General features: G+C 45.1%; 1 protein-coding gene and 1 pseudogene across 1 annotated transcript; both read left to right on the top strand.

The window, feature by feature from the left end:
• The first annotated feature begins 35,462 nt into the window (after window positions 1-35,462).
• Window positions 35,463-35,600, top strand: LOC123126385 (uncharacterized; annotated as a pseudogene).
• A 5,408-nt stretch (window positions 35,601-41,008) lies between these two features.
• On the top strand, window positions 41,009-44,016 carry LOC123119718 (uncharacterized). The gene is made up of 2 exons (XM_044539619.1): window positions 41,009-41,209; window positions 43,594-44,016. The coding sequence occupies exons 1-2, from the start codon at window positions 41,131-41,133 to the stop codon at window positions 43,899-43,901; spliced, it is 387 nt and encodes a 128-aa protein (XP_044395554.1). The 5' UTR covers window positions 41,009-41,130; the 3' UTR covers window positions 43,902-44,016.
• Window positions 44,017-72,089: the final 28,073 nt, after the last annotated feature.

The raw sequence follows: 72,089 nt of genomic DNA, 5'->3' as shown, positions 1-72,089 counted from the left end.
GAAGCGGCCCGGACCGGCATTACGCGTACGCTTACGGGAGACTGGTTCTACCGACGTGCTTTGCACACAGGTGGCTGGCGGGTGTCAGTTTCTCCAACTTTAGTTGAACCGAGTGTGGCTACGCCCGGTCCTTGAGAAGGTTAAAACAACACTAACTTGACGAACTATCGTTGTGGTTTTGATGTGTAGGTAAGAACGGCTCTTGCTCAGCCCGTAGCAGCCACGTAAAACTTGCAACAACAAAGTAGAGGACGTCTAAGTTGTTTTTGCAGGGCATGTTGTGATGTGATATGGTCAAGACATGATGCTATATTTTATTGTATGAGATGATCATGTTTTGTAACCGAGTTATCGGCAACTGGCAGGAGCCATATGGTTGTCGCTTTATTGTATGCAATGCAATCACCCTGTAATTGCTTTAATTTATCACTAAGTGGTAGCAATAGTCGTAGAAGCAATAGTTGGCGAGACGACAACGATGCTACGATGGAGCTCAAGGTGTCGCACCGGTGACGATGGTGATCATGACGGTGCTTCGGAGATGGAGATCACAAAGCAGAAGATGATGATGGCCATATCATATCACTTATATTGATTGCATGTGATGTTTATCATTTATGCATCTTATTTTGCTTTGTTTGACGGTAGCATTATAAGATGATCTCTCACTAAATTTCAAGGTAAAAGTGTTCTCCCTGAGTATGCACCGTTGCCAAAGTTCGTCGTGCCGAGACACCACGTGATGATCGGGTGTGATAAGCTCAACGTTCATCTACAACGGGTGCAAGCCAGTTTTGCACACGCGGAATACTCGGGTTAAACTTGACGAGCCTAGCATATGCAGATATGGCCTCGGAATACTGAGACCGAAAGGTCAAGCGTGAATCATATAGTAGATATGATCAACATAGTGATGTTCACCATTGAAAACTACTCCATTTCACGTGATGATCGGTTATTGTTTAGTTGATTTGGATCACGTGATCACTTAGATGATTAGAAGGACGTCTATCTAAGTGGGATTTCTTAAGTAATATGATTAATTGAACTTAAACTTATCATGAACTTAGTACCTGATAGTATTTTGCTGGTCTATGTTGTTGTAGATAGATGGCCCGTGCTGTTGTTCCGTTGAATTTTAATGCGTTCCTTGAGAAAGAAAAGTTGAAAGATGATGGTAGCAATTACACGGACTGGGTCCGTAACTTGAGCATTATCCTCATTGCTGCACAGAAGAATTACGTCCTGGAAGCACCGCTAGGTGCCAGACCTGCTGCAGGAGCAACACCAGATGTTACGAATGTCTGGCAGAGCAAAGCTGATGACTACTCGATAGTTCAGTGTGCCATGCTTTACGGCTTAGAACCGGGACTTCAACAACGTTTTGAACGTCATGGAGCATATGAGATGTTCCAGGAGTTGAAGTTAATATTTCAAGCAAATGCCCGGATTGAGAGATATGAAGTCTCCAATAAGTTCTACAGCTGCAAGATGGAGGAGAATAGTTCTGTCAGTGAACATATACTCAGAATGTCTGGGTATAACAATCACTTGATTCAACTGGGAGTTAATCTTCCGGATGATAGTGTCATTGACAGAATTCTTCAATCACTGCCACCAAGCTACAAGAGCTTCGTGATGAACTATAATATGCAAGGGATGGATAAGATGATTCCCAAGCTCTTCGCAATACTAAAGGCTGCAGAGGTAGAAATCAAGAAGGAGCATGAAGTGTTGATGGTCAACAAGACCACCAGTTTCAAGAAAAAGGGCAAAGGGAAGAAGAAGGGGAACTTCAAGAAGAACACCAAACAAGTTGCTGCTCAAGAGAAGAAACCCAAGTCTGGACCTAAGCCTGAGACTGAGTGCTTCTACTGCAAACAGACTGGTCACTGGAAATGGAACTGCCCCAAGTATTTGGCGGATAAGAAGGATGTCAAGGTGAACAAAGGTATATGTGATATACATGTTATTGATGTGTACCTTACTAGAGCTTGCAGTAGCACCTGGGTATTTGATACTGGTTCTGTTGCTAATATTTGCAACTCGAAATAGGGACTACGGATTAAGCGAAGACTGGCTAAGGATGAGCTGACGATGCGCGTGGGAAATGGTTCCAAAGTCGATGTGATTGCCGTCGGCACGCTACCTCTACATCTACCTTCGGGATTAGTTTTAGACCTGAATAATTGTTATTTGGTGCCAGCGTTGAGCATGAACATTATATCTGGATCTTGTTTGATGCGAGACGGTTATTCATTTAAATCTGAGAATAATGGTTGTTCTATTTATATGAGTAATATCTTTTATGGTCATGCACCCTTGAAGAGTGGTCTATTTGTGTTGAATCTCGATAGTAGTGACACACATATTCATAATGTTGAAGCCAAAAGATGCAGAGTTGATAATGATAGTGCAACTTATTTGTGGCACTGCCGTTTAGGTCATATTGGTGTAAAGCGCATGAAGAAACTCCATACTGATGGACTTTTGGAATCACTTGATTATGAATCACTTGGTACTTGCGAACCATGCCTCATGGGCAAGATGACTAAAATGCCGTTCTCCGGAACAATGGAGCGATCAACAGATTTATTGGAAATCATACATATTGATGTATGTGGTCCGATGAATATTGAGGCTCGTGGCGGGTATCGTTATTTTCTCACCTTCACAGATGATTTGAGCAGATATGGGTATATCTACTTAATGAAACATAAGTCTTAAACATTTGAAAAGTTCAAAGAATTTCAGAGTGAAGTGGAAAATCATCGTAACAAGAAAATAAAGTTTCTACGATCTGATCGTGGAGGAGAATATTTGAGTTACGAGTTTGGTCTACATTTGAAACAATGCGGAATCGTTTCGCAACTCACGCCACCCGGAACACCACAGCGTAATGGTGTGTCCGAACGTCGTAATCGTACTTTACTAGATATGGTACGATCTATGATGTCTCTTACTGATTTACCACTATCGTTTTGGGGTTATGCTTTAGAGACGGCTGCATTCACGTTAAATAGGGCACCATCGAAATCCGTTGAGACGACGCCTTATGAACTGTGGTTTGGCAAGAAACCAAAGTTGTCGTTTCTTAAAGTTTGGGGCTGTGATGCTTATGTGAAAAAGCTTCAACCTGATGAGCTCGAACCCAAACGGAGAAATGTGTCTTCATAGGATACCCCAAGGAAACTGTTGGGTACACCTTCTATCACAGATCCGAAGGCAAGACATTCGTTGCTAAGAATGGATCCTTTCTAGAGAAGGAGTTACTCTCGAAAGAAGTGAGTGGGAGGAAAGTAGAACTTGATGAGGTAACTGTACCTGCTCCCTTATTGGAAAGTAGTTCATCACAGAAACCGGTTCCTGTGACATGTACACCAATTAGTGAGGAAGCTAATGATGATGATCATGAAACTTCAGATCAAGTTAGTACCGAACCTCGTAGGTCAACCAGAGTAAGATCCACACCAGAGTGGTACGATAATCCTGTTCTGGAAGTCATGTTACTAGACCATGACGAACCTACGAACTATGAGGAAGCGATGATGAGCCCAGATTCCGCAAAATGTCTTGAGGCCATGAAATCTGAGATGGGATCCATGTATGAGAACAAAGTGTGGATTTTGGTTGACTTGCCTGTTGATCGGCAAGCAATCGAGAATAAATGGATCTTCAAGAAGAAGACAGACGCTGACGGCAATGTTACTATCTATAAAGCTCGACTTGTTGCGAAAGGTTTTTGACAAGTTCAAGGAGTTGACTACGATGAGACCTTCTCACCCGTAGCGATGCTTAAGTCCGTCCGAATCATGTTAGCTATTACCGCATTTTATGATTATGAAATTTGGCAAATGGATGTAAAGACTGCATTCTTGAATGGATTTATGGAAGAAGAGTTGTATATGATGCAACCTGAAGGTTTTATCGATCCAAAGGGTGCTAACAAAGTGTGCAAGCTCCAGCGATCCATTTATGGACTGGTGCAAGCCTCTCGGAGTTGGAATAAACGTTTTGATAGTGTGATCAAAGCATATGGTTTTATACAAACTTTTGGAGAAGCATGTATTTACAAGAAAGTGAGTGGGAGCTCTGTAGCATTTCTAATATTATATGTGGATGACATATTGTTGATTGGAAATGATATAGAATTTCTGGATAGCATAAAAGGATACTTGAATAAGAGTTTTTCAATGAAGGACCTCGGTGAAGCTGCTTACATATTGGGCATCAAGATCTATAGAGATAGATCAAGACGCTTAATTGGACTTCCACAAAGCACATACCTTGACAAAGTTTTGAAGAAGTTCAAAATGGATCAGGCAAAGAAAGGGTTCTTGCCTGTGTTACAAGGTGTGAAGTTGAGTAAGACTCAATGCCCGACCACTGCAGAAGATAGAGAGAAAATGAAAGATGTTCCCTATGCTTTAGACATAGGCTCTATCATGTATGCAATGCTGTGTACCAGACCTGATGTGTGCCTTGCTATTAATTTAGCAGGGAGGTACCAAAGTAATCCAGGAGTGGATCACTGGGCAACGCTCAAGAACATCCTGAAATACCTGAAAAGGACTAAGGATATGTTTCTATGGAGGTGACAAAGAGCTCGTCGTAAATGGTTACGTTGATGCAAGCTTTGACACTGATCCGGACGATTCTAAATCGCAAACCGGATACGTGTTTATATTGAACGGTGGAGCTGTCAGTTGGAGCAGTTCTAAACAAAGCGTCGTGGCGGGATCTACATGTGAAGCAGAGTACATAGTTGCTTCGGAAGCAGCAAATGAAGGAGTCTGGATGAAGGAGTTCATATCCGATCTAGGTGTCATACCTAGTGCATCGGGACCAATGAAAATCTTTTGTGACAATACTGGTGCAATTGCCTTGGCAAAGGAATCCAGATTTCACAAGAGAACCAAGCACATCAAGAGAAGCTTCAATTCCATCCGGGATCAAGTCCAAGTGGGAGACATAGAGATTTGCAAGATACATACGGATATGAATATTGCAGACCCGTTGACTAAGCCTCTTCCACGAGCAAAACATGATCAGCACCAAGGCTCCATGGGTGTTAGAATCATTACTGTGTAATATAGATTATTGACTCTAGAGCAAGTGGGAGACTGAAGGAAATATGCCCTAGAGGCAATAATAAAGTTATTATTTATTTCCTTATTTCATGATAAATGTTTATTATTCATGCTAGAATTGTACTAACCGGAAACATAATACATGTGTGAATACATAGACAAACAGAGTGTCACTAGCATGCCTCTACTTGACTAGCTCGTTAATTAAAGATGGTTATGTTTCCTAACCATAGACATGAGTTGTCATTTGATTAACGGGATCACATCATTAGGAGAATGATGTGATTGACTTGACCCATTCCGTTAGCTTAGCACTTGATCGTTTAGTATGTTGCTATTGCTTTCTTCATGACTTATACATGTTCCTATGACTATGAGATTATGCAACTCCCGTTAACGGGAGGAACACTTTGTGTGCGACCAAACGTCACAACGTAAATGGGTGATTATAAAGGTGCTCTACAGGTGTCTCCGAAGGTACTTGTTGAGTTGGCGTATATCGAGATTAGGATTTGTCACTCCGATTGTCGGAGAGGTATCTCTGGGCCCACTCAGTAATGCACATCACTATAAGCCTTGCAAGCATTGTAACTAATGAGTTAGTTGCAGGATGATGTATTACAGAACGAGTAAAGAGACTTGCCTGTAACGAGATTGAACTAGGTATTGAGATACCGACGATCGAATCTCGGGCAAGTAACATACCGATGACAAAGGGAACAACGTATGTTGTTATGCGGTTTGACCGATAAAGATCTTCGTAGAATATGTAGGAGCCAATATGAACATCCAGGTTCCGCTATTGGTTATTAACCGGAGATGGGTCTCGGTCATGTCTACATAGTTCTCGAACCCGTAGGGTCCGCATGCTTAACGTTCGATGACAATTTGTATTATGAGTTATGTGATTTGATGTACCGAAGGTAGTTTGTAGTCCCGGATATGATCACGGACATGACGAGGAGTATCGAAATGGTCGAGATGTAAAGATCAATATATTGGACGACTATATTCGGACACCGGAAGTGTTCCGGGTGGTTTCGGAGAAAATCGGAGTGCCGGAGGGGTTACCGGGACCCCCCGGGGAAGTATTGGGCCTTAGTGGGCCTGAGGGGAGAGAGAGGGCAGCAGCCCAGGAGGTGGCGCGCCCCCTCCCATGAGGAGTCTGAATTGGACTAGGGGAGGGGGGCGCGGCCCCTCTTTCCCTCTCCCTCTCCCTCTCTTTCCTTCCCCCTTCCCTCTTCCTAGTTGGACTAGGAAAGGGGAGTCCTACTCCTACTAGGAGGAGGACTCCCCCCTCCTTGGCGCGCCCCAAGGGCCGGCCGGCCTCCCCCTTGCTCCTTTATATACGGGGGCAGGGGGCACCTCGAGACACAAAAGTTGATCTGTTGATCTCTCCCAGCCGTGTGCGGTGCCCCCCTCCACCATAATCCACCTCGATCATATCGTAGCGGTGCTTAGGCGAAGCCCTACGTCGGTAGCAACATCATCACCGTCACCATGCGGTCGTGCTAACGAAACTCTCCGGCGAAGCTCTGCTGGATCGGAGCTCGCGGGACGTCATCGAGTTGAACGTGTGCTGAACTCGGAGGTGCCGTGTGTTCGGTACTTGGATCGGTCGGATCGTGAAGACGTACGACTACATCAACCGCGTTGTGCTAACGCTTCCTATTTCAGTCTACGAGGGTACGTGGACACACTCTCCCCTCTCGTTGCTATGCATCACCATGATCTTGCGTGTGCGTAGGAATTTTTTTGAAATTACTACGTTCCCCAACACCGGCCACCCCCGGGCTTGTTGTCTTCTCCAGTAGTACCTCAATGCGCCTATGCTTCGTAGGCACCATAGGGGCGATGCCAACAAGCCCCATCGACGTCGTCCGCACCATCTTCTCCATCGTCGGTCATCGGAGCTCGCCGCCGAGATTCGCCATCACCGTGACTCCCCGGCTCCACTGACCACCGCGTAAAGCTCACTGTGAGCCCCGCCTCCTTCTCACTTTTTCCCGAGCTCGGATTCGAGCTCGATGTGTGTTCCCCACCATGCCCGTAGCCATGCTCCCGCCCCGCTCACCGCATCGTGGCCGCGCCCCTCCTCGTACGCAGCTCGCGCCCGCTGCCCCTGTGCCCACGCGCCCCCTTCCCGCGCCCGTTCGCCGTGCTCACGCGCCGCCGCCCTGCTTGCTGTTGACGCCCACTCCGACCGCCCCCTCACGCATTGGTGCCTTCACTCGATGCAGCTCTCTGGCCGCGCTCGAACGCGCCTTGCCACGCCGGAAAAGGTGGCCTGATGGTAGCTGGAACTACGTCGGTATTTCCCCGGAGAAGGAGGGATGATGTAGCACAGCGACGGTAGATATTTCCCTCAGTTATGAAACCAAGGTATCGAACCAGTATGAGAACAAAGCAACACAACGTAAACATCACCTACACACAAATAATAACACCTCGCAATCCGATGTGTTAAAGGGGTTGTCAATCCCTTCCGGGGTACGGCGCCTCAAGATAGGCAAACAGACGTGAGGTAAACAGTAGTAGATTGATAGATTGAACACCAAATAAAATAAATAAAGATAAAATGCAGCAAGGTGTTTTTGTATTTATTGGTTTAATAGATCTGAATAAAAATGCAAAGGAAAAGTAGATCGTAAGGCAAATATATGAGAAAGAAGACCCGGGGGCCGTAGGTTTCACTAGTGGCTTCTCTCGACAAAAATAGCAAGCGGTTGCTACCTCTTGAGCACTGCGTTGGTTTTTCCCTTGAAGAGGAAAGGGTGATGCAGCAAAGTGGCGTAAGTATTTCCCTCAGTTTTTGAGAACCAAGGTATCAATCCAGTAGGAGAGTACACGCAAGTCGCCTCGTACCTACACAAACAAATAAGAACCTTGCAACCAACACGATAAAGGGGTTGTCAATCCCTTCACGGCCACTTGCAAAAGTGAGATCTGATAGAGATAATAAGATAAATATTTTCGGTATTTTTATGATAAAGATTGAAAGTAAAGATTGCAAAGTAAAATAGATTGGAAACTTATATGATGGAGAATAGACCGGGGGGCATAGGTTTCACTAGTGGCTTCTCTCAAGATAGCATAAGTGTTACGGTGGGTGAACAAATTACTATCGAGCAATTGATAGAAAAGTGCATAGTTATGAGAATATCTAGGCATGATCATGTATATAGGCATCACGTCCGCGACAAGTAGACCGAAATGATTCTGCATCTACTACTATTACTCCACACATCGACCGCTATCCAACATGCATCTAGAGTATTAAGTTCATAAGAACAGAGGAACACATTAGGCAAGATGACATGATGTAGAGGGATAAACTCAAGCAATATGATATAAACCCCATCTTTTTATCCTCGATGGCAACAATACAATACGTGTCGTTTCCCCTGCTGTCACTGGGATCGAGCAACGCAAGATTGAACCCAAAGCTAAACACTTCTCCCATTGCAAGAAACATCAATCTAGTAGGCCAAACCAAACCGATAATTCGAAGAGACTTTCAAAGATAACAAATCATACATAAAAGAATTCAGAGGAGATTCAAATATTGTTCATAGATAATCTTGATCATAAACCCACAATTCATCGGATCTCGACAAACACACCGCAAAAATAATTACATCGAATAGATCTCCAAGAAGATCGAGGAGAACTTTGTATTGAGATCCAAAGAGAGAGAAGAAGCCATCTAGCTAATAACTATGGACCCGAAGGTCTGTGGTAAACTACTCACACATCATCGGAGAGGCTATGGTGTTGATGTAGAAGCCCTCCGTGATCGATTCCCCCTCCGGCGGAGCGCCGGAAAAGGCCCCAAGATGGGATCTCACGGGTACAGAAGGTTGCGACGGTGGAAATAGGGTTTCGTGGTTCTCTCTGATGTTTTTGGGGTATATGGATATATATAGGAGGAAGAATTAGGTCGGTGGAGCTGCGAGGGGCCCACGAGGGTGGGGGCGTGCCCAGGGGGGCAGGCGCGCCTCCCTGCCTCGTGGCCTCTTCGCTTCATTCTTGACGTCCACTCCAAGTCCCCTGAATTACGTTTGTTCCAAAAATAACTCTCCCGAAGGTTTCATTCCGTTTGGATTCCGTTTGATATTCTTTTCTGCGAAACACTGAAATAGGCAAAAAAACAGCAATTTGCACTGGGCCTTCGGTTAATAGGTTAGTCCCAAAAATAATATAAAATTGCATAGTAAAGCCCATTAAACATCCAAAATAGATAATATAATAGCATGGAACAATCAAAAATTATAGATAGGTTGGAGACGTATCAAGCATCCCCAAGCTTAATTCATGCTCGTCCTCGAGTAGGTAAATGATAAAAACAGAATTTTTGATGTGGAATGCTACCTAGCATAATTCTCAATGTAATTTCCTTTATTATGGCATGAATTTTTAGATCCAAAAGATTCAAGACAAAAGTTTAATATTGTCATAAAAATAATAATACTTCAAGCATACTAGCAAAGCAATCATGTCTTCTCAAAATAACATGGCCAAAGAAAGTTATCCCTACAAAATCATATAGTCTGGCTATGCTCTATCTTCATCACACAAAATATTTAATCATGCACAACCCCGATGACAAGCCAAGCAATTGTTTCATACTTTTGATGTTCTCAAACTTTTTCAATCTTCACGCAATACATGAGCGTTAGCCATGGACATAGCACTATATGTGGAATAGAATGGTGGTTGTGGAGAAGACAAAAAGGAGAAGATAGTCTCACATCAACTAGGTGTATCAATGGGCTATGGAGATACCCATCAATAGATATCAATGTGAGTGAGTAGGGATTGCCATGCAACGGATGCACTAGAGCTATAAGTGTATGAAAGCTCAACAAAAAAAACTAAGTGGGTGTGCATCCAACTTACTTGCTCACGAAGACCTAGGGCATTTTGAGGAAGCCCATCTTTGGAATATACAAGCCAAGTTCTATAATGTAAAATTCCCACTAGTATATGAAAGTGACAACATAGGAGACTCTCTATCATGAAGATCATGGTGCTACTTTGAAGCACAAGTGTGGTAAAAGGACAGTAACATTGTCCCTTCTCTCTTTTTCTCTCATTTTTTTATTTGGGCCTTTTTCTTTTCTCTTTTTTTATGGCCTCTTTTTTTTCTTTTTCTTTTTTTCGTCCGGAGTCTCATCTCGACTTGTGGGGGAATCATAGTATCCATCATCCTTTCCTCACTTGGGACAATGCTCTAATAATGATGATCATCACACTTTTATTTACTTACAACTCAAAAATTACAAGTCAATACTTGGAACAAAATATGACTCTATGTGAATGCCTCCGGCGGTGTACCGGGATATGCAATGAATCAAGAGTGACATGTATGAAAGAAGTATAAAGGTGGCTTTGCCACAAATACGATGTCAACTACATGATCATGCAAAGCAATATGACAATGATGGAACGTGTCATAATAAACGGAACGATGGTAAGTTGCATGGCAATATATCTCGGAATGGCTATGGAAATGCCATAATAGGTAGGTTTGGTGTCTGTTTTGAGGAAGGTATATGGTGGGTGTATGATACCGGCGAAAGGTGCGTGGTATTAGAGAGGCTAGCAATGGTGGAAGGGTGAGAGTGCGTATAATCCATGGACTCAACATTAGTCATAAAGAACTCACATACTTATTGCAAAATTCTATTAGTTATCAAAACGAAGTACTACGCGCATGCTCCTAGGGGGATAGATTGGTAGGAAAAGACCATCGCTCGTCCCCGGCCGCCACTCATAAGGAAGACAATCAATCAATAAATCATGCTCCGACTTCATCACATAACGATTCACCATACGTGCATGCTACGGGAATCACAAACTTTAGAACAAGTATTTCTCAAATCCACAACTACTCAACTAGCATGACTCTAATATCACCATCTTCATATCTCAAAACAATCATCAAGTATCAAACTTCTCATAGTATTCCATGCACTTTATATGATAGTTTTTATTATACCTTTTTTTAGAAAAAGGAGGATGACCCCCGGCCTCTGCATCTGGGCAATGCATACGGCCATTTTATTAATTATTCTCACAAGACCTTACAAAGCCAAACAACAGCAAGACTAAAGCCACCGTCTAAGCAACAACTGTTGCTACACCTATCCAATTGATGAAGGGGCGCAGATAGTCTAGGCCTAATACCAAACAGACATCGCAGCCAAACCTAAACATCTAAGACCTGAGGTCCCAACAAGGACGCCTGCCTGGTATGGGGCACCTACCAGTCCGGCGCACTCCTCAACCAGGACGCCTGCCGAGTATGAGGCCGCCGCAGCCACCTGCCACCAATCCATCTTCAGAGTTGTATTGTTGCATGTACCATGCCAGGTCTCTCTGCCATCAGCGCCACCACGACGCCCGACAGTGTCGTCTTCCTGCGTGAGTCCATCCTCCCACAGCAAACTCTGAATCTGCACTGCGCCACGCCATCAAGATCCGTTGCCATCAGTGTGTAGGATGAATCACCGCTCCACCAAAGAATCCGTCCTCTGGTCCCTCGATCACGTGTGTACCTCCAAGAATGGCGCCCCCAAGGGAGGAACGACACCAGAGCGCCGCCATCATCCGATCATCTGATCTAGGGTTTCCCCTGGAGGTAGCAGAGAGTGGCCTTGAACTTCTCCACGGCGATGCCTTCAAGAAGGGAACGACGCAGATAGCGCCGCCACCGCCGGCCTTAGCACACACCAAAGGCAAGTTTTCACCTAGATCAGTTCAAAGGGATCCAACTCTCGTGCACGGGCTGCTGTCACTGATACGTCTCCAACGTATCTATAATTTTTGATTGTTCCATGCTATTATATTATCCATCGTGGATGTTTTATGGGCTTTACTATGCACTTTTATATTACTTTTGGGACTAACCTATTGACCCAGAGCCCAGTGCCAGTTTCTGTTTTTTCCCTTGTTTCAGTGTTTCGCAGAAAAGGAATATCAAACAGAGTCCAAACGGAATGAAACCTGCGGGAACGTGATTTTTGGAACGGATGCAATCCAGGGGACTTGGAGTGCATGTCAGGAAAGAAACGAGGAAGGCACGAGGCAGGGGGCGCGCCCACCCCCTGGGCGCGCCCTCCACCCTCATGGGGCCCTCGTGGCTCCCCTGACGTATTTCTTCCGCCTATATATATCCATATACCCTAAAACCTTCAGGGAACAGAATCGATCGGGAGTTCCGCCGCCGCAAGCCTCTGTAGCCACCAAAAACCAATCGGGACCCTGTTCCGGCACCCTGCCGGAGGAGGGATCCCTCACCGGTGGCCATCTTCATCATCCCGACGCTCTCCATGACGAGGAGGGAGTAGTTCACCCTTGGGGCTGAGGGTATGTACCAGTAGCTATGTGTTTGATCTCTCTCTCTCTCTCGTGTTCTTGATTTGGCAGGATCTTGATGTATCACGAGCTTTGCTATTATAGTTGGATCTTATATTTCTTCTCCCACTCTACTCTCTTGTAATGGATTGAGTTTTCCCTTTGAAGTTATCTTATCGGATTGAGTCTTTAATGATTTGAGAACACTTGATGTATGTTTTGGTGATCAACTTGCGGGTTCCGCCCATGAACCTATGCATAGGGTTTGGCACACGTTTTCGTCTTGACTCTCTGGTATAAACTTTGGGGCACTCTTTGAAGTACTTTGTGTTGGTTGAATAGATGAATCTGAGATTGTGTGATGCATATCGTATAATCATACCCACGGATACTTGAGGTGACATTGGAGTATCTAGGTGACATTAGGGTTTTGGTTAATTTGTGTCTTAAGGTGTTATTCTAGTACGAACTCTAGGGCTGTTTGTGACACTTATAGGAATAGCCCAACGGATTGATTGGAAAGAATAACTTTGAGGTGGTTTCGTACCCTACCATAATCTCTTCGTTTGTTCTCCGCTATTAGTGACTTTGGAGTGACTCTTTGTTGCATGTTGAGGGATAGTTATATGATCCAATTATGTTATTATTGTTGAGAGAACTTGCACTAGTGAAAGTATGAACCCTAGGCCTTGTTTCCTAGCATTGCAATATCGTTTGTGCTCACTTTTATCGTTTTCTACCTTGCTGTTTTTATATTTTCAGATTACAAAAACCTATATCTACCATCCATATTGCACTTGTGTCACCATCTCTTCGCCGAACTAGTGCACCTATACAATTTACCATTGTAGTGGGTGTGTTGGGGAGACAAGAGACTCTTTGTTATTTGGTTGCAGGGTTGTTTGAGAGAGACCATCTTCATCCTACGCCTCCCACAGATTGATAAACCTTAGGTCATCCACTTGAGGGAAATTTGCTACTGTCCTACAAACCTCTGCACTTGGAGGCCCAACAACGTCTACAAGAAGAAGGTTGTGTAGTAGACATCAGTCACCACCAGCACCACCAGGCAGAACCCTGGAGCACCGGCAGATCAGCGAGCCGCCGGCACCACCGCATCCAGATCGCCGGCCACGTCGGGCCGCCGCCATCCCCTGCGCCGTCTGGGTCAGAGACGGAGCCGCCGACTGCGCACAGGGACCACCATCGCCTGCACACGCCGGAGCGCCGCTGAGAGCCTAGCGCCCGCCACCGCTTGCCGAGGGCCGCCGCCGCGTTCCCCGAGCGGACTCCCATGCACACCAGGGGAAACCATGAGCGTGAGCCCTGCCGTCGCCCCCAAGCCCGCGCCGGTGCACCCCGCCTCCAGCGCGCCGCCAACAACCGCCGCGATCCGCCCACGCTAGATCCAGCGAGTCGTGGGAGAGGAGATCCTGCCGCCGCCGCTGCCGACAGGGCTTTGCCCGGCGGCGCGCCCCGGCGGCAGCGAGGAGGAGAGGTCGGGGGAGGGACAAGGACTCGGCGGCGCTAGTTTTTATTATACCTATCTTGGATGTTCATCACATTAGGACTAATTTTTAACCAAAGCAAATTACCATGCTGTTCTAAAGGACTCTCAAAATAATATAAGTGAAGCATGAGAGATCAATAATTTTTATAAAATAAAATCACCACCGTGCTCTAAAAAGATATAAGTGAAGCACTAGAGCAAAATTATCTAACTCAAAAGATATAAGTGAAGCACATAGAGTATTCTAATAAATTCCGATTCATGTGTGTCTCTCCCAAAAGGTGTGTACAGCAAGGATGATTGTGGTAAACTAAAAAGCAAAGACTCAAATCATACAAGACGCTCCAAGCAAAACACATATCATGTGGTGAATAAAAATATAGCCTCAAGTAAAGTTACCGATAGATGAAGACGAAAGAGGGGATTCCTTCCGGGGCATCCCCAAGCTTAGGCTTTTGGTTGTCCTTGAATTTTACCTTGGGGTGCCTTGGCCATCCCCAATCTTAGGCTCTTGCCACTCCTCATTCCATAATTCATCAAATCTTTACCCAAAACTTGAAAGATTCACAACACAAAACTCAAGAGAAAATCTCATGAGCTCCGTTAGCGAAAGAAAACAAACCACCACTTCAAGGTACTGTAATGAACTCATTCTTTATTTATATTGGTGTAAAACCTACTTTATTCCAAATTCTCTATGGGTTATACCCTCCGATACTAGTCATAGATTCATCAAAATAAGCAAACAACACACGAAAAACAGAACAGTCTGTAGTAATCTGTATCTAACGCAAACATCTGTAACTCAGAAAAATCTACCAAAATAGGAAAGCCTAGATAATTTGTTTATTGATCTACTGCAATTGGAATCAGTATTTTATCACGTTCTGGTGATTTTTAACAATTATTTTCGTGAGCAGAAAGTTTCTGACTTTTTCAGCAAGATCAAATAACTATCATCCAAGAAGATCCTATAGGTTAAACTTGTCACAAACACTAATTAAAACATAAAATAACATCTAACCAGAGGCTAGATCAATTATTTATTACTAAACAGGAACAAAAAGCAAGGAACAAAAATAAAATTGGGTTGCCTCCCAACAAGCGCTATCGTTTAACGCCCCTAGCTAGGCATAAAGGCAAGAATAGATCTAGGTATCATTATCATTAGTTGGCAATTCTTCAAGAGAACACTTATAACCCTTAGGAGTTTCCTTCTTTTTATTAATGATCAAACTCCTAGGCAAGAAATCAAGAAATTCATTTGTAGCAAAAGGTTCCTTAATGATAGCGAAAAAGTTGGGGTGAACACTTATTGATTTGAGATCCGCATTTTCCTTACTAGAAGATTCACCCTTATTTTTAGGAACATACATTAATTTGGCAACTTTGTTAATAGGGGGATTTTGAGTATTTTTCACGGATGAAAAGGCAGAACCTAAGTTGGTAATAATATCCTCAAGTCTACCAATTCTTGTGGAATCTTGATCTATTCTTTCGTTAACTATAGGTTCCTTTTCTTTAAAAAAAATCATAGTAACTCCTACCTTAGATCCATATTGGGTAATTTGGTTGTGGATCTTTTTATCCAAATTTTCAATCAACTCTACAGTGGCAACTTTATTTTCAATAATTTCAAGCCTTTGCATCACATGTTCCAAAGTTAAAATAGTTCCATTAACCAAAAGAGGAGGTGGGCCAAACAAATCTATCATAGCATTATAAGAATCAAAAGTATGGCTACCCAAGAAATTCCCTCCGGTAATGGTGTGAAGAATATATCCGTTCCAAGGAGTGATGCCTACATAAAAATTGCGAAGAAGAACGGAAGTAGATTGCTTCCTAGTAGATCTATTCTGAACATTGCAAATTCTATGCCAAGCATCTTTTAGATTTTCTCCCTCCCTTTGTTTAAAATTAAGAACTTCATGATCGGGAGTACTAACAATGATAGAAGGACTAGCCATGGCGACACAAGGCGACACAAGAAGCAAGTGAAAAAGAGGCAAACAGAAAAAGAGGGCGAATAAAACGGCAAGGGTGAAGTGGGGGAGAGGAAAACGAGAGGCAAATGGGGAACAATGTAATGCGAGGGATAAGAGTTTGTGATGGGTACTTGGTATGTCTTGACTCGACTTGACTTGGCGTAGATCTCCCCGACAACGGCACCAGAAATCCTTCTTGCTACCTCTTGAGCACTGCGTTGGTTTTTCCCTTGAAGAGGAAAGGGTGATGCAGCAAAGTAGCGTAAGTATTTCCCTCAGTTTTTGAGAACCAAGGCATCAATCCAGTAGGAGACTACACGCAAGTCGCCTCGTACCTACACAAACAAATAAGAACCTTGCAACCAACGCGATAAAGGGGTTGTCAATCCCTTCACGGCTACTTGCAAAAGTGAGATCTGATAGAGATAATAAGATAAATATTTTTGGCATTTTTATGATAAAGATTGAAAGTATTGATTGCAAAGTAAAATAGATTGGAAACTTATATGATGGAGAATAGACCCGGGGGCCATAGGTTTCACTAGTGGCTTCTCTCAAGATATCATAAGTATTACGGTGGATGAACAAATTACTGTCGAGCAATTGATAGAAAAGTGCATAGTTATGAGAATATCTAGGCATGATCATGTATATAGGCATCACGTCCGCGACAAGTAGACCGAAATGATTCTGCATCTACTACTATTACTCCACACATCGACCGCTATCCAACATGCATCTAGAGTATTAAGTTCATAAGAACAGAGGAACACATTAGGCAAGATGACATGATGTAGAGGGATAAACTCAAGCAATATGATATAAACCCCATCTTTTTATCCTCGATGGCAACAATACAATACGTGTCGTTTCCCCTGCTGTCACTGGGATCGAGCAACGCAAGATTGAACCCAAAGCTAAACACTTCTCCCATTGCAAGAAAAATCAATCTAGTAGGCCAAACCAAACCGATAATTCGAAGAGACTTTCAAAGATAACAAATCATACATAAAAGAATTCAGAGGAGATTCAAATATTGTTCATAGATAATCTTGATCATAAACCCACAATTCATCGGATATCGACAAACACACCACAAAAGAATTACATCGAATAGATCTCCAAGAAGATCGAGGAGAACTTTGTATTGAGATCCAAAGAGAGAGAAGAAGCCATCTAGCTAATAACTATGGACCCGAAGGTCTGTGGTAAACTACTCACACATCATCGGAGAGGCTATGATGTTGATATAGAAGCCCTCCGTGATCGATTCCCCCTTCGGCGGAGCGCCGGAAAAGGCCCCAAGATGGGATCTCACGGGTACAGAAGGTTGCGGCTGTGGAAATAGGGTTTCGTGGTTCTCTCTGATGTTTTTGGGGTATATGGATATATATAGGAGGAAGAAGTAGGTCGGTGGAGCTGCGAGGGGCCCACGAGGGTGGGGGGCGCGCCCAGGGGGGCAGCGCGCCTCCCTGCCTCATGGCCTCCTCGCTTCTTTCTTGACGTCCACTCCATGTCCCGTGGATCACATTTGTTCCAAAAATAACTCTCCCGAAGGTTTCATTCCATTTGGATTCCGTTTGATATTCTTTTTCTGCGAAACACTAAAATAGGCAAAAAAACAGCAATTTGCACTGGGCCTTCGGTTAATAGGTTAGTCCCAAAAATAATATAAAAGTGCATAGTCAAGCCCATTAAACATCCAAAACAGATAATATAATAGCATGGAACAATAAAAAATTATAGATACGTTGGAGACGTATCAACGGTGGGTAAATAAATTACTGTTGGGCAATTGATAGAACTTCAAATAATTATGCCGATATCCAGGCAATGATCATTACATAGGCATCACATCCAAGATTAGTAGACCGACTCCTGCCTGCATCTACTACTATTACTCCACATATCGACCGCTATCTAGCATGCATCTAGTGTATTAAGTTCATGGAAAAACGGAGTAATGCAATAAGAACAAGGACATGATGTAGACAAGATCCGTTTATCTATATGGCGGTAGATATAGATCTCGTCTTTTTATCCTTAGTAGCAACGGTACATACGTGTCGGTTCCCTTTCTGTCACTGGGATCAAGCACCGTAAGATGGAACCCACACCGGGCACCTCTTCCCATTGCAAGATAAATAGATCAAGTTGGCCAAACAAAACCCAAATATCGGGGAAGAAATACGAGGCTATAAGAGATCAAAGAAATAACTTTCATGGATATAAAAAGATATAACTGATCATAAACTCGAAGTTTATGAGATCCCAACAAACACACCGCAAAAAGAGTTACATCATATGGATCTCTAAGAGACCATTGTATTGAGAATTCAGCGAGAGAGAGAAAGCCATCTAGCTACTAACTACAGACCCGAAGGTCTACAAAGAACTACTCACGCATCATCGGAGAGGCACCAATGGAAGTGGTGAACCCCTCTGTGATGGTGTCTAGATTCTGCGGCGGCTGGATGAATATTTCGTCGACGCTTTAGGGTTTCTGGAATATTGGGGTATTTATGGAGCAAAGAGGCGGTTCGGGGGGCACCCGAGGTGGGCACAACCCACTAGGGCGCGCTAGGGCCTCCTGGCGCGCCCTGGTGGGTTGTCCCCTCCTTGGGACTCCCCCCAGGTGTAACCAGGGCCCATCTGCTTCCTTTTGGCCCATAAAAATTCATCATGGAGTTTCGTGGCATTTGGACTTCGTTTGATATTGATTTTCTCCGATGTAAAAAACATCGAAAAAACAGCAAATGACACTTGGCACTATGTCAATAGGTTAGTACCAAAAAATGATATAAAATGACTATAAAATGATTATAAAACATCCAAGATTGATAATAAAACAACATGGAACAATCAAAAATTATAGATACGTTGGAGACGTATCAACATCCCCAAGCTTAACTGCTACTCGTCCTCGAGTAGGTAAGTGATAAAAATAGAATTTTTGATGTGGAGTGCTGTTCATCAAGTCATATCATATTCTTTTCTTTATAGCATGGACATTTGGACTTTTATGTGATTCAAAGCAATAGTCTAGTTTTGACATAATAATTTAGATACTCAAGCATATCAACAAGCAACCATGTCTTTAAAAATATCAACGCTAAAATAAGTTATCCCTAGCCCATCATGCTCAAACATTGATTCATTCATGAAACACACTCGAATATTAACTACACCCAATACTTGAGCACGATCATATTGCCTCCTAGTTGGTGCTTTTGTGAGAGAGGATGGAGACTCAAATTCAAAATAAAAATTGCATAAAGTAAAAGAATGGCCCTTCGCAGAGGGAAGTTGGGATTTGTAGAGGTGCCAGAGCTCAAAGCAAAAAATTAGAGATAAAAACATTTTGGGAGGTGTATCCATCCCACGAACGAAAACGACGTAGAGCTACGAACACTTTCCATGCTAGATATGCCATAGGCGGTTCCCAAACAGAAAATAAAGTTTATTCCTTTTTCCACCATTATTTCACTTTCCATGGCTAGCCGTATCCACGGGTGCCCTCCATACCGACACTTTCCAAGGAATTTATTATTTGACAACATAAAGTAAATTCATTTTTGCATTTCGGGACTGGGCATCCCTAAAACCTTTGCCTTACTCTCGTGTAATGACAAGTGAATAAACACTCATCGTGAGAATAACACATCTAGCATGAAAAATATTAGCCACCTGTTACCGTTCCGCGAGCGAAACAAACACACAAAAGAGAAGTTTATTTTGAAAATTAGAGATGGCACATGCAAATTTGCTTAGAACGGCAAAAGAATACCGCATATAGGTAGATATAGTGGACTCATGTGGCAAAACTGGTTTAAAAGATTTTGGATGCACAAGTAGAGGTCATACTTAGTGCAAAATGAAGGCTAGCGAAAAGATTGAGAAACGACCAACCAAGAAACGAATAATCTCAGAAGCAAGCATTAATAATAATTAACACCGAATAATGCACCATATGTAGGATATAATTTTCATTGCATGATTATAGACTTTCGTGCATGCATAGGGAATCACAAACCTTAACACTAATATTCTTACTAGAGCACAATTACTCATCAACATAACTCACATATCACATCATCATATCATCATATCTCAAAACTATTACTAAGAATCAAGTTTATTTTATCCAATGATCTTCATGACATTTTTCTTTTTCTTTATCCTTCTTGGATATCTATCACTTTGGGACTAACTTTCATGTGTTGCTTTTCATAGCTCAAACAAATATAAGTGAAGATCATGAGCATAACAAAATTTCTTTCTCTCAAAATAATGTAAGTGAAGCAAGAGAGAATTTCTTCAAAATTTTACTAACTCTAAAATAAATCTAAGTGAAGCAAGAGAGCATTTCTTCAAAAATAACAAAGCACACCATGCTCAGAAAGATATAAGTGAAGCACTAGAGCAAGTCCTAGCTCATAAAAGATTTAAGTGGAGCATAGAGAGCAATTCTAACAAGTCATGGTATAATTTTGGCTCTCAAATAGGTGTGTCCAGCAAGGGTTGATGACTTAAAACACAAAATAAAACAAGCAAAGACTTATATCATACAAGACGCTCCAAGCAAAACACATATCATGTGACGAATAAAAATATAGCCTCGAGTAAAATACTGATAGTTGTTGGAAGAAAGCGGGGATGCCACTCGGGGGCATCCCCAAGCTTAGTTGGTTGCTCATTCTTGGATGATAGCTTCGGATGCCGGGGCATCCCCAAGCTTAGGCTCTTGCATCCTTCCTTCATCCATCGTAAGATAACCCAAAACTTGAAAACTTCAATCACACCATACTCAACAAAACCTTTGTGAGAGTAAGAAAGCAAACCATTACTATAAGTGCTGTATCAAACCAATTCATATTTTTTTGTATTATATCTAATGTATTCCAACTTTTCTATGGCAAAAACTCATCAAAGAAAACCATAGAGCCATCGGAATAAGCACACAACACAAAGAAAACAGAATGTGTCAAAACAGAACAGTCTGTAGTAATCTGACTTTGGCGAATACTTCTGGAACTCCAAAAATTCAACCAAATTAGGACGACCAGGGTAATTTGTATATTAATCTTCTGCAAAAAGAATCATAACAAAAGCTCTTTTCTGTGATTTATGAAAATTATTTTTGTGAGCACACAGTTTCTGTCTTTTTCAGCAAGATCAAACAACTATCACCAAAAGGATCCTAAAGGCTTTACTTGGCACAAACACTAATTAAAACACAAAAATCACAATCATACCAATAGCATAATTGTGTAAACACTCAAGAACAGAAAGCAAAAAGAAAAAATAAATTTTATTCATTGGGTTGCCTCCCAACAAGCGCTATAGTTTTGCGCCTTAGCTAGCCATAAGATTTCAACGATGCTCACACGAAAGATAAGGATTGAAAGACAAAGAGAGCATCATGAAACATGTGACAAACACATTTAAGTCTAACATACTTCCTATGCATAGAAATTTTATAGGCAAACAAATTATGAAGACAAGAAAAATATAGCATATGCAAAGGAGATGAATAAAACATTGACAATCTCAACATAACGAGAGGTAATTGTCGGTGTCAAAACCGGCGGATCTCGGGTAGGGGGTCCCGAACTATGTGTCTAGGATCAATGGTAACAGGAGACGGGGGACACGATGTTTACCCAGGTTCAGGCCCACTCTATGGAGGTAATACCCTACTTCCTGCTTGATTGATCTTGATGAATATGAGTGTTACAAGAGTTGATCTACCATGAAATCGTAATGGCTAAACCATAGAAGTCTAGCCTATGTGAATATGGTAATGTGTATCTGTTTATCCGGACTACGCTCTCCGGTTTATATAGACACCGGAGAGATCTAGGGTTACATGGAGTCGGTTACATAAGAAGGAATCTTTGTAGTTGGTCGCCTAACTTGCCCTCCACGCCAAGTAGAGTCCAATCCGGACACGGGTCCAGTCTTCGGTCTTCATGTCTTCACAGCCCATCAGTCCGGCCCAAAGGATAACAGGTCGGACGCCCAAGGACCCCTAGTCCAGGACTCCCTCAGTAGCCCCTGAACCTGGCTTCAATGACGAGGAGTCCAGCGCGCAGATTTGTCTTCGGCATTGCAAGGCGGGTTCCCTCCTTCCGAACTCCAGAATAGTCTTCGGATGTAGTAAGTATGTCCGGACCTGTGCATATAATTGTAGAGAATATAGTATTCCGTGAGTCCAATTTGCTGATAACTGTTTATGACATCATATCATGCCTGCCCGGTTACTATTTCCAACCGTTGGCTAGTACGTCGTCCCACGTCTCGGGACGCGGTTTTACTGGCACGTCTTGTCAAGGCAGAGGTCGTGTCCCCTTATTTACGGGATTTTCATTAATGCAAGCGTGGTTAACCCAACCGTCCCCTGGGTACAACTCTATTGGGATAGGTAAGTTTCGAGACCCAGGCGGAGACGCTCAGTATTTGGCGTCTTTATATAGGGACCCAGACTCGTCTTTTTCTTTCGCGCTCGCTCCTTCCTCAACCCCAGCCACCTTGAGTTCTAGCCCTCAGGTTCCAATCACCACCAGCCCCAATCATGTCCGGATCCAGCCGTCTAGGCCGGTGGGTAGCTTCTTCTGTTACGGAGGAGGATATTGCAAAGCTTCGTGCAGCGAGGTATCTGACCCCTGAAATTCTTCATCTACTTCCCGCAAAGGGTCAGGTTATCCCTACCCCCAAATCCGGCGAGAGGGTGGTATTTGTGTCCCACTTCCTCCATGGGTTAGGGTTCGCACTTAACCCCTTCGTCCGGGGGCTCATGTTCTACTATGGGATACATTTTCATGATCTGGCCCCGGACTCTATTCTTCTCATCTCGACATTTATCGTCACGTGTGAAGCCTTCCTCCGGACTCCTCCGCACTTTGGTTTGTGGCTCAAGACTTTTGACGTGAGGCCGCAGGTGACAGAGGAGGAGCAGGCAGAATGTGGCAGCGTCACAATAGGCAAGCTTGCCAGCGCGGTTTGGTTTGGAGGATCTTTCGCCAAGTCTTCCGACCTATGGCAGTAGGGGTGGTTTTATATCAACGAGCCGCGTGGCTCCAGGTGGGCGGCTATGCCTGCGTTCCGACCCGGCCCTCCAATTCAGCTTGCTTCATGGATCAATAAGGTATTGGACTGGGGATCCGTCGATGAAGTGCAGACTCTGCAAAGTCGCATCCGAAGCCTTACCGAGAAGGGCATCGATCTTGTGAACGTCGTTCAAGTAATGCTAGTCCGCTGGACCCTGCCATGTCAGCGGCGACCTCTCTGTATGTGGGAGTTTAATCCAGAAGGGTGGCGGATTCTTCAGCACTTCTTCGGCACCATGCACGAAGGAATGTGGAAATTATATTTCGGGGAGCGAGAGCAATGGCCGGACACCACCGAAGACGTTGGCCTTGAATGCAATCATCCGGACACTTCGGTAAGTATTCAATCTCCGAACACCTTCCATTCAAGCATCTCTTGACAAGATACTGAACAATCCGTCCCTATACAGGACTGGATAAAGAAAGCGGTGTTAATCTGGTGTCTGGCGCCCCTTCCCGAAGACTCTGCGACTGCCCTGCTGACGAGGATGCTGATTCCGACACCGTACTAGGTGTCTGCAGAGGGGGGCGAGAGCGGGGAGCCCAGAGGTGATGCCCGCCCTGAGGATGAATTAGACGCTGTGTTCGGGGAAACTGAAACCCTTTTGCCCAGGGGCAAAGATGCAGAGGAGGCCCTCCATGGCAAGAAGAGGGCCGCTTCCGAAGATCAGGAGGGGAAACCTTCCAAGAGAGGAAAAATTCCATCGTCGGGCGGCTTGGGCCGGGCAGGCGATGTTGCCGTAGAGCTTTATGATGAGGACGAACCTCTGGCCAAACCGTAAGTGAAGCTGGGGTACTTTAAACATACCTCATTCTTTTCCTATTAGGGAAGTAATCATCCGGCATACGTACATCCTCGTAGGTTAACGCCTGGTGTTTCTCAATCGTCCTCCTCCTTGGGAGAACTTCTTCCAGAGATGATGGAGTGTGACACGCCTTCTCCAGCCTCCTCGCCCAATAGGACGGATGATTCTAAGGTATCGTCCCGGAGGGCTCCTCCCGATCAACAAGTAGTGCCGGAAACGAAGAAGGCGTTTCCCGAAGGTGGTGCCTCTCTCACTCAGGGTTCGGGGGTCAAGAAAGACGGCCCCGAACTGCCCGGTTTACAACCAGAGACGATTCTGGAGGCGAGTAAGCGGTTTCCTTCGAAGGAACACCTTACTCCGGCGACGGTTTCCGAAGACCCAGGAGCGCCGGAAGTGCTGATGGACATGCTGCAGCAAGCGTCCATTTCGGAGGAGCACCGTGCCTTGATGGTTACGGTGGTCGAAAAGGTTCTATCCGCAAAGAGCAGATTGAACGAGGCCTTCACGAGCCTTCTAAGAGGTTTTGAGGTTTGTGATGTAATTTTGCCAATTGAACTTTATTGACAGAATGCACCTGTTGTATATGCAGTAGCCCCTGAGGCTCGGATTGCCTTCCAAAGGAAGCGATCGGAGGATCAAAAAGATATGCTCAGGTACTAACCTTGATTTAACTTGGAATACAGGCTGCCTCCCCTCCCGCGGCTACCCGAAATACGGAAGTCCAAACTACAGCGAAAGCTGGATATTGCTGAGGATGACATTGCATTGATCAACAGGCGTCTTGACGACTCGCAAGGTATATATTTCGAGCATTCCTTATACCAATGTGCTTGTAATTTAAGCCTGGCGCTGAAAAGAGTTTTGTACGAAATGTGCATGAATGCAGATGGTGCTGCCGCCGTCGAAGCTCTTCGGGCGGAACTAGCTCGGGCCAAGGAACAGGCCCGGTGTAGTAATGCGGCTGCCGAAAAGGCATCGGCTGATCTAAGAGCCGAACAAACAGCTCGGCGCCAAAATGAGGAGAAAGTATCCGTACTGGCGCTTGAATTGAAGAATACTGCCAGCCGCTGTGAATATCTTGAGAAGGAGAATAAAGCCAAAAAGGCTGAACTTGATAAGGCCTTATGAGAGGCGAGTGAAGCTCGGTCTGAATCCAGGGCAGCTCGTGAAGAGATTCGGCAGGCTAAGGAGATAGCGGCTGGTAAGCCCTTTTTGCTTCAGACTAAGTTTGGCAATCCGGACTATGCCCAGCTGAACCAGGTCTGGAGTTTTGCGGCTGAATTTTTGGATTTGCCGAAGAGTTCTTCCGATGCGGCGTAATTTTACCAAGTGCAAGAGGGGTATGCAACGGAGAAGCTTTTCTGGTCACAATTTGGCGCATCAAAGCGTACTCTGTTGCTGAATGAACAGATGTCCCAGTGGTCCGAGCTTCATAGGATATCCGGCACGCCATGAAGAATGTCATAATCCGGTTGTGGCCAAGTGAGCCTATTCTGAGTAGTTATTTTGGCCTGGTGCGGCGGCTTGTTGACGCGGTGCCACATATCGATGCTGTGAAGCGGTCGGCGTGCATCGAGGGTGCACGGATGGCCTTTGCCCGAGTCAAAACATTCTGGGGAAAGATGAAGGCCATCGATGTTGCGGCGAGGAGTCCACCCAAGGGCAAGGACCGTTATGAGCCGGAGCACTATTTTGAAGACGTCCTAGAGGCCGCCCGCTTGATAGAGGGTCAATGCGCGAAAGACATAATGTTCGAGTGATGTGTATAATGGTTGTAATAGACAACTTTATAGTTAATGTATTTTTATGTTTTGCTCGAGAGCTTGTGTTCCTCCTGTGCGGCCGTTTTAATGTAATCTGAAAGTTTTCCAGTCGTCGGCTTCAGCCCCCTCGTAGGAAGTACGGGGGTGTTCGGAAAAGCATTTAATCACTCTTTATCCAACGTCTTGGTCCGTGAAGGAGGTGATAATGCGGCGAACCAGGCAATCAGACTATAGGGCGTTAACACTTTCACTTAGCCATAGGAGTTTTATGGTGGGGCTACGGCATAGCCCCTGGTATGTATACGGCGCATTATAATATGGTGCCTTACATATGTTGATCTGAAAAAGATCCCTCGTGTGACATGGAGAATCACTAAAGATTTGAATAAGTCGTCAAGTGGTTGACCAGCTCTCACCGCATCATGACAGTCAGTTTTCGGCTTTCTCTACTGAGGTGCTCATCCGGTCTAGGCCAGGGCACAATCGCAGTAGTTCTCCCTTTACTACCCTAGCCGATAGAACGGAACGTAGGGTGGCAAGCACAGGAGCCGGGCAACCCAACTATTGACCCAAGACAATGATTCGGAGCTGATGCATATAAGGCCAAACTTGCAACGCCGAAGTGCGCTTTAGAGCTGTTCGGACTTTTACTGGCAACTCATTTGTTCCCATACCGAGCCCCTGGCAGGTTATGCCGAGGTGCATCTGTAAAGTAGCCGTTAAGGCCGTACTCATTGTTGAAAGAGTATGGAAGATTAGTTCGGATAAAAGTTTACTGGGAGTAGAGCAATATGCCAATGATAAATTCATATAAAAAAACCACGAACCCAGCTATTTGACATGCTCGGGGTCGGGAACGGAGGAAACAAGGCATAGTACAGGCTCGAAATAAAGAGTGCGGTCTTCAAAAAGTTATTTTGGACCTCCTGTCGCACGTCTGCGCCGCCCGTCCTCGGGGAGGGTAATCCTTAACGGAAGTAGCCCCTTTAGGTGAGTGTACGGATCCGAACTCCGAGAGAGTCCGTTATAGATACTGTCTTTTTCGTCACCTGTTTTTACAAGATAATAGTGAAAAAAGAAAAAGGAAAACAGATAAAAAACGTTACGGGAGTGCTTGCAGGGCTGTCCGTATTGTGCTTCCGCCGATGCCCATGGTATCTTGAGTGCGTAGTGATGCACGCGCGGTGTAAATCTTGCCGGTACATGAGGTGGGTGGCGGAAGCCGAACTGCTATTTCCGTTCCAGGAGTGGTCGAACTTCGGAGGGAAACTGTTTCTGGCCCCTGGTGTTTGGCTGGTGAGCCGGTCCGTCGTCTTTATCGCCTGGTGGCCTCCTCCCCTTGTGTTCGGCGTTGAGCTTGCCTGCCTGCTTGAAGATCCAATAGTTTCTGTTGGTATGATTAGCTGGCTTATCAGGGTGGTCGTGGATCTGGCAAGGTCGGTCCAATATCCTGTCAAGGGTGGATGGTCCGTCTTTGTTTGCCTTCAGTGGCTTCTTCCGTTGATCGGGGTTTGGATTGTTAAATCCAGCATTGACCGCTATGTCGCGTGATCTTTCATTGTCATTGTGACTGTTGTGTTCGGTTCATCGTGGCTTGTCGTTGCCGTCTCGGATTTCGGAAGTGCCCGGGTCGCTGGCGTTGTTGCTTTTACGAGCAAGCCAGTTGTCTTCTCCCGCACAAAAGCGAGTCATTAGAGCAGTAAGGGCTGTCATGGATTTGGGTCCTTCCTGGCCGAGGTGACGTGCTAGCCATTCATCCCGGACGCTATGTTTGAAGGCCGCGAGGGCTTCCGCGTTTGGACAGTCGACGATTTGGTTCTTTTTGACTAAGAACCTGGTCCAGAGCTCCCTGGCTGACTCGCCGGGCTGCTGGACAATATGACTTAAGTCGTCGGCATCTGGCGGCCGGACATATGTTCCTTGGAAGTTGTCTCGAAAGGCGTCTTCCAAATCTTCCAAGTTGCCAATAGAATTTTCTGGCAAACTGTTTAGCCAGTACCGAGCTGGCCCTTTAAGCTTGAGAGGTAGGTATTTAATGGCATGAAGGTCATCTCTGTGAGCCATATGAATATGGAGGAGGTAATCCTCAATCCATACCGCGGGATCTATTGTTCCATCATATGATTTGATGTTAAAGGGTTTGAACCCGTCTGGAAATTCATGCTCCATTACCTCGTCAGTGAAGCAGAGAGGGTGTGCGGCTCCTCTATGTTGGGCCACACTATGAAGCACCTCCGGCGGACTCCGTTTACGGTGTTTGGACCAGGCATGGTCGGCTCTGTTGTGTCCGAATAGGTAACCATCATCACCGGTCGGGGCATGTCCCTGCGATCTGTATATCGATTTTGTGTGTCCTGTTCTACCCTCCAGGTCTTGTTGGATGTCATGAGTATTCCCCCGAGCTGTTTTGTTCTTGTTTTGATGGCCGGGTGGGTTGGTATGGTGCTCTGCTTGGGCTGCTGCTTTATCCAGATCGAACTGTGGTCGGCCTACCGCATTATTCGATGGTGGTGTGGGCTCCAACGCCTTGCCATCGTATTGAGGGAGCCACCTACTATTGGGGTGGCTTTTGTCTGGGCCGCTAAGGCCGTATTCTTTGGCGGCCAAGACCTCGGTCCATCTTTCATTGAGCAAATCTTGGCTCGCTTGAAACTGCAGCTGCTTCTTCCTTAGGCTCCTTGTAGTGGCTATGAGCCGGCGTTTAAAGTGCTCCTGTTCGAGAGGTTCCTTAGGCACGATAAAATCCTCGTTGCCGAGGATCTCCTCTTCCTCGGAGAGTGGGAGATAATTGCTATCCTCCGAGTCTCCATATGTGGCCTGTTCATCAGGGCTGTCTTGCCCGCCTTTCTGTTCCTCCTGTTCGGATCCTACCTCAACAGGGTCTTCATTATCCGGAGTGTTATCTTCTCCGGGGCTAGTATTGTTTTCTCTTGAGCAACGTGACTTAGAGCGGCGCAGAGCGCGCCGGTGTTCGGACTGTGTACCAGGAGGTTTATTCTCAACTGGATCCTCCTTGTCATCGTCGAGAGCGTCGTTGGGTGTGTCTACCATACACACGTCGTACCAAGAAGTGGTCGTCCCACGTCTAGCGGGTAGTGGGTTCTGGCCTTGCCCTTCATCGTCGTCCATACTGTCGATGTCTTCGGAGCCGGGGTCAAGCGTGTTGGTTGGGTCTTCGACAGTGGCTATGAAGTGGGTGGCGGGTGGGAAGCAAAATTCTCTATCATCCGCCGCAAGTTCGAACCGAACATAGTTCGGCGGCGAGTCGCCTGCCAGGGATAGGTTTTTTAGTGAGTTTAGTACATCGCCCATGGGCGAGTGTTGGAAGACGTTTGCGGCGCTGAACTTGAAGATCGATAATCGATCGAGTTCGGTATCCGCGGACTCGCAGGGTTCGGAACTTGTCGCCGGAGGCGAGTCCGGGGTTCCGTTGATGCAGATATCATATGAAGTAAAATCTGTGTGCGGCTCCAAAGCCGCGGGATCAGCAGCCTCCGTGATGGGGCTGAGCTTCCCATCTTCGGATGACTCGATCTGCTCCAGATCTAAGGCCGGAGTTGTTGCAGGAACTATCTCCTGGATGGGGCCCGATGACAGGTTTAGGCCATGCTCATCGGGGCGAAGGGGAGCGGTGGCCGCGGTCTCGAATCCGTCGAAGATCAAGTCTCCACAGATGTCCGTGACGTAGTTCAAGCTTCCGAATCTGACCTGATGGTCAGGGGCGTAGCTATCGATCTGCTCCAGGTGGCCGAGTGAGTTGGCCCGCAGTACGAAGCCGCCGAATACGAAGATCTGTCCGGGGAGGAAGGTTTCTCCCTGGACAATGTCATTACTGACGATCGAAGGGGCCATCGAGCCCTTTGCCGACGGCACAGTAGAACTCTCAATGAAAGCACCAATGTCGGTGTCAAAACCGACAGATCTCGGGTAGGGGGTCCCGAACTGTGCGTCTAGGATCGATGGTAACAGGAGACGGGGGACACGATGTTTACCCAGGTCCGGGCCCTCTCTATGGAGGTAATACCCTACTTCCTGCTTGATTGATCTTTATGAATATGAGTGTTACAAGAGTTGATCGATGACGAGATCGTAATGGCTAAACCCTAGAAGTCTAGCCTATGTGAATATGGTAATGTGTATCTGTTTATCCGGACTACGCTCTCCGGTTTATATAGACACCAAAGAGATCTAGGGTTACATGGAGTCGGTTACATAAGAAGGAATCTTTGTAGTTGGTCGCCTAACTTGCTGTCCACGCCAAGTAGAGTCCAATCCGGACACGGGTCCAGTCTTCATGTCTTCACAGCCCATCAGTCCGGCCCAAAGGATAACAGGCCGGACACCCAAGGACCCCCTAGTCCAGGACTCCCTCAGTAATTTAGTAACATGAAAATTTCCACAACCATACTTTACTCTCTCATAATAATTACATGTAAGATCATAATCAAATTCAACGATATAGCTATCACACAAAATATTCTCTTCATGATCCACATGCATGCAAAGTTGACACTCTTCTAAAATAGTGGCATTATCATTAAATAAAGTCATGACCTTTCCAAACCCACTTTCATCAAAAATTTCATTAGACTGAACACTCTCCAAATATGTGGGATTATTTTTAGCTAAAGTTGTCACTCTTCCAAACCCACTTTCAATATTATCGCAAACATATTCATCATGAGGCTTAAATAAAATTTCAAGATCATAAAAAACATCACCCCAATCATGATCATTGCAACAAGTAGTGGACATAGAAAAATTAGCATCCCCAAGCTTGGGGTTTCGCATATTGTTAGCACAATTGACATTAATAGAATTAATAGTAAAATTATTGCAATCATACTTTTCATTCAAGGAGCTATCATGAATCACTTCATAAATTTCTTCATCATAATTTTCAGATTCACGAATCTCAAGCAAAACTTTATAAAGATAATCTAGTGAACTCAACTCACTAGAAATGGGTTCATCATAATTGGATCTCTTGAAAAGATTAGCAAGTGGATGAGGATCCATAACAATATATTTTTAGCAAGCGAAGATGCAAGTAAATAGAAGGCACATGTGCACACAAGCAAACATGAGATCTGACGAGAAAAAGGCAAATGAAAAAGAGGGCAAATAAAACGGCAAATTTTTGTGAAGTGGGGGATAGAAAAACGAGAGGCAAATGGCAAATAATGTAAATTGCAAGGAGATGAGATTTATGATTAGGAACCTGGTTATGTTGAAGATCCTCCCTGGCAACGGCGCCAGAAATTCTTCCTTGATGGTAGCTGGAACTACGTCGGTATTTCCCCGGAGAGGGAGGGATGATGTAGCATAGCGACAATAGATATTTCCCTCAGTTATGAAACCAAGGTATCGAACCAGTAGGAGAACCAAGCAACACAACGTAAACAACACATGCACACAAATAACAACACCTCGCAACCGGACGTGTTAAAGGGGTTGTCAATCCCTTTCGGGGTACGACGCCTCAAGATAGGCAAACGGGCGTGATGTAAATTGTAGTAGATTGATAGATCGAACGCCAAATAAAATAAATAAATATAAAACGTAGCAAGGTATTTTTGTATTTTTTGGTTTAATAGATCTGAATAAAAACGCAAATGAAAAGTAGATCGCAAGGCAAATATATGAGAAAGAAGACCCGGGGGCGTAGGTTTCACTAGGGGCTTCTCTCGAGAAAAATAGCAAATGGTGGGTAAACAAATTACTGTTGGGAAATTGATAGAACTTCAAATAATTATGGCGATATACAGGCAATGATCATTGCATAGGCATCACGTCCAAGATTAGTAGACCGACTCCTGCCTGCATCTACTACTATTACTGCACACATCGACCGCTATCCAGCATGCATCTAGTGTATTAAGTTCATGGAAAAACAGAGTAATGCAATAAGAACGATGACATGATGTAGACAAGATCCGTTTATCTATATGGAGGTAGATATAGATCTCGTCTTCTTATCCTTAGTAGCAACGATACATACGTGTCGGTTCCCTTTCTGTCACTGGGATCAAGCACCATAAGATCGAACCCACTACCGGGCACCTCTTCCCATTGCAAGATAAATAGATCAAGTTGGCCAAACAAAACCCAAATATCGGAGAAGAAATATGAGGCTATAAGAGATCATGCATATAAGAGATCAAATAAACTCAAATAACTTTCATGGATATAAAAAGATATAACTGATCATAAACTCGAAGTTTATCAGATCCCAACAAACACACCGCATAAAGAGTTAGATCATATGGATCTCCAAGAGACCATTGTATTAAGAATTCAGCGAGAGAGAGAAAGACTTCTAGCTACTAACTACGGACCCGAAGGTCTACAAAGAACTACTCACGCATCATCAGAGAGGCACCAATGAAAGTGGTGAACCCCTTCGTGATGGTGTCTAGATTGGATCTGGTGGTTCTGAACTCTGCGGCGGCTGGATGAATATTTCGTCGACGCCTTTAGGGTTTCTGGAATATTGGGGTATAAAGCAAAGAGGCGGTCCGGAGGGCACCCGAGGTGGGCACAATCCACCAGGGCGCGCCAGGGCCTCCTGGTGCGCCCTGGTGGGTTGTACCCTCCTCGGGACTCCCCCCAGGTGCAACTAGGGCCCATCTGCTTCCTTTTGGCCCATAAAAAAACATCGTGGAGTTTCGTGGCATTTGGACTTCGTTTGATATTGATTTCCTGCGATGTAAGAAACATGGAAAAAAACATCAACTAGCACTTGGCACTTTGTCAATAGGTTAGTAGCCAAAAATGATATAAAATGACTATAAAACATCCAAGATTGATAATAAAACAACATGGAACAGTCAAAAATTATAGATACGTTGGAGACATATCATGGCCCATGGCGCGATTCCGGTGAGGCCCATGGCCCTCCGCCGCGTTAAGGGATGCCAGAGCTCCGCTGTCGGCGCGTCGCCAACCCCTGGGCCACTGACCTGTGGGCCCAGGGTCATTAGACCCCTAAACCCCACTAACACGCGGGCCCTGTTATAACTAACTAGGATTAGTTTAAATAAATACGTTAGTTAAGTACTATCACTGACGTGGCCCAACTGTTAACTAGACTAATTAAATTAAACTAACCTACTGTTTACACTAGCAGTCACCGACAGCTGGGTCCTACTGGGCCCAGTTGACCCAGTCAAATGCTGACTGGGCTAGCCCCAATCAATGACAGGTGGGTCCCTATTGACCGAGTTGAGCAGTCAACTGGTTAACAGTTGACCTGCTAACTCAGCTGGTAGGTGCCCACTGTTAGCCTCTGTGCTGCTCTGTTGTGTATACTTTGTGTGTGCACGTAGCAATTTAATCATTATTTTCGAATTTGAATTAATTCTAGAAAATTTCAGTAAATGATTAAAACTTTGAAAAATCATATAAAATAATCTGTAACTCAGATGAAAATAATTTATATATGAAAGTTGCTCAGAAAAATGTGATGAATCCGAATATGCTATCCACATACTTGTCGCATGCCTCTAACATTTCAAACATGGAATCTTCCCCTTAGTTTCATCTGTTCGATAACTGCCAAAAGCCAGGAAAACATTCCCAGATGTTTTCCTGCTTTGTGTGTAATGCGTAGCACTGCGTTAGCTCACCCCTAGCACATCATATTGCCATGTCATGCATCATGGTGCATTTGATTGCTCTGTTATTTATTGTGTTCCCCCTCTGTTACTTCTTTTCCGGTAGATCCCGAGACCGCTGTTGATCGGGTGATCGACTACTTCACCATCGAGGGTCCATATCTGTCTGCAGAGCTTCCAGGCAGGCAAACCCCCCTTGATAATTCCTATATCGCCCATTTCTTTCTCTCTCATGCTTGCATTAGATTTTGCTACTGTTGTTCGATAGCTCCTATTCTGATGAATAGCCTGCTTTTGCAACCTGATATTGTGCCGTATCTAATATCCTATATGCTTAATATAGGTTGGTTAGTGATCCATCAGTGACCCCTCACCTTGTCCCTATTGCCCATGATACAATATGCAGACGATACTATTCTCTTGATGCCAGCTTGCATCACTCAATTGCCTAGCTTGGTCTCATGCACTTCTGAGTCTATGCTAGCACGAGGGTCAACTTTGAAAAATCTGCTATGATCCCAATCAACACTAGTCAGGCAAAAATAGAACTTCTGGCTCACAACTTGGGTTGCACCATTGGTGCCTTCGCTTTCACATACTTGGGATTGCCCCTCGGTAGAAGATTTTGTGCCCATAATTAAAATGATTGACAGAAGACTCTCTAGCTATTCAACTTTTTTGTCATATAGAGACAAGCTCATTCTTATCAAATCAGTCTTCACAAGTCTCCCCACCTTTTTCATGAGTACTTTGGAACTCCTTGCTGGCATTGTTGAACAGATTAACAAGTACCTCAGGCACTGCACTTGGAGAAAGTATGGTATGGAGGATAAAGGCACAACTCTTATCTCCTGGGATAAAGTTTGCACTCCCAAGGACCAGGGTGGATTGGGAGTTCTCCACATTGCAACTCATAACAAATGCCTTCTGATGAAACATCTCCACAAATTCCTAAACCATCATGATCTGCCCTGGGTCCATCTGATTTGGGATTGTTATTATCCTCGAGGGGTACTCTTTGCAAGGCCTATGGGCTCTTTCTGGTAGAGGAATATTCTAAAGCTTCTTCCTCAATTCAAGCTTGTCACAAGAGGGGTGATTGGTCAGGGCATCAACATTTCTTTCTTGGATGATTTGGGGATCTGGAACAATCAAAGAGAAATTCCAGAGCTGTTTTCTTATTCTTCCAAGGACAAATTGACAATTCAGGAATATCTCCAAGCTGATAACACTCTAGACAACTTTTATACTCCCCTTTCAACATAGGCACACCAACAATTTTTATAGCTACAAGATATTACCCAAGCAATTCAGATTGGGAGCAGTTATGACAAGTGGATTTACCCATGGGGAGTTGATTTCTCCTCCGTCAAGAATTCAAGATGTACAAACTGCTCAAAAATGGGGATCAGACCCCACCAATCTTTGCCAAAATTTGGAAGGATGCCACCATGCTCCGATATAAGTGTTAGAATATCAGTACGTATATACGGTATATGTATAAACCGTATATACATTAGGGATGGAGTTTGGCGTGCGTGTTGTACTCCCGGTTAGTTAGGTTGTTGTGATCGATCCTTATCCCTGTATAGATGACTTGGGGATCAATCCACAACCTAACTACCGAATCCTGTAACCCTAACCTGTGGCTATATAAACACGCAACGCGTCCCTGCTAGGCATATGCTTAACCGCACTTTTACATGGTATTCAGAGCCTACCTCCTCTAAAGCACATCCTCGCAAGCATGTCTTCTTCGAGCTCTGCCGCCGCCACCACAACCACGCTCATCCCAATCGCCGACAGGCTTCACCGCTCCAACTTCCTTGTATGGCGTGTGCGGGCTCTGGCGGCCATTCGCAGCGCGCAGCTCATCTCCTACCTCGACCCAGATCGGCAGGAGCCAGCACCCAAGCTTGCCGATAAGGACGGCAAGCCCACTGATGTGCCGAACCCAGCATATGAGATCGCCAAGGCCCAGGACTCCCAGGTTTTGAGCTTTCTCTTTAGTTCCGTCTCACCTCCTGTGATGGTTCAGGTCGCGCACTGTACCTCGGCAGCAGCAGCATGGACTGCGACCAGGGAGATGTTCATCTCCCAAACTCAAGCACAAGTCGTGAACACACGGCTTGCCTTGTCCATGTCCAAGAAGGGCAACTCCACAGTTGTAGAATATATCGGGCGCATGAAGGCGCTCGGTGATGAGATGGCGTCAGCCGGGAAACCTCTCGGCGACGACGACATGGTCTCCTACATCTCGCAGGGCTTGTTTACGACTACATGTCGTTTGTCTCCTCGATCTGTGCCAGAACCGATCCCATCAAGGTCAGCGAGCTCTACTCCCAGCTTATCAGCTTCGAAAGCAGACTCGCCATGTTTGAGGGCGGCAACTCGTCCTCCCACTCCTCTGCCAATGCCGCTAGTCGCGGCCGCGGCGGACCTGGTCGTGGCGGCGGCCGTGGCGGTGGCCGCAACGGAGGAGGCCGCAATGGAGGCGGCCGGGGCAACGGCGGCGGTGGCCGCGGCCAAGGGCGTGGTGGCCATGGCAATGGAGGAGGTCACAACGACCTCCCAGAAGTCTTCTGCCAGATCTGCTCCAAGCCCAACCACACCGCCATGGAGTGCTATCGTCGCTTCGACATCGCCTTCACCAAGGACAAATCTGCAAGCGCCGTCACCAACTCCTCTTCATATGGCGTCGACACCAACTGGTACGTCGACACTGGAGCTACAGAACACATCACCGGCGAACTGGACAAGCTGGCGATGAGGGAGAAGTACACCGGCCATGACCAAGTGAACATGCCAAACAGTGCAGGTATGAAAATCAGCCATATTGGTCAAGCCTATATTCGTACTCCTACTCGCAATCTTCATCTGAAAAACGTCTTGCATGTACCACACGCCACCAAAAACTTGATATCTGCTCACCGCTTATCTCGTGATAATCAGACCTTCCTTGAAACTCATCCGTATTTCTTTTTTATTAAGGAAAAGGAAACGAAGAAAAATATTCTTCATGGCAGATGTAGGGGTGACCTCTATCCCCTCTCATCATCATCAGCTCCTTTGAGTGTGGGCAGGCAAGCTTTTGGCGTCACCAAGATTTCTCCATCAAGGTGGCACAATGGATTAGGTCATCCGACGTTAACAATCGTTCAGCATGTCCTTAGGAATAATAAAATTCCGTTTTCAAGTAGTGAGTTGAATAAAGAGGGAGTGTGTGATGCTTGTCGAATGGGCAAGAGCCATCAATTCCCATATCCAAATTCCAATAGTGTTTCGAATGCTCCTTTAGAGCTAGTATTTTCTGATGTATGGGGGCCTGCCCGTGATTCCATTAATAAAAAAAACTATTATGTGAGCTTTATTGACGATTTCAGCAAGTTTACCTGGATTTATATTCTTAAGCATAAGTCCGAAGTCTTTAAAGTGTTTCATGAATATCAAGCACTTGTTGAAAGACTGTTTGATCGTAAAATCATCACCATGCAAACCGACTGGGGTGGTGAATATGAACGATTAAATTCCTTTTTTCGTCAAATAGGCATCACACACCACGTTTCATGCCCTCACGCCCATCAACAGAATGGGTCTGCCGAAAGAAAGCATCGTCACATTGCTGACGTTGGCCTTTCACTTTTGGCTCATGCTTCAATGCCCTTGAAGTTCTGGGATGAAGTGTTTATAGCTGCCACATATCTCATAAATCGTACTCCTAGCAAAGTCATCAACATTGAAACTCCTCTAGAAAGATTGTTTCATGAACAACCAAACTATCATGCTCTCCGTACTTTTGGTTGTGCCTGTTGGCCAAATCTTCGACCCTATAATGCTAGGAAACTTGAATTTCGATCGAAACAATGTGTATTTCTTGGATATAGTAATCTTCATAAAGGGTTTAAGTGCCTTGACGTTGTCGCTGGACGAGTTTATATCTCTCGGGACGTTGTTTTTGATGAAACAGTGTTCCCTTTTGCTTCCTTAAATCCAAATGCCGGAGCCCTACTCAGATCCGAAGTTCTCCTTCTTTCTGAAAATGCTACTTCTGATCATGGGGGCGAATGTATGGCTGATCCATCGGTTGATTTTCATGCATTAAATCCTGCTATAAACTTTGGTGGGAATCCTGTTTTTGGCCATGATTTTATGCAGCAAGAGATAGGCACAGAACACGAAAATGATTCAGGAGCTGGCGGTGGAGATCCCGATGACGATTTGTCCTCTGCTGCACCAGATAACGAGGTCAGTGGCACCGCTCCTGGAGGCGACAGCGCGTCGCCCAATCGCGCAACCGCGTCAGGGCCCACAGACGGCAGCGGTCCAGCGCACTCAGCCACAGGAGGGCCCAGCGGTGGTGCGGCGGCCTCCCCAAGCCGCTAGATGGCGCGGCCCTCTCCACATACCAGCGGGCCAACGGAGGAGAACCAGGTGGCCCAACGGGCGCCACGGGCTGAAACCGAGGTGCAGAGGATCTGCGTTGGATCAGGCGCACCTACCTCGGCTGCAGTTGCCCCCGACAACATCCGTCTTGGATCCAGCGCGTCTGGCGCGTCTGCTGCGGGATCCGGTGTGGCTGCAGCGTCCTCTCCGGGATCTTCTGTGCAGCGCACAAATACAACAGTTTCTACTGTACCACAGCGCACAAGATCTCAACACGGTAATGCAAAACCCAAAATACGTACAGATGGTACGGTCAGGTATGACAAGGGTAAGTTTGCTGGACTTGCTGTTTCTGGAGAACCGAACAGCCTGCATGATGCTCTTGAAAGTAAAAATTGGAAAAATGCTATGGATGAAGAATATAATGCTCTTATTAGAAATAAAACTTGGCACTTAGTTCCTCCTGCTAGAGGTAGAAATATCATTGACTGCAAATGGGTTTACAGAATTAAAAGAAAAGCTAGTGGAGAAATAGACAGATACAAGACTAGACTAGTTGCTAAAGGATTTAAACAAAGATATGGCATAGATTATGAGGACACCTTTAGTCCAGTTGTGAAAGCAGCTACTGTCAGACTTGTTCTATCTATTGCAGTGTCAAACAATTGGAGTCTTCGTCAATTGGATGTGCAGAATGCGTTTCTTCATGGCGTTCTGGAGGAGGAAGTATACATGAGGCAACCTCCTGGATATGAAGTCAAAGGAAAGCATCATTATGTGTGTAAACTTGATAAGGCTTTGTATGGATTGAAACAAGCACCTAGAGCATGGTACTCCAGGTTGAGTGAGAAACTACAAAGACTTGGCTTCAAACCTTCAAAAGCTGACACTTCACTTTTCTTCTATAAAAAGGGAAGAATCACTATTTTCATGCTAGTCTATGTTGATGACATTATTGTGGCTAGTTCTTCACAGGAAGCAACTTTGGCATTGCTTGAAGATCTCAAGAAGGATTTTGCCTTGAAGGATCTTGGTGACTTGCACTATTTCTTGGGAATAGAGGTGAAGAAGGTTGATAATGGCATACTCTTGACTCAAGAAAAATATGTAGCAGAAGTGCTAAAGCGAGCAGGTATGATGAATTGTAAGGTTGCAAACATGCCTCTCTCAACTTCGGAAACACTCTCAAAGGAAAATGGTGAACCGTTGGGAACCGAAGATTCTACGAATTATAGAAGTGTAGTAGGTGCATTGCAATATTTGACACTGACAAGACCTGACATATCCTTTCCTGTGAATAAAGTATGCCAGTTCCTGCACTCTCCTACACTTCAACACTGGACTGCAGTTAAAAGGATTCTTAGATATCTCAGAGGTACTATGAGTACTGGACTGAAGTTTACAAAGTCAACCTCAACATTGGTAAGTGCTTTTTCTGATGCAGATTGGGCATGCTGTCCAGATGACAGGAGATCAACTGGTGGGTTTGCTGTTTTCTTTGGACCCAACCTAATTTCTTGGAGTGCACGCAAGCAAGCTACTGTCTCAAGATCTAGCACAGAAGCTGAATATAAAGCCTTGGCCAATGCCATAGCTGAATTGATATGGGTTCAAGCCGTACTTAATGAACTTGGCATGAATTCCTCTCCAGTTGCTCGATTATGGTGTGACAATATTGGAGCCACATATCTTTCTGCAAATCATGTGTTCCATGGAAGAACAAAACACATTGAGGTTGACTATCACTTCGTGCGTGAAAGAGTAGCCAAGAGATTACTTGATATTCGTTTCATTCCCACCAATGATCAAGTTGCCGATGGTTTTACCAAAGCCTTATCATGGCGCAAGTTGGAAGACTTTAAAGGCAATCTCAACTTAGTAAAGTTATGATTGAGGGGGAGTGTTAGAATATCTGTACGTATATACGGTATATGTATAAACCGTATATACATTAGGGATAGAGTTTGGCGTGCGTGTTGTACTCCCGGTTAGTTAGGTTGTTGTGATCGATCCTTATCCCTGTATAGATGACTTGGGGATCAATCCACGACCTAACTACCGAATCCTGTAACCCTAACCTATGGCTATATAAACACGCAACGCGTCCCTGCTAGGCATACGCTTAACCGCACTTTTACAATAAGATCTTCTTTTGGCTGCTGCTGCATGGCAAAGTTAATACAAGGAACATCCTCCACAGAAAACCGTTCCACCTTCCATCTTGTAATCGTGAACTTTGTCACTTCAATACCGAAGAAACCTCCCTACACTTGTTTTGCGACTGTGATTTTGCCTTTAGTTGTTGGGAATCTCTACTTGGTCATCGACACAGAGGAGTTTCTCTTTATGAGGAGGTTACACTTCTAGCCTAAGCTCTCCCCTTACCAATTGCTATGGAAATCTGAATCATGGGGTGTTGGAACATTTGGATACAGAGGAATGGGAAAATCTTCAGATCACATCCCTATTCTATTCGATCTTGGAGAGGATTATTGAAAAATGACCTCCAGCTTCTACAGCACAAAATCAAGTTCAAGTTTGAGGCCTAACTTTCCAGCTGGATTGATCAGTCTTTAAGTTAATCTTTTGAAAATGATGGGTTTTGATAGAGCACGGTTGGCTAATTTTTGCTTTCTTTTGCTTGTAACTGTATGTAAATATTTTGTTTACTTTAATATATACCGTAGAGCGATTGTTCTACGGGTTTCGGTTCAAAAAACATACGAGGGAAAGAGTATTTAGAGAAGATAAACTTCTCCTTTATATTGTGAAAGTCAAGCAGTTTTGTTGGGCGTCTTAGTAAGCTATTGGGTTACGACTCTGCTGGAGTTCGGTTTTTTGACCAACTCTTCCATTATCTGGATTTTCTTGGAAATTTGGGATCTATGTAACGGGCAGGTTCAATGAAAACCAGTATTTTTTTTTTGCCAATACACGAGATTGCATGTCATTTCACTGATAAAAAGGGTAGAAGTATACAAGGACGCGGGCCGTACACATCGTACGCTACTAGGCGCAGTTACAGCCGCAGCCCGCATGTGAGCAGAAGAGAAAAGGGGTTGCCCATCCCCAGAGAACAAAGGGTCAGGTTACACAGATTAAAAAAAAGGTCAGGTTACAGAGATAATCATGCATCATGTTTACTCCGTCAAAGGTCCCATCTTAGCCTTAATCTCCCAAAATAAACCATGCTACTTTGGAGTACCACTTATGCAATCAGTAGCCAAATGTACTGAAGGCAAGTTCAGATCAGAAGCGAGAGAAAGTCCTTGGCCGAGTCCCATCGTCTTCAGATCACAAGTGTCGAGTCTAGTTCACTGGGCTTGGCTGCCTCAATCAGTAGCTGGGTCGAGTCTCCGCCGCTTGGTTGCCTCCGGCCCATCACCACATGTCGCTGCTGCCTCGGCTTTTGCCCGGTCAAGGGCACGTTGCTCCTCGACGGAGGTCATCGCAAAGCGGCACACTGGGCAGCGACGGTTAAAGCGAAGCCAGTCGAAGATGCAGCGCTGATGGAAGGAGTGGTAGCAGCAGGGCATCCTCCTCAGCTTCTTTCCGCCTTCCACGAAATCCTCAAGGCACACCGCGCAGGTTTGTTCCCTTGTCTCGCCGACTGCCGGAACAAACAGATCCAACATGGCTGGCCCGGAGGCCCGGTCCCTATGTCTTCTTTCATATTCCATGCTTTCCCTCTCACGCAATTCTGCAGCCAGTTCCTGGCGCAGTGCTTCTCGATCTCTTGCCCTTTCCCTCTGAAACTCGTCAATTTGTTCCTGGCTCCACCCCCACCTTCTTCTCGTTTCAATCATAGCCTCGTCTAGGAGACGATCTTGATCTACAGAATCCATGGCTAGACTTGTCTAGTTTACTTCTCGACTTCAGGAGAGGGAGCAAATTCCACCAAGATGCTAGAAAAGCCGATATATATAGGTGTCTCCTGCCCAACTGTGATAGGATTCGAATATATCAAAAGCTTGAGGCGGGGCCTGTGTCCGTCTTCCAGTGCAAATCGGATTGGATTACTAACACGCACGCGTGTTGGGAGGCTATTTGCATTTCCGCGTGCGATACAATTCGATCGGCCTGCAGGCTAATTCCAATCCGACTCTTTAACAGAGGGGATTGAAGTATGTGCATGAAGATCCACTTGATATCCTGAAATTTCCTGTCGCCGAAAGAGAGATGTAGATCCAATCGTGTAACGACCTGGAGGAGAGGGAAATCTAGATCGTACGAAGGGAGAAGCTGATCCGCACACAGAAGCAGATCTTTCGTTTTTGGACCCTAACTAATAATACTCCGAAGGGAATATATTATTAGAGCTGACGTTCGATCTGGGCATAACCCCCAGCGAACGAATCGTTTTGATCTGGAAGGTTTGATTTGTTTTTTTAGGATTTTGGAAGGTCTGATCGATCGAACGTTTCCGTTCGGTGGGGCAATCCTCCAAGCGCGACCGGCCCGATAAGGCGCTAGCCTTTGCTGGGCCTCCCCCATCGTATTACCTTGTGCCAAAAATTTAAAAGGAATCCAAAAACAGACAGTCAGTAAAAAAACAGAAACGCTTGCTATAAAAAAAATAAAGAACGAAGAACAAAGATTGGTGGCATGGCAAAAGTAATGACATTTTTGCCATGGAAAAATTTGTGTTGGTTACATGGCAAAAAATTGGATTCGATACATTGCAAAAGAGTTTAATAAGATTTTTGCCATGACAAAAATCTTTAACTAATTATGAATTGCAATGATATTTGCCATGTGCAAACATCTTTAAAATTTGCCATGGGGTGAAAACCTAAAGTAGCGCACAATTTGCCTTGACAAATATCATCATGGATTGGTTGCATGTCAATACGGAGAATTGCTTAATAATTCTGATGAACTCTTGTAGACCATGGCAATACAAACATGTTTTGGATTTAACAAAAAAAAACCTTAAAGAACATGGCATATTTATTTGCCGTGGGAACAAAAACATGACAAGTTGCAATCACAAAAAACCAATTTGCCATGGCAGAAATGCCGAGACATGAGATTTTGCCATTGGAAAAAATTGGAGACATGGCAAAGTTGATGGCATGGCAAAATTTAGGGATCCTTAGCAATTTTGACAAATTTGCTGCTAAATGTACGGGAGCAGAGAGAAGGTACTGGAGGTTCTTGGCGGGTTCCGGCACGAGTTGGTGGGGATTAAATTTTTACCGAATTTAGTTGTCCAAATTATTAAAAAAAACTTCTTTTGATTAAATTTGTACCAAATTTAGTTACCTTGCCAGAAATCACAAGCATGATTTCAATGGACCTTTCCATGAGAGGAATTTAGTGTGTGTATATATATATCACCAAAGGCCGAGGATCACCAAAGGATCCATCATTACAAGTGAAAATGACTACAAGTAGTATATAGCATTGGAAAAAACTCATCAATAAGACTGTAACCTGGTGCACTTGCAGTCAGTCACCACCACCAATGGGGCATTCTGAAACAAAAATGCTCCAGTGCAGCTGTGGTTCCGATTGAGGTGTGCCCTATAGTCTTACATAAGTCAAACAAACTAACAAGGGTTCAGCAGCAAGCAGCTTCACAACTGCATCACCCCCTATCTCACTCCCTCGGATACAGCAGCAATTGAAACGCAGAAAGGTAATCAACCGGAGAAGCCAATGATACACTCTGAACCCGAGAACAGCATACGAAGTATACAAATTGCGGGGCACGGCAGGGGGAGTGAACAGGGGCGTACCTGCACACGACGTGAGGACGGAGGCGATGGAGGTGCCGACGGTGAAGACCATGCGGCACTGCAAAGGAGGCGGCGGCCTAGGGGGACGCGGCGCGGGCAGCGAGCCGCAGGGGGGTCGGCGTGGCTCGTGGTCGCCTTCGCCGTCGCCTGGGCACTCGCCTTCCGCCTCTGGTCCTGCGCCTCCCCCGAGTATTTCCTCTTGTTTCACCGTCCGTTTTCTGCCCCTCTCAGTGCGGGAGATCGCGCCGCCCCGGAGGAGGAGGTCGCCCCGGCGGCGTCGGATGCACGGTCGCGAACGTCGGAGGAGCGTCCGCAAGGTCGAGGAGGAGCGGAGTGCGGAGCTGCGGGAGCAGAGTACGCCGGAGGGCGGGACGATACCGAAAGCAGGAGGAATGGCGGAGCTCGCGCGAGCCGGGGCAGGGTGCCTCACCGCAGGAAGAAGAAAAGTGAGGGGAAAGGAAGAGAAGTGGGGTGAGCGCTGTGAGGAGGAAAAGCTGTTCGTTCGCTGCGTTGGTCGCTGCGCGAACGTTTCCAAATGATGACCTGGCACCAGGCTCCTGTCCAGACTCGTGCAATTTGATTAGACGGGGCTAAGAGCATTCCTCGAGCCAAGATAATCTTATGTAAGCAGGGTATAAGACTTGTTTGTTCGGGCTTTTGCTTTTGTTTTTGTAGTTTTTTTTACTTTAGCAAAAAAGTCACAAAAGCTCCTAAATATGTGTTTTTTTCTTATAAATCAAATATTGTTATCAGCACAGTTACTAATCTGCCATGATTATGAAGCTCCTGGTGAATCGGTAGTGTGGTAGTCGTGTGGGTCAACATTTGAGAGGGGGTGAACCTGCTTAGTAAATAGGCAATTTTTCGACTAATTTAATCCATAAATATATCACTAGCATGGCATTGACAGAATTAACAACATGCTGATATTGAATCACGCAAGCACATGCTACGCTAATGGCAGATAATCTACGGATAACGCTAGCATAACTATAATAGAAAACAGCAGGAGCGGGATAAACGAGTTATACCCTCCAGTAGGCCATGCAGAGGCCGCGGCGGCGGTGGCAGCGGCGGCGTCCTCGGCGGCCTTCTTGTCGGCTCCAGCTTTCTCGGCGGCGGCACGTTCGGCGTCGGTGGACATGGTGATGATAAGGGCGACGCAGATGCAGGGGAAGTAGACGAACAGCGAGCAGTCGCGTAGTCGCTTCCCAAAAACCTATTCGCCCCTCTCCCGTACAGGAACCAGAGGGACTGGGTTTCGGAGACCTGCTCTCCCGTCGATCATGTATGCGGCAGACGGGATGGAGTCACCGGCGGCAGCAGCAGCAAAGGAACGACAGTGGGCATGCGCATGGAGCAGATGCGATCTGATCGTCGCGGCTAGGGTTAGGAGACACCGCACAGTTATATAGACGCAGCCGCATGGAGAGACGTGGGCTCGACCCACGTCCGAGTCCGTGACAGCCCATGATCCGACGTCTCAGATCGTGGCCCAGCTGTCAGAAACTCTCCGTCAGTGACTGGCAAAAATAAGCGCATAGGTGTGAGCTCGGCTCGGCTCATTCCCACAACCCGCGTCGTGTCGTGACGAGGCGTGGCGAGGCGGGCGGCGGAGGAGGAGTGCGCGAGGGCCTCTTCTATTCTCAAGCTCCAATAGCACTTGGAAGACAATCCCTTATAAAGAGGTCCAACTCCTTCTCCACTAGCAGGATGGGACTAAACTTCCCACTACACCTAGTGCCAATAACCCACATGAGCCCTTAGAGATTTTTCAGAAATTGCTAGATGTGCCTAAAGCCCACCCCAAATTTCAGCAATCCCCCACCAGATCTCGAGGGCTCATTGTGTCCTCTGTTCCAATTGCTGTTTTGATATACCAGTGTTTCAGTGAAGACTTGTTAAGGTTGAACTTCACCTAGAGCAAGCAACTACACTCCTTCACAACTGAACAATGGACTAGGCCTTGAATTGTCAGTTTGGCGTAAAGAAGCTTCACCACATGTCTTACTGGTACTAGGATGCAGAAGGCTGACCCCTCGGGTGGAGCATATAAGTCACACACCTGGCCTATTCATGAGCTTACTAGAGATCACCCCAATCTCATAGACTGTGAGCAGCAGTCGGGCTCATATAGGTGTGTTCCTCCAAAGATCGCTCTGTAGGATAGCATCTTGCTTACATAAGCTTTGGAACACATTAAGACAGTAGTCATCCTACCATACATTATCGAGAGTATCACATCTCCAACGGAGTGGGTTAGTATAGTTACTCTCCTCAGTTCACCACTGGCTTGTTTTCCCAGGCCCTACTTCACGGGATCTTCGATCACATAGGTTGGGTTACCACCATGGCAACTCATGTGGGTCTCATACCCATCTCCCTCGATGCATTATCTATCACAACACGTGATAGCCCTTTTGTAAAAGGATCTGCCAGATTCTTAGCCGTATGGACATATTCCAACGCTATCACTCCGGAGTTTCTTAATTTTCCGATAGCTTTCAATCTCATTCTTATGTGTTTGTTGGACTTCATGTTGTCCTTTGAACTTTTTGAACTCTTCACCTTGGTGATGACAGTCTGATTGTCACAATTCATAAGGATAGCCGGAACCGTTTTATCAACCAATGACAAGTCCATCAAAAGATCTCGAAGCCATCCTGCTTCGACACCAGATGTGTCTAATGCTGTTAATTCTGCTTCCATTGTCGATCTCGTTAAGATCGTTTGCTTGCAAGACTTCCAGGAAACAGCGCCACCTCCAAGAGTAAACATATACCCAGTTGTGGCCTTCATCTCATCAGCATCAGAGATCCAATTCGCATCACTGTACCCTTCAAGTACCGACGGGTATCCGATATAGTGAAGTCCATAGTTCATAGTACCTTTCAGGTAGCGCATAACTCTCTCAACAGCAATGCCAATGTACATCACCCGGTTTGGAAACAAATCGGCTCAGTTTGCTCACAGCAAACCCAATGTCAGGCCTCGTTGCGCTCGCTAGGTACATCAGTGAACCAATAATTTGAGAGTATCTCAGTTGATCTTTAGCCATGCCTTCGAACTTTCGAATCAACACGCTAGGATCATATGGTGTTTCAGATGGTTTGCAATCCGAGTATCCAAAACAGCTCAACACCTTCTCAACATAATGGGATTGCAGAAGTGTAATCCCACCCTCATTATCTCTCAGTAGCTTGATGTTCAAGATAACATCGGCCACAACAAGGTCTTTCATCTCAAAGTTCTGAGATAGAAACAACTTGACCTCCTCAATGACTTTGAGGTTGGTTCCGAATATCAGTATGTCATCAACATACAAGCACAATATAACTCCTTCGCCCCCACCATGGCGATAGTATACACATTTGTCAGCTTCATTAACAATGAAACCAATAGATGTCAAAGTTGTATTAAACTTATCATGCCATTGCTTAAGTGCTTGTTTCAGGCCATATAAAGATTTCAGCAACCTACACACCTTTCTTTCCTGACCATCTATCACAAAGCCATCTGGCCGTTGCATGTAGATTTCCTCGTTTAGCTCTCCATTCAGAAAAGCCTTCTTGACATCCATCTGGTGGACGAGAAGACCATGCGAGGCCGCCAATGAGAGTAATACTCTAATGGTGGTCGGTCTGGCCACAGGTGAATAAGTATCGAAGAAATCTTCCTCTTCTTTCTGGTCATAGCCCTTGGCCACAAGCCTAGCCTTGTACTTTTCAATCGTACAATCGGGCCTAAGCTTCTTTTTGAACACCCACTTGCATCCCAACGGTTTGCACCCATAGGGACGTTCAGTGATCTCCCATGTCCCGTTAACCATGATGGAGTCCATCTCGCTACGGACCGCATCCTTCCAGTAGTCAGCTTCTAGAGAGGCATACGCTTCTGAAATAGAAGTGGGAGTATCATCCACGAGGTACACGAAGAAATCATCACCAAAGGTCTTTGCAGTCCTTTGTCTCTTTCCCCTACCAAGGGTTTCCTCGTCACCCTCCTCGGGATTTTCATCATGTGTTTGTTCATAATAATCCATAGGAATGGCAGGCTCAGGAGTCCCCTCAGATTCCTGTCTAGAAGTGCTTTGCATATCTCTCATAGGAAAAATATCCTCGAAGAATGTAGCATCCTTAGACTCCATAATTGTACCGACCTTCTGGTCAGGTACCTCAGATTTCACTACTAGAAATCTATAGCCAACGCTGTTCTTAGCATAGCCCAAATTAATGCAGTTCACAGTCTTTGGTCCAAGCTTACGCTTTTTGGGGATCGGCACATTGACTTTCGCCAAACAGCCCCAAGTACGCAAAGTACGAGAGTGTTGTCCTTCTCTTTGCCCATTTCTCATAGGGAGTGATCTCATTATCCTTTGTCGGAACTTTATTCAGGACATGACATGCCGTCAATATAGCCTCGCCCCACCATGCCTTGGATAAACCCGATGTATCTAACATGGCGTTAACCAAATCAGTTAGAGTACGATTTTTCCGCTTGGCAACCTCGTTTGACTGGGGTGAATAGGGAGGCGTCCTCTCATGAATAATGCCGTGTTCCGCACAAAAGGAATCAAACTCCCTCGAGAAGTACTCTCCACCACGATCTGACCGGACTCGTTTAATTTTCTTTTCAAGTTGATTCTCAACTTCTGCCTTAGAGATCTTAAAGTAGTGTAGAGCCTCATCTTTAGTATTTAACAGATACACATAGCAATATCTAGTGGAATCATCTATCAATGTCATGAAGTATTTCTTTCCACCTTTAGTCAACACACCATCCATCTCACAAAGATCAGAATGTATGAGTTCCAATGGTGCCAGGTGTCTCTCCTCCACAGCCTTGTGAGGCTTGCGAGGTTGCTTAGCTTGCACACATGAAAGGCACTTAGAACCTTTGGCTAAAGTGAAACTCGAGATTAAATCCAATTTAGCTAGCCGCGTCATAACACCAAAACTAATGTGACAAAGACGTGAATGCCAAACTTCGGATTCATTAACATTCGAATGAATATGGTTCACGACTTTATTACAAAAATCTGCAAGGGAAAGGCGGAACATCCCTCCACTTTCATAACCTTTTCCAACAAATAGTCCATATTTAGTAACAACTAATTTATTAGACTCGAAAACCAACTTAAACCCTTCTCTACATAGAAGGGAGCCACTAACGAGGTTCTTCTTGATGGCGGGGACATGCTGCACGTTCTTCAGCTGCACGATCCTTCCCGAAGTAAACTTCAGATCGACTGTGCCAACACCATGAACAGAAGCACTCGTGCCATTCCCCATCAGTACAGACCCGTGGCCTGTGACCTGGTAAGAAGTGAACAATGAAATGTCAGCACACACATGAACACCCTGCACCTGTGTTCACCCACCAATCGGTGGGCTGAAACACTGAAAAAGCAGTAAATAAATTACCGTACCCAGATGCACTTCTTACCAGGTCCATAATCATTGTTGCCCATAATCATGTTAACAGACTTGGAGTCCTGTCCTGACTTCTTAAACTTGTTTGGGCACTAGTTGGCCCAATGTTCAACCGAACCACAATTAAAGCAACCCTCATCCTTCTTGTTCTTCTTGAAGGTCTTCTTACCCTTATTCTTAAAGTCGGTATTGTGTTGGACACCATTCTTTCCCTTGGGCTTGTGGGAGTTGAGGTTCCTCTGGTTCACTATGTTGGCGACAGAAGTCCCTTCGGCCCCTTCTCCGTGCGAGTCCTTTTCCCTTGATTTCTGCTCAACACTCAGATGGCCAATGACATCGTCCACAGAGATTCACGGCTCTGATGTTTCAGAGTGGTGGCAAAGTTCCTCCAGGAATTAGGGAGCTTAGCTGTTATGCAGCCCGCGACAAACTTACCCGGTAAATCGCACTTAAGAAGCTCAAGCTCCTTAATGATGCATATTATCTCATGAGCCTGCTCCAATACAGGCCGGTTTTCAACCATCTTGTAATCGTGAAACTGCTCTATAATATACATCTCGCTCCCCGCATCGGTGACCCCGAACTTAGATTCGAGCGCCTCCCACAAGTCCTTGGCAACACACACATGTAAATATGCGTCGACCAATTTATCTCCGATCACGCTAAGAACTGCTCCGAGAAACACAATGGTGGCCTCCCTGAACGCCTTCTCCTGTTCAGGAGCAATCGTTCCCGTGGAGACACCGATGACCCAGAACACATTCATAGCCATGAGCCATAAAGTGGTCTTAGTCTGCCAACGCCTAAAGTACCTACGGGTAAACTTATCCAGTTTCAGTGCAGCGGCAAAGACACTTGCCGAAAAATTCCTACACATAATAGGTTTTTCGATTGCTGAGTAAATAGGCAATTTTTCGACCAATTTAATCCATAAATAAATGACTAGCATGGCATTGACAGAATTAACAACATGCTGATATTGAATCACGCAAGCACATGCTACGCTAATGGCAGATACATCTACGTATAACGCTAGCATAGCTATAACAGAAAACAGCAGGAGCGGGGTAAACGAGTTATATCCTCCAGTAGGCCATGCAGAGGCCGCGGCGGCGGTGTCCTCGGTGGCCTTCTTGTCGGCTTCAGCTTTCTCGGCGGCGGCACATTCGGCATCGGTGGACATGGTGATGATGAGGGCGATGCAGACGTAGGGGAAGTAGACGAACAGCGAGCAGTCGCGTAGTCGCTTCCCAAAATCCTATTCGCCCCTCTCCCGTGCAGGAACCGGAGGGGCGGGGTTTCGGAGACCTGCTCTCCCGTCGACCGTGTACGCGGCGGACGGGATGGAGTCACCGGCGGCAGCAGTAGCAAAGGAACGACAGTGGGCGTGCGCGTGGAGCAGATGCGATCTAATTGTCGCGGCTAGGGTTAGGAGACACCGCACACTTATATAGGCGCATCCGCGTGGAGAGATGTGGGCTCAACCCACGTCCAAGTCCGTGACAGCCCACGATCCGACGTCTCAGATCGTGGTCTAGCTGTCAGAAACTCTCCGTTAGTGACTAGCAAAAATAAGCGCGTAGGTGTGCACTCGGCTTGGCTCATTCCCGCAACCCGCGTCGCGTCATGACGAGGCGGGCGGCGGAGGAGTAGTGTGCGAGGGCCTCTTCTATTCTCGAGCTCCAATAGCATGTGGAAGACAATCCCTTATAAAGAGGTCCAACTCCTTCTCCACTAGCAGGATGGGATGCTTTAATGCTATGGTTGGGTTTTACCTTAATGATCTTTAGTAGTTGCAGATGCTTGCTAGAGTTCCAATCGTAAGTGCATATGATCCAAGTAGAGAAAGTATGTTAGCTTATGCCTCTCCCTCAAATAAAATTGCAATAGTGATTACCGGTCTAGTTATCGATTGCCTAGGGACAAATAACTTTCTCGTGACAAAAAGCTTTTTACTAAAACTAATTTAGTTGTGTCTTTATCTAAACAACCCCTACTTTTTATTTACGTGCTCTTTACTTTCTTGCAAACCTATCCAAAAACACCTACAAAGTACTTCTAGTTTCATACTTGTTTTAGGTAAAGCGAACGTCAAGCATGCATAGAGTTGTATCGGTGGTCGATAGAACTTGAGGGAATATTTGTTCTGCCTTTAGCTCCTCGTTGGGTTCGACACTCTTACTTATCGAAAACTATTGCGATCCCCTATACTTGTGGGTTATCAAGACCTTTTTCTGGCGCCGTTGCCGGGGAGCAATAGCATGGGGTGAATATTCTCGCGTGTGCTTGTTTGCTTTATCACTAAGTAATTTTTATTTGCTGTTCTTAGTTGTTCTCTATCTTTAGTTATGGATATGGAACATGAAATACCAAAAAAATTAGGTATACTTGCTGCTCATGGAGATGGGGAACCTCTTAAAACCCTCGATGCTTATTATGTGATAGATATTATGTACTACTTTGATAATCCTGAGAAAACCCCATTCAACTTTGTAATGGGAGTAACGTTGGATCAACGTGAATACTTTAGGGATTATCGCTTGACACAAAAAGGGAAACTATTATGGGATCAAATTTATATGTTGAAGTGGTATGCTAGGCAACTATGCTTGAGATATGATTATACTTGTTGCTCTAGGATGAAGGCTCCACACCTTCCCTTTTCATGCAAATTTAATGATAATAAAACCTTAGCTTCTTATGCTAATGGTATATATGATTACTATGATGTGGAACAAATAGAAGAATTTGTTGCTTTTATGGGTGCTTATGAAATTGAATCTATGTTTAAAGAGTTTGAAGATTTTGATGATGCTGTTTATAGACCTGAAAATTTAGCTATCCTCAAATATTTCTATGAGAATTATGAATACAATTCCGATATTAATGCACTTATTGAGAAAGTCTCCGCTGTCCAAGAAGAGACTAATATTTTGCAGGAATCTATGGAAGAAGTTGATGAAACTGTGAGCTCATTGGATGAAAAAGATGAGGAGGAGAGCGAAGAACAAAAGAAGGAAGAGCGGATTGATCACCCGTGCCCACCTTCTAATGAGAGTAACTCTTCAACTCATACATTGTTTAATTCCCCTTCGTGCTTACCGAAGGATGATTGCTATGATGACTGTTATGATCCCTTTGATTCTTTTGAAATATCCCTTTTTTGATGATGCCTGCTATGCTTGTGGCCAAGATGCCAATATGAATTATGCTTATGGAGATGAACTTGCTATAGTTCCTTATGTTAAACATGAAATTGTTGCTCTTGCACCCACGCATGATAGTCCTATTATCTTTTTGAATTCTCCAAACTACACTATATCGGAGAAGTTTGCTTTTATTAAGGATTATATTGATGGGTTGCCTTTTACCGTTGCACATGATGATTTTAATAGATATAATATGCATGTGCTTGCTGCTCCTACTTGCAATTATTATGAGAGAGGAACTATATCTCCACCTCTCTATGTTTCCAACATGATAAAATTGCAAGAAACTGTTTATACTATGCATTGGCCTTTGCTATGTGTGCATGAATTGTTCTTTTATGACATGCCGATGCATAGGAAGAGAGTTAGACTTCGCCATTGCTTGATATATGTTGCTTTGTGCTCACTACTAAATGCCAAATCATTGTTAATTAAAATTGGCTTTGATATACCTTGGGATCCGGGTGGATTCATTACTTGAGCACTATATGCCTAGCTTAATGGCTTTAAAGAAAGCGCTGTCAGGGAGACAACCCGGAAGTTTTAGAGAGTCATTTATTTCTGTTGAGTGCTTTCATATAGTTTAAAAACAACAAAAATAAAGAGGGGAACCCAAAACTTTTTCAAAAATAAAAGCGAAAGTGAGAAAGACAAGCATTGTTGAAGTGGGGGCTAGCCTTGAACTTTGTTCATGCTCACGGAAACTTTGTGAATCTTGATTATAGAAACTTTTCAACAAAAATAATTATCCCCTTGTACAATTCCATTGTATTATAAAAATAATGTGCCAAGGTTTGCCTTTAGGATGTTTACAATGCTTGTTGGTTTGTGCGGTACAGGACAGAAACTTTGGCTGTAGTGCGCGATTTTTAATTTTTTACTGGAACGTCAAATGGTTCTGATTATTTTGCACTGTCTTTCTATACAATTTTTTTATTTTTCCTAATTTTGGCAGAATTGTTCAAGTATCATAAGTATGGTCAATGTTCAGATTATTACAGACTGTTCTATTTTAGACAGATTCTGTTTTTGATGCATAGTTTGCTTGTTTTGATGAAACTATCAATTTATATCAGTGGATTAAGCCATGAAAAAGCTATATTACAGTAGACACAATGAAAAAACAAAATATGAATTGGTTTGCAACAGTACTTAGAGTAGTGCTTTGCTTTATTATACTAACGGATCTTACCGAGTTTTCTGTTGAAGTTTTGTGTGGATGAAGTGTTCGATGATCGAGGAGGTTTCGATGTGAGAAGAAGGAAGAGAGGCAAGAGCTCAAGCTTGGGGATGCCCGAGGCACCCCAAGTAAATATTCAAGGAGACTCAAGCGTCTAAGATTGGGGATGCCCCGGAAGGCATCCCCTCTTTCTTCAACAAGTATCGGTATGTTTTCGGATTCGTTTCGTTCATGCGATATGTGCAAATCTTGGAGCGTCTTTTGCATTTAGTTTTCTTTTTTATTTTATGCACCATGCTGGTATGAGATGGTCCTTGGTTGATTTATAGAATTCTCTTTGCACTTCACTTATATCTTTTGAGTATGGCTTTATACAATGCTTCATGTGCTTCACTTATATCATTTGAAGTTTGGATTGCCTGTTTCTCTTCACATAGAAAACCGCCATTTGTAGAATGCTCTTTTGCTTCACTTATATTTGTTAGAGCGTGGGCATATCTTTTGTAGAAAGAATTAAACTCTCGTGCTTCACTTATATCTATTTAGAGAGATGACAAGAACTGGTCATTCACATGGTTAGTCGTAAAACCCTACATAAAACTTGTAGATCACTAAATATGATATGTTTGATTCCTTGCAATAGTTTTGCGATATAAAGGTGGTGATATTAGAGTGTGCTAGTTGAGTAATTGTGAAATTGAGAAATACTTTTCTTGAGGTTTGCAAGTCCCGTAGCATGCACGTATGGTGAACCGTTATGTAACGAAGTTGGAGCATGAGGTGTTTATTGATTGTCTTCCTTATGAGTGGCGGTCGGGGACGAGCGATGGTCTTTTCCTACCAATCTATCCCCCTAGGAGCAGGCGCGTAGTACTTTGTTTCGATAGCTAATAGACTTTTGCAATAAGTATGTGAGTTCTTTATGACTAATGTTGAGTCCATTGATTATACGCACTCTCACCCTTCCATCATTGCTAGCCTCTTCGGTACCGTGCATTGCCCTTTCTCACCTCGAGAGTTGGTGCAAACTTCGCCGGTGCATCCAAACCCCGTGATACGATACGCTCTGTCACACATAAGCCTCATTATATCTTCCTCAAAACAGCCACCATACCTACCTATTATGGCATTTCCATAGCCATTCCGAGATATATTGCCATGCAACTTCCATCATCGTCATATACATGACTTGAGCATTTATTGTCATATTGCTTTGCATGATCATAAGATAGCTAGCATGATGTTTTCATGGCTTGTCAGTTTTTTTGATGTCATTGCTACGCTAGATCATTGCACATCCTTGTACACCGCCGGAGGCATTCATATAGAGTCATATCTTTGTTCTAGATATCGAGTTGTAATATTGAGTTCTAAGTAAATAAAAGTGTGATGATCATCATTATTAGAGCATTGCCCCAGTGAGGAAAGGATAATGGAGACTATGATTCCCCCACAAGTCGGGATAAGACTCTAGACGAAAAAAAAGAGAGAAAGGCAAAAAAAAGAAGGCCCAAAAAAAGAGAAAAAACAAGAAAACAAAAAAATGAGAGAAAAAGAGAGAAGGGGCAATGTTACTATCCTTTTACCACACTTGTGCTTCAAAGTAGCACCATGTTCTTCATATAGAGAGTCTCTTGAGTTATCACTTTCATATACTAGTGGGAATTTTCATTATAGAACTTGGCTTGTATATTCCAATGATGGGCTTCCTCAAATGCCCTAGGTCTTCATGAGCAAGCAAGTTGGATGCACACCCACTTAGTTTTAGTTTGAGCTTTCATACACTTATAGCTCTAGTGCATCCGTTGCATGGCAATCCCTACTCCTCACATTGACATCAATTGATGGGCATCTCCATAGCCCGTTGATTAGCCGCGTCGATGTGAGACTTTCTCCTTTTTTGTCTTCTCCACATAACCCCCATCATCATATTCTATTCCACCTATAGTGCTATGTCCATGGCTGACGCTCATGTATTGCGTGAAAGTTGAAAAGGTTTGAGAAACGTCAAAAGTATGAAACAATTGCTTGGCTTGTCATCGGGGTTGTGCATGATGTGAATATTTTGTGTGGTGAAGATGGAGCATAGCCAGACCATATGATTTTGTAGGGATGAGCTTTCTTTGGCTATGTTATTTCAATAAGACATAATTGCTTGGTCGGTATGCTTGAAGTATTATTGTTTTTATGTCAAAGGATAGACTATTGCTTTGAATCACTCGTGTCTTAATATTCATGCCATGATTAGACATATGATCAAGATTATGCTAGGTAGCATTCCACATCAAAAATTATCTTTTTTATCATTTACCTACTTGAGGACGAGCAGGAATTAAGCTTGGGGATGCTGATACGTCTCCCTCGTATATATAATTTTTGATTGTTCCATGCCAATATTATTCAACTTTCATATACTTTTTGGCAACTTTTTATACTATTTTTGGGACTAACATATTGATCCAGTGCCCAGTGCCAGTTCCTGTTTGTTGCATGTTTTATGTTTCGCAGAATATCCATATCAAATGAAATCCAAACGGGATAAAAACGGATGGAGCTTATTTTTGGAATATTTGGAAAATTCCAGAAAAAAATCCACGCGAGACGGTGCCCGAGGTGGCCATGAGGCAGGGGGCGCCCCTGCCCCCCTAGGCGCGCCCCTGGCCCTCGTGGGCCACCCGTAAGGCGGTTGATGCCCTTCTTCGGCCGCAAGAAAGCTAATTTTTGGTAAAAAAATCACGGCGAAGGTTTCAATCCAATCGGAGTTACGGATCTCCATATATATGAGAAACGGTGAAAGGGCAGCACGGGAGAACGCAGAAACAGATAGAGACAGAGAGACAGATCCAATATCAGAGGGGCTCTCGCCCCTCCCACGCCATGGAGGCTAAGGACCAGAGGGGAAACCCTTCTCCCATCTAGGGAGGAGGTCAAGGAAGAAGAAGACGAAGGGGCCCCCTCTCCCCTTCTCTTCCGGTGGCGCCGGAACGCCGCCGTGGCCATCATCATCACCGCAATGTTAACCAGCAACTTCACCGCCATCATCACCAACTCTTCCCCCCTCTATGCAGCGGTGTAACCTTTCTCTTACCCGCTGTAATCTCTACTTAAACATGGTGCTCAACGCTATATATTATTTCCCAATGATGTATGGCTATCCTTTGATGTTTGAGTAGATCCGTTTTGTCCTATGGGCTATTTGATGATCAAGATTGGTTTGAGTTGCATGTTTTATTATTGGTGTTGTCCTATGGTGCTCTCCGTGTCGCGCAAGCGTGAGGGATTCCCGCTGTAGGGTTTGCAATATGTTCATGATTTGCTTATGGTGGGTGGCGTGAGTGACAGAAGCACAGACCCGAGTAAGTAGGTTGTTTGAGTATGGGATAAAGAGGACTTGATGCTTTAATGCTATGGTTGGGTTTTACCTTAATGATCTTTAGTAGTTGCGGATGCTTGCTAGAGTTCCAATCATAAGTGCATTGTTGGAAATATGCCCTAGAGGCAATAATAAATGGTTATTATTATATTTCTTTGTTCATGGTAATTGTCTATTGTTCATGCTATAATTGTATTGTCCGGAAATCGTAATACATGTGTGAATACATAGACCACAACGTGTCCCTAGTAAGCCTCTAGTTGACTAGCTCGTTGATCAAAAGATAGTCATGGTTTCCTGACTATGGACATTGGATGTCGTTGATAACGGGATCACATCATTAGGAGAATGATGTGATGGACAAGACCCAATCCTAAGCATAGCATAAAAGATCGTGTAGTTTCGTTTGCTAGAGCTTTTCCAATGTCAAGCATCTTTTCCTTAGACCATGAGATCATGCAACTCCCGGATACCGTAGGAGTGCTTTGGGTGTGCCAAACGTCACAACGTAACTGGGTGACTATAAAGGTGCACTACGGGTATCTTCGAAAGTGTCTGTTGGGTTGGCACGGATCGAGACTGGGATTTGTCACTCCGTATGACGGAGAGGTATCTCTGGGCCCACTCGGTAATGCATCATCATAATGAGCTCTATGTGACTAAGGCGTTAGTCATGGGATCATGCATTGCGGTACGAGTAAAGAGACTTGCCGGTAACGAGATTGAACAAGGTATTGGGATACCGACGATCGAATCTCGGGCAAGTAACATATCGATTGACAAAGGGAATTGTATACGGGATTGATTGAATCCTCGACATCGTGGTTCATCCGATGAGATCATCGTGGAACATGTGGGAGCCAACATGGGTATCCAGATCCCGCTGTTGGTTATTGACCAGAGAGGCGTCTCGGTCATGTCTGCATGTCTCCCGAACCCGTAGGGTCTACACACTTAAGGTTCGGTGACGCTAGGGTTGTAGAGATATGTGTATGCGGAAACCCGAAAGTTGTTCGGAGTCCCGGATGAGATCCCGGACGTCACGAGGAGTTCCGGAATGGTCCGGAGGTGAAGAATTATATATAGGAAGTCAAGTTTCGGCCACCGGCAAAGTTTCGGGGGTTACCGGTATTGTACCGGGACCACCGGAAGGGTCCCGGGGGTCCACCGGGTGGGGACACCTATCCCGGAGGGCCCCGTGGGCTGAAGTGGGAAGGGAACCAGCCCCTAGTGGGCTGGGCGCCCCCCATGGGCCTCCCCCCATGCGCCTAGGGTTGGGAACCCTAGGGTGGGGGGTTCCCACTTGCCTTGGGGGGCAAGGCACCCCCCTGGCCGCCGCCCCCCACCCTAGATGGGTTTGGCCGGCGCCCCCCCTCCCAAGGGGGCCTATATAAAGGGGGGGGGGGGAGGGAGGGCAGCAACATTACAGCCTTGGGCGCCTCCCTCCTCCCCTGCTACACCTCTCTCTCTCGTAGAAGCTCGGCGAAGCCCTGCCGGCATCCCGCTACATCCACCACCACGCCGTCGTGCTGCTGGATCTCCATCAACCTCTCCTTCCCCCTTGCTGGATCAAGAAGGAGGAGACGTCGCTGCACCGTACGTGTGTTGAACGTGGAGGTGCCGTCCGTTCGGCACTCGGTCATCGGTGATTTGAATCACGGCGAGTACGACTCCGTCATCCACGTTCATTGGAACGCTTCCGCTCGCGATCTACAAGGGTATGTAGATGCACTCCTTTCCCCTCGTTGCTAGTATAATCCATAGATGCATCTTGGTGAGCGTAGGAAAATTTTAAATTATGCTACGATTCCTAACAGTGGCATCATGAGCCAGGCCTATGCGTAGTTACTATGCACGAGTAGAACACAAAGAAGTTGTGGGCGTTGATGTTGCCAATTCTTCTTGCCGCTACTAGTCGTTTCTTGTTTCGGCGGCATTGTAGGATGAAGCGTCCCGGACCGACCTTACACGTACGCTTACGTGAGACAGGTTCCACCGACTGACATGCACTAGTTGCATAAGGTGGCTAGCGGGTGTCTGTCTCTCCTACTTTAGTCGGAACGGATTCGATGAAAAGGGTCCTTATGAAGGGTAAATAGAAATTGGCAAATCACGTTGTGGTCATACATAGGTAAGAAACGTTCTTGCTAGAAACCTACAAACCACGTAAAAACTTGCAACAACAATTAGAGGACGTCTAACTTGTTTTTGCAGCATGTGTTATGTGATGTGATATGGCCAGAAGATGTGATGAATGATATATGTGATGTGTGAGATTGATCATATTCTTGTAATAGGAATCACGACTTGCATGTCGATGAGTATGACAACCGGCAGGAGCCATAGGAGTTGTCTTTATTATTTTGCATGACCTGCGTGTCATTGAATAACGCCATGTAAATTACTTTACTTTGTTGCTAAACGCGTTAGCCATAGAAGTAGAAGTAATCGTTGGCGTGACGACTTCATGAAGACACGATGATGGAGATCATGGTGTCATGCCGGTGACGAAGATGATCATGGTGCCCCGAAGATGGAGATCAAAGGAGCATGATGATATTGGCCATATCATGTCACTATTTGATTGCATGTGATGTTTATCATGTTTTTGCATCTTATTTGCTTAGAACGACGGTAGTAAGTAAGATGATCCCTTATAATAATTTCAAGAAAGTGTTCACCCTAACTGTGCACCGTTGCGAAGGTTCGTTGTTTCGAAGCACCACGTGATGATCGGGTGTGATAGATTCTAACGTTCGCATACAACGGGTGTTGACGAGCCTAGCATGTACAGACATGGCCTCGGAACACACGCAATACACTTAGGTTGACTTGACGAGCCTAGCATGTACAGACATGGCCTCGGAACACGGAGGACCGAAAGGTCGAGCATGAGTCGTATAGAAGATACGATCAACATGGAGATGTTCACCGATCTTGACTAGTCCGTCTCACGTGATGATCGGACACGGCCTAGTTAACTCGGATCATGTTTCACTTAGATGACTAGAGGGATGTCTATCTAAGTGGGAGTTCATTGAATAATTTGATTATATGAACTTAATTATCATGAACTTAGTCTAAAATCTTTACACTATGTCTTGTAGATCTAATGGCCAACGTTGTCCTCAATTTCAACGCGTTCCTAGAGAAAACCAAGCTGAAAGATGATGGCAGCAACTATACGGACTGGGTCCGGAACCTAAGGATCATCCTCATAGTAGCCAAGAAAGATTATGTCCTAGAAGCACCGCTAGGTGAAGCACCAATCCCAGAAAACCAAGACGTTATGAACGCTTGGCAGCAGTGAGCTGATGATTACTCCCTCGTTCAGTGCGGCATGCTTTACAGCTTAGAACCGGGTCTCCAAAAGCGTTTTGAGAAACATGGAGCATATGAGATGTTCGAGGAGCTGAAATTGGTTTTTCAAGCTCATGCCCGGGTCGAGAGATATGAAGTCTCCGACAAGTTCTTCAGCTGTAAAATGGAGGAGAATAGTTCTGTTAGTGAGCACATACTCAGAATGTCTGGGTTACACAACCGCTTATCCCAGCTGGGAGTTAATCTCCCGGATGACGCGGTCATTGATAGAATCCTCCAGTCGCTTCCACCAAGCTACAAGAGCTTTGTGATGAACTACAATATGCAGGGGATGGAAAAGACCATTCCTGATGTATATTCAATGCTGAAATCAGCGGAGGGGGAGATCAGAAAAGAACATCAAGTGTTGATGGTGAATAAAACCACTAAGTTCAAGAAGGGCAAGGGTAAGAAGAACTTCAAGAAGGACGGCAAGGGAGTTGCCGCGCCCGGTAAGCCAGTTACTGGGAAGAAGTCAAAGAATGGACCCAAGCCTGAAACTGAGTGCTTTTATTGCAAGGGAAGTGGTCACTGGAAGCGGAACTGCCCCAAGTACTTAGCGGACAAGAAGGCCGGCAACACTAAAGGTATATGTGATATACATGTAATTGATGTGTACCTTACCAGTACTCGTAGTAGCTCCTGGGTATTTGATACCGGTGCGGTTGCTCATATTTGTAACTCAAAACAGGAACTACGGAATAAACGGAGACTGGCGAAGGATGAGGTGACGATGCGCGTCGGGAATGGTTCCAAGGTCGATGTGATCGCCGTCGGCACGCTACCTCTGCATCTACCCACGGGATTAGTTTTAAACCTCAATAATTGTTATTTAGTGCCAGCTTTGAGCATGAACATTGTATCTGGATCTCGTTTAATTCGAGATGGCTACTCATTTAAATCCAAGAATAATGGTTGTTCTATTTATTTGAGAGATATGTTTTATGGTCATGCCCCGCTGGTCAATGGTTTATTTTTGATGAATCTCGAACGTGATGATACACATATTCATAGTGTGAATACCAAAAGATGTAAAGTTGATAACGATAGTCCCACATACTTGTGGCACTGCCGCCTTGGTCACATTGGTGTCAAGCGCATGAAGAAGCTCCATGCAGATGGACTTTTGGAGTCTCTTGATTATGAATCATTTGACATGTGCGAACCATGCCTCATGGGTAAGATGACCAAGACTCCGTTCTCCGGAACAATGGAGCAAGCAACCAACTTATTGGAAATCATACATACCGATGTGTGCGGTCCAATGAGTGTTGAGGCTCGCGGAGGATATCGTTATGTTCTCACTCTTACTGATGACTTAAGTAGATATGGGTATGTCTACCTAATGAAACACAAGTCTGAAACTTTTGAAAAGTTCAAGGAATTTCAGAGTGAGGTTGAGAATCAACGTGACAGAAAAATAAAATTCTTACGATCAGATCGTGGTGGAGAATATTTAAGTCACGAGTTTGGTGCACACTTAAGGAAATGTGGAATAGTTTCACAACTCACGCCGCCTGGAACACCTCAGAGAAACGGTGTGTCCGAACGTCGTAATCGCACTCTATAGGATATGGTGCGATCTATGATGTCTCTTACCGATTTACCGCTCTCATTTTGGGGCTATGCTTTAGAGACTGCCGCATTCACTTTAAATAGGGCTCCGTCGAAATCCGTTGAGACGACACCTTATGAATTATGGTTTGGGAAGAAACCTAAGCTGTCGTTTCTAAAAGTTTGGGGATGCGATGCTTATGTCAAGAAACTTCAACCTGAAAAGCTCGAACCCAAGTCGGAAAAATGCGTCTTCATAGGATACCCCAAGGAAACTATTGGGTATACCTTCTACCTCAGATCCGAAGGCAAGATCTTCGTTGCCAAGAACGGGTCCTTTCTAGAGAAGGAGTTTCTCTCGAAAGAATTGAGTGGGAGGAAAGTGGAACTTGATGAGGTGATAGTCACCCCTTCCGAACCGGAAAGTAGCGCAGCGCGGGAAGATGTTCCTGTGGTGCCTACACCGACTGGGGAGGAAGTTAATGATGATGATCATGAGCTTCGGATCAAGTTACTACTGAACTTCGTAGGTCCACAAGGACACGTTCCGCACCAGAGTGGTACGGCAACCCTGTCCTGGAAATCATGTTGTTAGACAACGGTGAACCTTCGAACTATGAAGAAGCGATGGCGGGCCCGGATTCCGACAAATGGCTAGAAGCCATGAAATCCGAGATAGGATCCATGTATGAAAACGAAGTATGGACTTTGACTAACTTGCCCGATGATCGGCGAGCCATAGAAAACAAATGGATCTTTAAGAAGAAGACAGACGCGGATGGTAATGTGACCATCTATAAGGCTCGACTTGTCGCTAAGGGTTATCGACAAGTTCAAGGGGTTGACTACAATGAGACTTTCTCACCCGTAGCGAAGCTGAAGTCCGTCCGAATCATGTTAGCAATTGCCGCATACTATGATTATGAGATATGGCAGATGGACGTCAAAACGGCATTCCTTAACAGCTTCCTTAAGGAAGAGTTGTATATGATGCAGCCGGAAGGTTTTGTCGATCCTAAGAATGCTAACAAAGTATGCAAGCTCCAACGCTCAATCTATGGGCTGGTGCAAGCATCTCGGAGTTGGAACATTCGCTTTGATGAGATGATCAAAGCGTTTGGGTTTACACAGACTTATGGAGAAGCCTGTGTTTACAAGAAAGTGAGTGGGAGCTCTGTAGCATTTCTCTTATTATATGTGGATGACATATTATTGATGGGAAATGATATAGAATTCTTGGAAAGTATAAAGGCCTATTTGAATAAGTGTTTTTCAATGAAGGACCTTGGAGAAGCTGCTTATATATTAGGCATCAAGATCTATAGAGATAGATCGAGACACCTCATTGGTCTTTCACACAGTACATGCCTTGACAAGATATTGAAGAAGTTCAATATGGATCAGTCCAAGAAGGGGTTCTTGCCTGTATTGCAAGGTGTGCAATTGAGCACGGCTCAATGCCCGACCACGGCAGAAGATAGAGAAAAGATGAGTGTCATCCCCTATGCCTCGGCCATAGGGTCTATTATGTATGCCACGCTGTGTACCAGACCTGATGTAAACCTTGCCGTAAGTTTGGTAGGAAGGTACCAAAGTAATCCCGGCATGGAACACTGGACAGCGGTCAAGAATATCCTGAAGTACCTGAAGAGGACTAAGGATATGTTTCTCGTTTATGGAGGTGACGAAGAGCTCGTCGTAAAGGGTTACGTCGACGCAAGCTTCGACACAGATCTGGATGACTCGAAGTCACAAACCGGATACGTGTATATTTTGAATGGAGGAGCAGTAAGCTGGTGTAGTTGCAAGCAAAGCGTCGTGGCGGGATCTACATGTGAAGCGGAGTACATGGCAGCCTCGGAGGCAGCACAAGAAGCAGTCTGGATGAAGGAGTTCATTACCGACCTAGGGGTGATTCCCAATGCGTCGGGCCCGATGACTCTATTCTGTGACAATACTGGAGCTATTGCCCTTGCGAAGGAGCCCAGGTTTCACAGGAAGACCAGGCATATCAAGCGTCGCTTCAACTCCATTCGTGAAAGTGTTCAAAATGGAGACATAGATATTTGAAAGTACATACGGACCTGAATGTAGCAGATCCGTTGACTAAACCTCTCCCTAGAGCAAAACATGATCAACACCAGGACGCAATGGGTGTTCGATTCATCACAATGTAACTAGATTATTGACTCTAATGCAAGTGGGAGACTGTTGGAAATATGCCCTAGAGGCAATAATAAATGGTTATTATTATATTTCTTTGTTCATGGTAATTGTCTATTGTTCATGCTATAATTGTATTGTCCGGAAATCGTAATACATGTGTGAATACATAGACCACAACGTGTCCCTAGTAAGCCTCTAGTTGACTAGCTCGTTGATCAACAGATAGTCATGGTTTCCTGACTATGGACATTGGATGTCGTTGATAACGGGATCACATCATTAGGAGAATGATGTGATGGACAAGACCCAATCCTAAGCATAGCATAAAAGATCGTGTAGTTTCGTTTGCTAGAGCTTTTCCAATGTCAAGCATCTTTTCCTTAGACCATGAGATCGTGCAACTCCCGGATACCATAGGAGTGCTTTGGGTGTGCCAAACGTCACAACGTAACTGGGTTACTATAAAGGTGCACTACGGGTATCTCCGAAAGTGTCTGTTGGGTTGGCACGGATCGAGACTGGGATTTGTCACTCCGTATGACGGAGAGGTATCTCTGGGCCCACTCGGTAATGCATCATCATAATGAGCTCTATGTGACTAAGGCGTTAGTCACGGGATCATGCATTGCGGTACGAGTAAAGAGACTTGCCGGTAACGAGATTGAACAAGGTATTGGGATACCGACGATCGAATCTCGGGCAAGTAACATATCGATTGACAAAGGGAATTGTATACGGGATTGATTGAATCCTTGACATCATGGTTCATCCGATGAGATCATCGTGGAACATGTGGGAGCCAACATGGGTATCCAGATCCCGCTGTTGGTTATTGACTAGAGAGGCGTCTCGGTCATGTCTGCATGTCTCCCGAACCCGTAGGGTCTACACACTTAAGGTTCGGTGACGCTAGGGTTGTAGAGATATGTGTATGCGGAAACCCGAAAGTTGTTCGGAGTCCCGGATGAGATCCCGGACGTCACGAGGAGTTCCGGAATGGTCCGGAGGTGAAGAATTATATATAGGAAGTCAAGTTTCGGCCACCGGGAAAGTTTCGGGGGTTACCGGTATTGTACCGAGACCACCGGAAGGGTCCCGGGGGTCCGCCGGGTGGGGCCACCTATCCCGGAGGGCCCCGTGGGCTGAAGTGGGAAGGGAACCAGCCCCTAGTGGGCTGGGCGCCCCCCCATGGGCCTCCCCCCATGCGCCTAGGGTTGGGAACCCTAGAGTGGGGGGGTTCCTACTTGCCTTGGGGGGCAAGGCACCCCCCTGGCCGCCGCCCCCCACCCTAGATGGGTTTGGCCGGCGCCCCCCCTCCCAAGGGGGCCTATATAAAGGGGGGGGGAGGGAGGGCAGCAACATTACAGCCTTGGGCGCCTCCCCCCCTGCTACACCTCTCTCTCTCGTAGAAGCTCGGCGAAGCCCTGCCGGCATCCCACTACATCCACCACCACGCCGTCGTGCTGCTGGATCTCCATCAACCTCTCCTTCCCCCTTGCTGGATCAAGAAGGAGGAGACGTCGCTGCACCGTACATGTGTTGAACGTGGAGGTGCCGTCCGTTCGGCACTCGGTCATCGGTGATTTGGATCACGGCGAGTACGACTCCGTCATCCACGTTCATTGGAACGCTTCCGCTCGCGATCTACAAGGGTATGTAGATGCTCTCCTTTCCCCTCGTTGCTAGTATACTCCATAGATGCATCTTGGTGAGCGTAGGAAAATTTTAAATTATGCTACGATTCCCAACATGCATATGGTCCAAGTAGAGAAAGTATGTTAGCTTATGCCTCTCCCTAAAATAAAATTGCAATAGTGATTACCGGTCTAGTTATCGATTGCCTAGGGACAAATAACTTTCTCGTGACAAAAAGCTCTTTACTAAAACTAATATAGTTGCGTCTTTATCTAAAGAGCCCCTACTTTTTATTTACGTGCTCTGTACTTTCTTGCAAACCTATCCAAAAACACCTACAAAGTACTTCTAGTTTCATACTTGTTTTAGGTAAAGTGAACGTCAAGCGTGCGTAGAGTTGTATCGGTGGTCGATAGAACTTGAGGTAATATTTGTTCTGCCTTTAGCTCCTCGTTGGGTTTGACGCTCTTACTTATTGAAAACTGTTACGATCCCCTATACTCGTGGGTTATCACCTCTTCTGTTGGATCCCAAGTTGATCCTCGATTTCATTGATCTCTGGCACAAGGAACCCAACACTCCTATGCCTGATTTCAATCTCACACCTGGCCAAAGTCACATGTTGACAGTGTTCATAGAGGAAGAAAAATGGAAGTTTGAAAAGGCCAGGCAACTGAAGAAAGCTCAGTACTAGAAGGAGCGATTTCTGAAGAAGCATGTTGTCACTATGACTCCTGATGAACTTGTGGCCATGCAAACTGAGATCAAAGCACTCAGTGATGAATTTGACGCATACCATGCAGATTGGCTAGGAGCCAAAGTCAGATTCATCAGAATGGTGAAGGGTTTCACCTCAAATGTTGCAGCTTCAACTCTACGTGAAATTCCTCAGGCTGAGGCATCTGCTCAACCAACTAACATGCAAGCACAGCTGATAAAAATCAGGCTGTTGATGATTCTGAAAGCACCAGGGCTGATGAAGTTATTCCAGCCGCTGAAGAAACCGAACATGCCAGGGAAACTGCATCAGTTGCGCCTGAAGAAACTGCACCAATTTCCTCTGCTCCTCCTACACAGACGACAAGTCCTACCCCTCCTTCTGCATCAGAAGTGAAGAAAACCAAGGCTGCAGAGCGAGCAACTATGAAGAAAAGGAAAGCATCTGCATCCTCAGAGTCTTCAGCTCTGAAGAAAGTGAAGACTTTGACAAGTTCCTATGCAAATCCCATAGATGCTGTTCCAATATCAAGCATGCCATCAAAGGAGATTGTTCCCTTTGGTGAGGAATATGTGATTTCAAGTGAGTCTGATGAAGAAGATCCTTCTGCTGCTATGTCAGAGCAGATTGATGAAGAAATTGAAGTGGACAACATCACTTCAACCCCACTGGTATGCTTGCCATGCCTCAGTTCACTTCTAAAGAGGCAGGCGTTGAAGAAATAGATGAAGAAGATGAAGATGTGGATATTGGGTGTTCAACGCCAATTCTGAATGATGACCACTGGGAAAGTCATCACCCCAATTCACCACTTTACACCCCACTGCAACAAATTCCTCAGTCCCCTGTTCAAACTGAAGAAATTCACACGGGCTCTGAAGAACGACAAGCTCCTCTTCTCACTGTTCCAGAAGAAGTTCCAGCCACTAGCGCCGATGAAAATGTTGCTAAAGAAATGGAGGCCAAGGCTGCTGATGAAAATACCACTGAAATTCCTTAGCCTGTGGCTCCTGTGGCTATACCTCAAGAGGCTATGAAGACATCAACTACAAATATTTATCCCAAGCCACAGCATCCTCACTACAAGAAAAAGAAGTTCAAGGCATATATTCTTCACGGATTACAATCCATATGACTCTGCAAGACTTAGACGCAAGCGCTTCTGGACAGCGAGTCAAATGAATTTATATTCCTCACTACTGTTTGATAAAGACAAGATCTTTGACCATGAGCAAATTCCTCATGTGGATATGGAGTCGCTGCCGTGTTTCACCCCAGTCCTCAGTGTTCTTCATGACGCTGGGCTGCTCAATTTCTGCACCGACATCTGCGACTGGAATGAAGAACTCATTCTTCAGTTCTATGCCATGTTGCACATAACTGGCGACGTTGAAGATGTCAATTTATGGGTATTGGACTGGATGACAGAAAATACTCACTACAAAGCACCGGCCTTTGAATTGCTTCATGCCGTCCCAGTCATTCCTCCCGTTGAAGGTGCAAGGCTCATCTATGCAGAACCTGAACTCTCAGACCATTTGATGCAAGTGCTGATGAAGCCTTTGAAGCCATGCCAAGCTCCAAGGACCAAATTCCTCGTCAAGGAATTGCTCTATGTGCCAAGGACTGTGTATAGGATATTGACCCAAACCCTCAGTCCAATCAAGGGCCACAACTCTGATGAAGAAGTGGTTGTTGGCGTCATGAAGAATCTGCTTTTCAACATCATACATGGTATTCCTATCAACTACCATGATTTCTTCATGAGGACTTTGGCCAATGTAGCTCTATCACCATTTGAATTGAAGCCTTATGCTCCCTGGATCATGCGATTCATTAGATCAAGGTCTTCAATCAACTACAAGGCTGACTTTCAAAATTAACTCTGCTATTTGCCACCAATAGAAGTCCTCAAATGGACTATTTCCTCAGCTGATGAGAAGGGCAAGGCTGCTGTTATTGATGAAGGCACTCGTCCATTGGATGGACAGTTTCGCAAAGCTGCATCTTATTCCACCAATGATGACTCTGCCACACATGATTCTGCCGCAAATGCTTCAAAGCAATTTCCTCAAGCCACTGCTCCAAGGGTGATGACTGATCGTGAGCTTCTCCTCAGTCTTCATTAGAAGGTCGATCGCGACCACAAATGGGTCAAGCGACAGTTTGGTTCAATCCTTCAGAATATGACAATCACGCAAAACACTGTGAAGAAGAATCATTACTACCTCCTGAAGGAAATATGCCCTAGAGGCAATAATAAAGTATTATTTATTTCCTTATATCATGGTAAATGTTTATTATTCATGCTATAATTGTATTAACCGGAAACATAATACATGTGTGAATACATAGACAAACAGAGTGTCACTAGTATGCCTCTACTTGACTAGCTCGTTAATCAAAGATGGTTATGTTTCCTAGCCATAGACATGAGTTGTCAATTGATTAACGGGATCACCTCATTAGGAGAATGACGTGATTGACTTGACCCATTCCGTTAGCTTAGCACTCGATCATTTAGTATGTTGGTATTGCTTTCTTCATGACTTATACATGTTCCTATGACTATGAGATTATGCAACTCCCGTTTACCGGAGGAACACTTTGTGTGCTACCAAACGTCACAACGTAACTGGGTGATTATAAAGGTGCTCTACAGGTGTCTCCAAAGGTACTTGTTGGGTTGGCGTATTTTGAGATTAGGATTTGTCACTCCGATTGTCGAAGAGGTATCTCTGGGCCCACTCGGTAATGCACATCACTATAAGCCTTGCAAGCATTGTGACTAATGAGTTAGTTGCGCGATGATGTATTATAGAACGAGTAAAGAGACTTGCCGGTAACGAGATTGAACTAGGTATCGAGATACCGACGATCGAATCTCGGGCAAGTAACATACCGATGACAAAGGGAACAACGTATGTTGTTATGCGGTCTAACCGATAAAGATCTTCGTAGAATATGTGGGAACCAATATGAGCATCTAGGTTCCGCTATTGGTTATTGACCGGAGAGGTGTCTCGGTCATGTCTACATAGTTCTCGAACCCGTAGGGTCCGCACGCTTAAAGTTACGATGACAGTTATATTATGAGTTTATATGTTTTGATGTACCGAAGGTTGTTCGGAGTCCCGGATGAGATCACGGACATGACGAGGAGTCTCGAAATGGTCGAGACATACAGTGATATATTGGACGACTATATTCGGACACCAGAAGTGTTCCGGAGAAGTTTGGATAAAACCAGAGTGCCGGAGGGGTTACCGGAACCCCCCGGGGAAGTATTGGGCCTTAGTGGGCCTGAGGGGAGAGAGAGGGCAGCAGCCGAGGAGGTGGCGCGCCCCCTCCCATGGGGAGTCCGAATTGGACTAGGGGAGGGGGGCGCGGCCCCTCTTTCCCTCTCCCTCTCCCTCTCTTTCCTTCCCCCTTCTCTCTTCCTAGTTGGACTAGGAAAGGGGAGTCCTACTCCTATTAGGAGGAGGACCCCCCCTCTTTGGCGCGCCCCAAGGGCCAGCCGGCCTCCCCCCTTGCTCCTTTATATACGGGGGCAGGGGGGCACCTCTGAACACACAATTGATATACGATATTTTAGCCGTGTGCGGTGCCCCCTCCACCATACTACACCTCGATAATATCGCAGCGGAGCTTAGGCGAAGCCCTGCATCGGTAGAACATCAACATCGTCACCACGTCGTCGTGCTGAAGAAACTCTCCCTCAACACTCGGCTGGATCGGAGTTCGAGGGACGTCATCGAGCTGAACGTGTGCTGAACTCGGAGGTGCCGTGCGTTCGGTACTTGATCGGTCGAATCGTGAAGACGTACGACTACATCAACCGCGTTGTGTTAACGCTTCCGCTTTCGGTCTACGAGGGTACGTGGACAACACTCTCCCCTCTCGTTGCTATGCATCACCATGATCTTGCGTGTGCGTAGGAATTTTTTTGAAATTACTACGTTCCCCAACAGTGGCATCCGAGCTAGGTTTTATGCGTTGATGCTATGCACGAGTAGAACACAAGTGAGTTGTGGGCGATATAAGTCATACTGCTTACCAGCATGTCATACTTCGGTTCAGCGGTATTGTGAGATGAAGCAGCCCGGACCGACATTACGCGTACGCTTACGCGAGACTGGTTTCACCGTTGCGAGCACTCATTGCTTAAAGGTGACTGGTGGGTGTCTGTCTCTCTCACTTTAGTTGAACCGAGTGTGGCTACGCCCGGTCCTTGCGAAGGTTAAAACAACACCAACTTGACAAACTATCGTTGTGGTTTTGATGCGTAGGTAAGAACGGTTCTTGCTAAGCCCGTAGCAGCCATGTAAAACTTGCAACAACAAAGTAGAGGACGTCTAACTTGTTTTTGCAGGGCATGTTGTGATGTGATATGGTCAAGACATGATGCTATATTTTATTGTATGAGATGATCATGTTTTGTAACCGAGTTATCGGCAACTGGCAGGAGCCATATGGTTGTCGCTTTATTGTATGCAATGCAATCGCCATGCAATTGTTTTACTTTATCAGTAAGCGGTAGCGATAGTCGTAAAAGCAATAAGTTGGCGAGACGACAATGATACTACGATGGAGATCAAGGTGTCGCGCCGGTGACGATGGTGATCATGACGGTGCTTCGGAGATGGAGATCACAAGCACAAGATGATGATGGCCATATCATATCACTTATATTGATTGCATGTGATGTTAATCTTTTATGCATCTTATCTTGCTTTGATTGACGGTAGCATTATAAGATGATCTCTCACTAAAAATTTCAAGATAAAAGTGTTCTCCTTGAGTATGCACCATTGCGAAAGTTCTTCGTGCTGAGACACCATGTGATGATCGGGTGTGATAGGCTCTACGTTGAAATACAACGGGTGCAAAACAGTTGCACACGCGGAATACTCAGGTTAAACTTGACGAGCCTAGCATATGCAGATATGGCCTCGGAACACGGAGACCGAAAGGTCGAGAGTGAATCATATAGTAGATATGATCAACATAGTGATGTTCACCATTGAAACTACTCCATCTCACGTGATGATCGGACATGGTTTAGTTGATTTGGATCACGTAATCACTTAGATGATTAGAGGGATGTCTATCTAAGTGGGAGTTCTTAAGTAATATGATTAATTGAACTTGAATTTATCATGAACTTAGTACCTGATAGTATCTTGCTTGTCTATGTTAATTGTAGATAAATGGCCCGTGCTGTTGTTCCGTTGAATTTTAATGCGTTCCTTGAGAAAGCAAAGTTGAAAGATGATGGTAGCAATTACACGGACTGGGTACGTAACTTGAGGATTATCCTCATTGCTGCACAGAAGAATTACGTCCTGGAAGCACCGCTAGGTGCCAGGCCTCCTGCAAGAGCAACACCAGAAGTTATGAACGTCTGGCAGAGCAAAGCTGATGACTACTCGATAGTTCAGTGTGCCATGCTTTACGGCTTAGAACCGGGTCTTCAACGACGTTTTGAACATCATGGAGCATATGAGATGTTCCAGGAGTTGAAGTTAATATTTAGAGCAAATGCCCGGATTGAGAGATATGAAGTCTCCAATAAGTTCTACAGCTGCAAGATGGAAGAGAATAGTTCTGTCAGTGAGCATATACTCAAAATGTCTGGGTATAATAATCACTTGATTCAACTGGGAGTTAATCTTCCGGATGATAGCGTCATTGACAGAATTCTTCAATCACTGCCACCAAGCTACAAGAGCTTCGTGATGAACTATAACATGCAAGGGATGGATAAGACAATTCCCGAGCTCTTCGCAATGCTAAAGGCAGCGGAGGTAGAAATCAAAAAGGAGCATCAAGTGTTGATGGTCACTAAAACCACTAGTTTCAAGAAAAAGGGCAAAGGGAAGAAGAAGGGGAACTTCAAGAAGAACAACAAGCAAGTTGTTGTTCAGGAGAAGAAATCCAAGTCTGGACCTAAGCCTGAAACTGAGTGCTTCTACTGCAAGCAGACTGGTCACTGGAAGCGGAACTACCCCAAGTATTTGGCGGATAAGAAGGATGGCAAGGTTAACAAAGGTATATGTGATATACATGTTATTGATGTGTACCTTACTAATGCTCGCAG

This window comes from Triticum aestivum, chromosome 5D (genome assembly GCF_018294505.1).
Source record: "Triticum aestivum cultivar Chinese Spring chromosome 5D, IWGSC CS RefSeq v2.1, whole genome shotgun sequence".
Classification (NCBI taxonomy): Eukaryota; Viridiplantae; Streptophyta; class Magnoliopsida; order Poales; family Poaceae; genus Triticum; species Triticum aestivum.
This window is presented reverse-complemented; position numbering and strand designations above follow the sequence as displayed.

Excerpts from the sequence above, each read along its gene's own strand:
- LOC123119718 (XM_044539619.1), top strand. The coding sequence starts at position 41,131 with ATGGAAGGAGTGGTAGCAGCAGGGCATCCTCCTCAGCTTCTTTCCGCC. Across the intron at positions 41,210-43,593 it reads CCTCAAGGCACACCGCGCAG|TGCGGGAGATCGCGCCGCCC; the intron begins GTTTGTTCCCTT and ends TGCCCCTCTCAG.